The 60948-nt window shown below is 33.6% G+C and overlaps 4 protein-coding genes across 6 annotated transcripts; 2 read left to right on the forward strand and 2 right to left on the reverse strand.

Moving 5' to 3' along the window:
• Positions 1-9713: 9713 nt before the first annotated feature.
• LOC136226959 (acid phosphatase 1) lies at positions 9714-14671 on the forward strand. The gene is made up of 3 exons (XM_066015674.1): positions 9714-10505; positions 10737-10946; positions 14303-14671. The coding sequence occupies exons 1-3, from the start codon at positions 10087-10089 to the stop codon at positions 14478-14480; spliced, it is 807 nt and encodes a 268-aa protein (XP_065871746.1). The 5' UTR covers positions 9714-10086; the 3' UTR covers positions 14481-14671.
• Positions 14672-34017: 19346 nt separating this feature from the next.
• LOC136226969 (putative kinase-like protein TMKL1) lies at positions 34018-38375 on the forward strand. 2 transcript variants are annotated; one of them, XR_010687925.1, is made up of 3 exons: positions 34018-35030; positions 36207-37278; positions 37573-38375. XR_010687925.1 is itself a non-coding variant. In XM_066015685.1 (2 exons), the coding sequence occupies exons 1-2, from the start codon at positions 34538-34540 to the stop codon at positions 36800-36802; spliced, it is 1089 nt and encodes a 362-aa protein (XP_065871757.1). In that variant the 5' UTR covers positions 34018-34537; the 3' UTR covers positions 36803-37523. The 2 variants fall into 2 exon arrangements, 1 of the variants encoding a protein (XP_065871757.1); XM_066015685.1 differs by lacking the exon at positions 37573-38375 and having other exon boundaries at positions 36207-37523.
• Positions 38376-45087: 6712 nt separating this feature from the next.
• Positions 45088-46791, reverse strand: LOC136226979 (F-box protein At5g07610). Its single transcript, XM_066015694.1, has one exon. It carries the CDS (start codon positions 46698-46700, stop codon positions 45327-45329), a length of 1374 nt encoding a protein of 457 aa, XP_065871766.1. The 5' UTR covers positions 46701-46791; the 3' UTR covers positions 45088-45326.
• A 2274-nt stretch (positions 46792-49065) lies between these two features.
• On the reverse strand, positions 49066-56378 carry LOC136226984 (uncharacterized). Of its 2 annotated transcripts, none has more exons than XM_066015712.1 (8): positions 56185-56378; positions 54448-54630; positions 54034-54247; positions 53525-53691; positions 52731-52855; positions 51744-51804; positions 50648-50696; positions 49066-49519 (listed from the first exon to the last, which is right to left on the reverse strand). In XM_066015712.1, exons 2-8 carry the CDS (start codon positions 54628-54630, stop codon positions 49434-49436), a joined length of 885 nt encoding a protein of 294 aa, XP_065871784.1. In that variant the 5' UTR covers positions 56185-56378; the 3' UTR covers positions 49066-49433. The 2 variants fall into 2 exon arrangements, with proteins under 2 accessions (XP_065871784.1, XP_065871777.1); XM_066015705.1 differs by having other exon boundaries at positions 54448-54706; positions 56185-56377.
• Positions 56379-60948: the final 4570 nt, after the last annotated feature.

Raw genomic sequence — 60948 nt, forward strand, 5'->3', positions numbered from 1 at the left:
CCCAATTTAGATTGCATGAAGTTGTCAGTCGGGAAATATTTAGCCTTGAACATTCTACTGACTAGGTATCTGGATTTGATATGATTTTCCACCCCTGTTTTCCTAAAAGCGCCAAATTAAACATATGTAGATCTCTATATCCCAATCCTCCCCTCTCCTTTTTTTTGCACAATCCCTCCCACCCAAACCAGTGAATATTATCCCTACCGTCTTCCTTTTTACCCCACCAAAACGAGTTCAATACTCTCTGTAGCTCCTCACAAATAGATTTGGGAATTAAAAAAGTGCTCATACAGAAAGTAGGCAGTGCCTGGGCTACGGTTTTTATCAAGACATCCTTCCCGGCACTGGATAAGAATTTAAAGCTCCACCCATTTACTCGCTTTCTCAACCTATCAATAAGGAAGGTAAACAGACTCCTTTTTGACCTCCCTATAAGTGATGGTAAACCTAGATATCTACCCGTATTCAACGGCGACCACACACCCAACAGATTACATATCCCATCTTTCTCATTTTCTTTCACATTAGAGCTAAAGTAGATACTTGATTTGTTGACATTTATTGCCTGGCCTGAATCTTTTTCATAGTCTGTCAGGATCTTCTAGATCACTTCAGCCTCTCCAATCGTTGCTCCAAAGAACAAGAAACTATCATCTGCAAAGAAAAGATGAGATACAACTGGAGCCCCTCTGCACACCCTGCAACCCCTAATTAAATCTTCCCTCTCTGTCTTATAAATAAGTTGAGATAGGACTTCTGCACACAGTATAAATAAGTAAAGGGAGAGAGGATCCCCTTGTCTAAGGCCTCTCCCAGGAATCACTGGACCGACCAATTCCCTATTCACTGAGATTGAATATGATACTGTCGTTACACACAACATTACCCACTGAATCCATTTCACACCAAAACCCATCCTCCTCATAACTTCCTCCAAAAATTTCCAATTTACTCTGTCATAGGCCTTGCTAATATCAATCTTCAGGGCCACTTCCCCTTTTGCTCCCCTATTGTTTCTTTTCATGTAGTGTATGGCTTCAAATGCTACCTGTACACTGTCAATAATTGATCTTCCAGGGACAAAAGCAGATTGTGTTTCGCTAATTAATTTTGGCAGGAAGCTTTTTAACCGATTGGTGAGGACCTTTGATATAATCTTATAGATCACATTACAAAGTGCTATAGGTCTGAAATCTGCCATCGTGTTTGGATTCTCCACTTTCGGTATCAGGACAATGATTATATCATCCAGGCTCACTGGGAACTCACTTCTCTCCAACCATCCTATACAGGCCTCAAAGATCTCTTTCCCTATAACCGGCCAGAAGAACTGATAGAAACCCGGATTAAAACCGCCAGGTCCCGGTGATTTATCCGGATGCATCTGAAACAGAGCCGCCTTGAATTCTTCGATTGTAACTGGCTTTTCTAACTGTTCATTATCCCGATTGGTGAGGGCTGCTGTTAACACATTTATAGTATCCATGTTCCCTTCCCCTTCTTCTGCATAAGCTTGCTGAAAATAATCTCGTACATGCCCCTTAATTTCTTCCTTCTCTTCCATTATAGTTCCATCCACTCTAACCAGAGACAAAATCTGATTCTGTTTTTTCCTTGCTCTTACACACAGATGAAAAAACTTTGTGTTTAGATCTCCTCCTGCCAGCCAGTATTGTTTTGCGCGTTGTCTCCAGAAGGTGTCCTCCTGTTCTAAGGCACCATTAAGCTGCTGCTGCAACTCTCTCATTCGGCTTACCGACTCCTCATCTCTATTATCTCTGTAGCGGAGAAGCTGTCTCTTTAAATATGCTATCTTTCTTGTAAATCGAGTTCTACAGCCTCTCCCAAATTCCTCCGTCTCCTTGGCGCAGATTGCTAGCCTTTCCTGTACATTTTGATTTGCATTTAATCTCCATTGATTGCACACAAAAGCTGCAAAATCCTCTTCCTGTAGCCACATCTGCTCAAACTTGAATCTTTTTTTTCTGCTCCCTCTTCTTTAAGTCCGTCATTGACAACACGAGTGGGTAATGATCAGAATATGACGTAATCGTCTTACGCAGTTGGTGTCTCGGGTACTGATTGAGCCATCCTGTGCTACTGAACATTCTATCCAGCTTCTCTCTCACCCATCTGTCTGAACCCCTACTTCTCTCCCATGTATAAGGACTACCACCTTGCCGGATCTCAACAAGCCCACACTCCTGCAATATAGAATTGAATCTTCGCATTAAAATTTCAGGGTAATTCGCTCCCCCCTGCTTCTCCCTTTGATCCCTGATACAATTAAAATCACCCATTATCAGCCATGGGAGTACTGAATCATGGGCAATATTCCTCAAAAGCTCCCAAGATAGAGCTTGTGCCTATCTATCAGCATATCCGTAAAAGCCTACGCATCTCCATTCCCCTTCCTCTACTGTACTTATTTTCGCATCAATATGTCGATCAGAATACCTTAATATGTTCAAATTAACTATCGACTTCCACAGCATTGCTAGTCCCCCACTATGTCCTCTACTCTCCACTACAAAACATCCCTCAAACTTCAATTTCTTACTAAGCATTACCATTCGACTTTGATCCACCAAAGTCTCAATCAGGAACAGAATATCAGGCTGACACTCCTTCACCATGTCACCTAACGCACGAACTGCATGAGCGTTCCCTAATCCTCGGCAGTTCCAGCTACAGCAAATCATTCTCCCCGGCGGACCTGGCTCCCAGGTCTCGCCGCTTCATTTTCGCTTAAGTAATCCTCATCCAATGTGGAAAGGGATTCCTTATTTATAATTTCACCCACTTTGTAAGATCCTTCAGTACCTTTGCCTCCGCCCTCCTCTTCACCCCTGCGCCTTTTTCTATCCTCTAGGATTCTTAGTGCCTCTTTCTTTGCACTTTCCATGTTCATATCCACGTTCCCACTTTCCTTTTGAATATTCTGCACATTCTGATTCTCCTCTTGTAATATGCCCCCTTTCTCTGACCCCCTCCTGACCCCCCTGCCATATGTTGAGATGTTTGCTTTTGTCTATAGCATTGGTTTGCTATATTGAACCTCACTCCCCTCAACCCATTCGGATCAACGTTTTGATCTCCTGACTCTCTCAACCACCTAGAGCCACTTTGATCCCCGCCTCTTCTAATCCCAGTTTTCAACCATTGGCCCCATTCTCTGTTTAATTCATTGCTATTCTCTTCAAACTGTCTCTCACAGTAGCGTTCCGAGTGCCCCAGTAGACCACACAGATAGCAAAATATTCCCATCCTTTCGTATTTGAAATGAATGAAAGTTGATTCCGTTTCTGACTTACAGATCTTTTTGAACCGCTTAAGTGGTTTTCTGACATCAATCTGTACTCTGATTCTCATATACGCGTTCAGCATCCCTTTTCCGTTCTTCTCATCATATTCTAAAAATTCACCCAAGAACTCACCTATCTGTCTCCCTGCAACCTCATTGCGAGCTCCTAGCGGCAACTTATGGACCTGCACCCATATTGCCATCATGAATAATGACACTGATTCTGGCTTTACCTGCTCCGGCCAATCATTCATAACCAGTACATAGTTATCAAACGACCATGGCCCTCCAGCTAGAATTCTTTTCTTATCTACTTCATGATAAAATTCAATTTCGTACAAATTCGGCATCAATTCGTTTATTGTAACCCCTCGGCCTGGTCTCCATAATCCTGCCAATTTCAATTTCATTGCCTGGAAATTAACAGGTCGGTCAGCAAATAAAAGTACCCAATAATATGTGGGGTTTTTTTCACTTTGTTTTATTAATCTATTGTTTGAATTAATTTTTATAAAAAATTATCTCATTAGACTTGGTTGGAAAATATTTTTCTTAAAGTGACTATTTCTTAATCAGAATTAAAAAACTATATTTTTTTATATGACGCGGCGCCTAGTAAGCAGGAACCCCAAAAGGATTCCTGTCAACTAGTGGGGCAATGGCTTGCCCCAAACAAATATAAAAAAAAATTAATTTATTATTTTATAAAAATAAAAATAAAATTTATAAAACAAATATAAAAAGAAATTAATTTATTATTTTATAAAAATAAAATAAAATAATATATAAATTAGGAAAAAGTATAAAAATAAACTTTATGGTTATACCTATTTTCGATCGGCACCCTTGAAGTTTAAAATTTTATAAAATAGTACCTTTAAGTTCATTCTGTTAGCAAACACATGCCAAAATGACAAACAATGTTACAAAAAAGTCAAAAGTTAAAGGAAAAAAAGTTAATTTTATCCTTATATTTATTTATTTTATAAATTAACCCCCTTTATTATCTAATTATCACAAACAAACCCTAAAATAAAAAATAAAAATCAATTACACAATCTTCTCCAGCTCTCTTTGATTTCTTTTCTTTTTCTTCTTTCTCCCTCTTATCTCTCATCTTTGTTAATTTTTCTCTCTTTAAAATCAATTGATTTTAGAGAGAGAAAGTGAAACCATGAAGCAGCAGTAGAGCAAAACATAGAAGGACAGCTGCTTATAGGGTCGTTGTTGATAAAAATGAAACCTTCAACATAATCAATTGATTTTAAGAAGAAACAATCAGAATTCACAACAAGGCTTAATCCAGCTTAAAATTAATAAGAAATTAAGAAGAAAACGCATGAAGATTAAGCTTAATCTTCCTGAAATTCAGAGAATCACAGTCAAATCCACATCCACGAGTAGGACTCTCGATGAAATTAGAAACACCAAAATTAGCAGAAGCGATCCCTACCGAGAACTCAAGCTCATCGTCATCGCGGATCACTTCAACAATGTTGAGGCACAGAAATAAAATCTTAACCTAAATACCGCTCAAGCTAGAGAGCTTGTCCTTGGCTATAATGTAAGTAATTGTAGACTTATACTTAAGCTCGTAAGAATCAACGGTGCTTCTATGTTTTGCTCTGCTGGTTTCACTTTCTCTCTCTAATTAGAGAGAGAAACATCAACAAAGAGGAGAGAGAAGAGAGAGAACGAAGAAAAAAATAAGAAATTAAAGAGAGTTGGAGAAGATGGTGTAATTGGATTTTATTTTGGAATTTGTTTGTGATACATAGATTATAAGGGGGTTAATTTATAAAATAAATAAATATAAGGATAAAATTAACTATTTTCCCTTTGATTTTTTATTTTTTTTTAACACCGTTAGTCAATTTGGCATGTGTTTGCTAACGGAATGAACCTCAAGATACCATTTTGTAAATTTTTAAACCACAAGGGTGCCGGTTGAAAACAGGTGTAACCACAAGGTTTATTTTTATATTTTTTTCTATAAATTATACTTATGTTATTGAATTTGTATAATTTTCAATCAAGATCAATTTTAACCACGCACTACAGAAAATTTGAAAGGGCTTGTTTAACTGTTATTTAGCTACATCAAATCTTCTAAACCAGATTGTTGATAAATTGAAACAGTTTCATACATTTTTTTTTTGAAGAAAAATAAGTTTCATTAAACAGAATCAACATACAAGGAATGTTAAATAAAATATAGAGGGACAATACCCTACTCCACAAGTTCTGACAAGGAATGAGAAGGCCTAGCTAAAGCATGAGTCACCTCATTCGCAGAACGACTTATAAATCTGACAGAAATGTCATTGATACTAGAAATAAGACTTTTATAATCGTCTATAATTGAACCATAAGAAGAACGAAAAGTATGCTTGATGAATATGCTCCACCACTGAGAGCGCATCCACCTCCACACCATCCAAACCCTTGAGTTTGATCCACCTAAGAGCCCCTCGAATACCAATAGCTTCCCCTTCACTAATCGAAAAGTTTCCACCATTACGAGAACAAAAAATAATAAATGGTTTGTAATTTTGGACAAGATCCATTAAAACGCCAACTGCTCGTAGGTTGCCCAGTCCATGATAGTTCCAGGCTAATAGACTCATGATGATGGGTGGGCCTATCCAGCAAACCCATTTGAAACCTGTTTTTTAGATCCAGAATTAGACTATTATTTGAAACTGTCTCCTCCCCTCATTTAAAACATCTTCTTTCCTTCTACATTTTACTTCCATAACCACAATATCTTTTTCAGACTCATGTTCTGACCTATGATTTATGCCTCCTTCATAATCAACTGTCATATTAATTATTCCATTACTGTCGCTATTAGTCCCACGATTAATGCCACTAAATATAAGAGTTTGTTACTGAACCATGAATTACTTTTCCTTCATAATTAACTACTTTATTAATTATTCAATTAATATTGCCATTAGTCTCACGATTAATGCACTAAATATGATTGTTTTATTCAACATTTCCCATAGTAACTGATCCATGATTTACTCCTCCTTAATCAACTGTCATATTAATTATTCTACTAATGTCGTCATTAGTCTCATCATTAATGCCACTAAATATGGAAGATTTCTTTTGGAGCTTACCACCACTCCCTGGTCACCACCGCTGATGTTTGACCGGATCTTAATAATCAGCCATTTTGCACCTTTGTTCGATTGCTTCCTTCCGGTCTGAATAAGCATATGAGAGTCATGGAGCTTTTCAACTTCTCCATTAATCGAATCATAAACTTTTGGATATGAGAAATCTGTATAGTCTAAAAAACCACACATAAAACAATTTTTTTTATTCTCTCGTAGCGAAATTCTGCCTAAAACTCATCTCTAGTTGGTTGTCTTATTCTCCTTATAAGCAGTTTTCGAATATCTATAAAGATACGAACTCTAATATACTCTCTCAAAATACCTTGAAAGTTATTGGAATCAGAGACGATACATGATTTCTAATAATCACAGCCACCATTTCAGACATGAATCCATAGGGAATATTGTAAATATGAACTCAAACATCTATGTGAAAAAAATAGAATTTTAGCTGGTAGTTCATGTTGATTCATTTGATGTATAATTAGGATCTTATTGTCAAACATCCATGCACCACTATCATACACTCTTCTCACATGAATCTCATGAAAAAATTGAAAGAGGTATAAATTAGGGTTGATGGATCGTATGTATACTCCTTTTCCTGGTTTCCACAGGAAAACCAAAGTATCTCGCATTGGTTGAAAATCCACGGGTTTATCAGAGAGGAATCTATCAGCCGATACCATCTTAAATCCATCTGCTCAGAATTGAGATTTCCATCATCAATCAGAGTACCTCTATTTTCATGTTCCTCTAGACTCAAATTGGTATACATAGTCTCGATACTACTTGACGGCGCTATGAAGCAAAACAACACAAAACAAAACAAAACAAAACTTGTTATCAAAAATAAGAGAAAACAAAACTTATTATCAGAAACAAGACAAAACAAAACTTGGTATTAGAAACAAGACAAAACCATGTATAATCTAAAATTAAAACATAGATTCATATATATATATTTTTTTGTAACTATACTAATAACACAGTAAAATATTTTAGACAGTTTCAGAAAAATAAACCTGCTACGTATAAATTAATCACAAATTTTTTTTGAAATTGTCTAAAATATTTTACTGTATTGTTGATGCACCAAATATTTTTTTGTTATAATGCACTAAATATTTAACCTTAACGTTTCAAGTGAAGTGCAGATTTAGCTCTAACGTATGAAATTGTGCAAATTTATTAATAACGTTTTCAAACAAGATCAATTTTAACTGTACGCTACCGAAAATTTGAAAAAACTTGTTTGCCTGTTATTTAGCCACGCCAGACCTTCTAAACCAGTTTGTCGATAAATTGAATCAGTTTCATACATTTTCTTGTAATTATATTAATAACACAGTAAAATATTTTAGACAGTTTCAAAAAATTAAACATGTTACATATAAATTAATTATAATTTTTTTTTTGAAATTGTCTAAAATATTTTACTGTGTTATTAATGCATTAAATATTTAACTTTAATATTTCAAGCGAAGTGCAGATTTAACTCTAACGTATGAAATTGTGCAAATTTAACCCTCACGTTTTCAAGCAAGATCAATTTTAACCCTACGCTACCGAAATTTTGAAAAGATTTGTTTGACTGTTATTTAGCCACATCGAACAAACCAGTTTGTCGATAACTTGAAGCAGTTTCATACTTTTTTTTGTAACTATATTAATAATACAGTAAAATATTTTAGACAGTTTCAAAAAACTAAACCTGTTACATATAAATTAATTACAATTTTTTTTGAAACCGTCTAAAATATTTTACTATGTGATTAATGTACTAAATATTTTTTTTTTGTTAGTAATCCATTAAATATTTAACCTTAACGTTTTAAGTGAAGTTTAGATTTATCCCTAATCATATGAAATTATGCAAATTTAACCTTAAAGTTTCCAAACAAAATCAAATTTAAATTTTAATCAAAATTCTATAAAACAAAAATTCAATCAACATCAGTGTAATATATATTTTTATTTTTATAAAATAATAAATTAATTTCTTTTTATATTTGTTTTATAAATTTAATTTATTATTTTTATAAAATAATAAATTAATTTTTTTATATATATTTATTTGAGACAGTGGTGTGAGAGGGATTCCTGCCCACTAGCTCATTACAGCGCCATAAGTACCGTAATGAGTAAAAAAATATTAAAAAATATAATTTTTATAAAAAATTATCCTATTAGATTAACAAGGATTAACCCTTTTTTATAGAGTTATGTCTCCTATTTTTATCAAATCAAAGACGTCTTTGCTTTGGATGTTTAAGGAAGTTTTTCTTTTTAAAGGAAAGAAAAAAGAAAAATTGGTATAAATTTTTTTTGGACTGCTATTTACCGCAATATTTTTTCCAACCACCGCACTTTTTTGAGAATTTTGTCCTCCTCATAATTTAAACTCAAAAACTCAAAACTCTCAAATTCTCTCTAGCTTTTTGGATTTTCAAAAAACCCGACCTAAAACGACATGCCGCCAAAGGCATGAGCGGGTAAAGGCTTCATGAATGCTCCCGTAAGGTTTTTTTTAAAAAAATTACTCCGAAATCACGGGTTCCGCCTCCGAATCGGAGGCGGAATCTGTATGAATTTAGCCTAAACGGACGGAACGTGCCGTTTCCACCACGGGTGGAACGAACGGCATGCTCGTTCCACCCGTGGTGGAAACGGCACGCGCCGTTCGTTCCACCGTACGGTGGAACGAACGGCGCTCTCGTTCCACCGTACGGTGGAACGAACGACGCGTGCCGTTTCCACCACGGGTGGAACGGGCATGTCGTTCGTTCCACCGTACGGTGGAACGGTGCGCGCTGCCCGTTTAGACCAAATCCATTTAAAAAAAATCAAAAAGAGAGAAAAAAAATGTTTTGGTTTTTGATAAAAAATTATGACAAGGGCATAAATATCAAAAGAGTGCGGTGGGTGGAAAAAACAATTGCGGTATATAGCAATATCCATTTTTTTTCTTAAAATATACCAAACTTGTAAGTGAATTGTATTATACTCTTTGGTTGCTTTAAAAAATAATTTTCTCTTAATAGAAAAACAATTAAGTTCTGTTTGTTTGCAGTGCATATATATGCCTTCAAATTTCCACCTCAGAAAAAAAAAACATATGATTTTCTTTTCATCTTCTGTACACGTATCTATCAGCCTATAATATTGAGCCACGTGTACAACATGACACCGCCCGACCCGCTCCAGTGTCCGACCTTCTCTCCATATCCCAATTACAAAAAAAGAAACATATATATATATATGAGCTGCAAAAACTGAACATTTTTCCGAAAAAAAATAAAAATAAATCAAATTGCGAAAAACTTTTCTGCATTGTCCTTCTCTTCGCTCGCACGTCTCTTCCTTCTTCCTCTCTGTTTTTCTGTTTTCACAGAAAAATTTGTAGAGGAAGAATACTGTTTAGAAGGTTACCCTCTGGCAGGAGACAAATTCGCCCGATCGCTTTTCCTTTCTTTCCGAATACACTTTTTGCCCCCCTTTTTTGTTTCCCAAGACAAAGATAAAGTGCCAAGATTAAATTCTTCAGATTCATTTTTATATAATTCTCAGATCCTTTCTATAAATCCTGGTCAAATCCGGTTTTCCAAAATTCTCCATCGTTTCTTCAGAAAATTTTCAAATCCCCCAATCATGATTTTTCCAAGGCTGTTTCTCTGCTTTTGTATGTTTTCCCTCGCTCTTTGTAATGAACAATTCGATTCTCACCTTCTACCGAGGCCTTTGATTGTTGAGTATGGTGAAAACGTAATCCGAACTTCTAGGGTCAGAGAATGGGACGATGGAGTCCAATTGCACTGTGATAGTTGGAGGTTTGCTGTGGAGGCTAACAATTTGAATCCGTGGAAAATGATTCCGCGGGAATGTGCGGAATATGTTAGAGAATACATCATGGGGAGAGGTTATCAATTTGATCTTGAGAGAGTTTCTAATGAGGCTGGGGTATATGCGAAGAGTGTTGAGTTAGGGGAGGATGGCAAGGATGTTTGGGTGTTTGACATTGATGAAACTTTGCTCTCTAATCTTCCTTATTATGCTGGCCATGGCTATGGGTAAGCATTATTCTCTGATGTTTGATTATCTTTTTTTATTGTCTAGTTTGGATTCTGTGGCTGAATTTTGTAGGAAATTGAAAGATATTATGAATATTATAACTTGTGTTTGATGTGAATTTGGACCTGAATGAAGCGATCGCCATTTTCCATTCATTTTTATTGTGATTTGTTTGGCTGGGAATAATACCTTCTGTCTGCAATGATTTCAATTTGGGCATGAATGTTTAGGTTGGAGATTTTTAATTCAGTGGAGTTTGATAACTGGGTTGAGAAGGGTGCAGCACCAGCTATAGATTCCAGTTTGAAACTCTATAAGGAGATTCTGAGCTTGGGGTTCAAGGTTATTTTGCTGACAGGACGCGGTGAGGAGCAAAGAGGTGTCACTGAGGAGAACTTGGTGAATGCTGGGTTTCAGAATTGGGACAAGCTTATTTTGAGGTTAGTGTGAAAGCTTTTGCAATTTGTAGAATATGAGAAATTCAGCATATTTTCTCATGTGTTATGTATTAACAAAATGAACATTGCTTGGCTTATTAGGCACGCCATATGTTTTTTGTCTTTCCTCTATATATTCTGACACTATACATTAGAGCAATAGCTCGTCCTTAGCTGAAAGAATTACAATGGATTGGTTAGTGTTAGCTCGTCCTAAGCTTCACTACCTCATGTTTTTCATGCGTTAGTGTTATGCCATATGATATAGAATAGGAGCCATATTGCCTTTGGGATAACCAGCACTTCGATCCGATTAGTATGCAGGAAGTTATTTGTACCTGCTAATAGTTGTTGTGTCATACCTAGATGATGAAGATAAATCAAAATGATTTCTTTTGTGGGTAAGGTTAGCCATTTCTGTTGTTACTAGGGATTTCAGAGTTGTGTCATTTGGTTTTTGTATCTGATTCTTTGGGAAGCACGTAGTGAAACCTTGATGCTCACAGGAGAATGAAATGAAAATGTACCCATTTAACTAATCAATTGTGGAAACATGTTCGAAGATGTAGGTTTAAAATTCTAGTTTGTTTGATAAATCATTGGAGTCTGGAGTAAGGATGCAGATGAGCCGAGCCGCTCAAGCTCGATCATGTTGGGCTCGATTTATAAATGAGCCGAGTTTGAGTATAATAAAACTTGGTACGAAAGCTCGCGAGCAGTATCGGTTGTAGGTTCATGAACAAACTTGATTAAATATCCTTGAGCAAGTTTGGTTTGATTAATAATAGTATTTTTATAAAATGTGAAATGTAAAATTATATAGTTTTGTGGGTTTTAAAACTATGACCCTGTTTGACAAATAGAGTTTAGTTTTTAAAACTATGACTTGTCTGATAAATAGAGTTTAGTTGTTAGGTGATTTAAGTTGTTAGCTAATTAGACTAGTCGTCTATGTACAATTAATTGGTAAAACTTAGTTGATTGATAGGTGCTTATTTAAAATGACAAATAAAGACATTGATGTTTTATAACTATTGTTTTCTTTTTTAATAATTGATATTCTTAATCACCTTCTAATTTTTTTTTTATATATATACGCATGCTATAACTTAGATCTTTATAATACAAAAAAAATTAAACAATGAAATTATTTTTAAATTTTTACTATAAAATTAGAATCTTCATCTATATGATCCTAAATGTTAGATCAAGAATTTTAGATTTTGATTGATAATAGTATCTTAGGTATTATATAATACGTTTTCTAATATATATAAATTAATTTATAATTTATAATTTAACATTTTACTAAAACAAAAACATGATATTTTTATATTCTTTTCAAAAGTTTCAATAATATTCACTAATTTAATTGTTAATTTTAACTATATAATTGATAACAGAAATATAATTTTCAAAAACATAATAGTAAATTTATATTTATTAATTAACATTTACACTGAAATGTAGCTAGATGAATATGTTTAGGGTAATTAGTATGGATGGTTACAAGAGTCTAGACAATGTCTCTAAAATGTCACAAAAGTTTAATTTGTCTCAATAAAATCACTTAAGTTTGTTTTCCAATAAAGTCGTTTAGAACGTTTTCAGTTATCTTTTCGCCGAAATTGTTGATATGACATTTCAAGGTCACGTCAGCACTACCTGACATATTAAAAAAATATAATTACACATTTTAATTGACAATCGATATGTCATGTGGGTCAATTTGTGGTTAATTTTTTTTATTATGCCACATGACGTTGAAACATGTGATTAGATGTCACGTGATCAACTCCGGCAGAAAAATGATCGGAAAACGTCCAAAGTGATTTTATTGGGACAAAAACAAAGTTAAGTGATTTTATTGCGACAAATTAAACTTTTATCACATTTTGAGGACATTGTCCAAACTTTTGTGACCACTAATACTAATTACCCATATGTTTATCATTTTATTAATTTATTTTAGTAAAGGACCAAAACAACATTTGTTTAGGTAAAAAGATAGTAATTAGAGATAAAATATCCTTTAAAAAGAGACATAGCAATAAGCTAATTGAAAAAACTCCTAAAACTAGCTTTTTCAAAATTAGAGGTTTGAGTCCAAAAGGCTTTTTCAAATCTTTTTCACAAAATACTACTATTAGAGGTTTGACTAGTAAAAATCTCTAAAATGGTCCGAGCTTCTAATTTTACCTCAAACATACATTTGATAAAAAAAGTCTATGTAGTTTTGTGTTAAAAAAATTTCAAATGAACATAACTAATGATCTGTTCGCGAGCAAACAGAATTAACGAAGTGCTTGCGAATAATGCTCGTGAACAAATAGATGAACAACTCACTGACAAAATATTGAGCTCAAACTCGTCAATTTTTTGATGAGCTGAGTATGAGCAAGCCAAAGGTTGACTCGAATCGTCTCGATTACAACCCTAGTTTGGAGTGTCAATTTTTAAAGGTTGCGTTCTTTTAAAGAAAATGTAACAGTGAACTTTATCTCAACAAACTTTAGAGTATTAAACTTTAAAATGTAATATAAAAGTCACTCAAGTTTACACTTTCTAACAGTATGGCCACTAAGCTTCAATTAACGCCTCTAAATGACCCTAGATGATCCAAAAATAAAAAACTTCAAAACTTGATGATTCTAAGCACCTTTAACGTTCTGATATCATTTGGGTGTTGTTTAGTTTGGAAAGAGAACGTGAATATTTAGAGAGATAAAACTTTGAAAATTGTGATTTTTAAAAACAAAAAACGCAGTTCCATTCTACGATAAATATGGTTCTATACAACTTTAATTCTTGTATGTTTCCATTTTGAGGTTGTCAAGTTAATTGAAGTTTAGTGTGCAATAATATTACAAAGTGTAAAATTGGGTGATTTTAGATAGGTTTTGAAATATAGGATCATACTCTAAAAATAAAAATGAGTGAAGTTTAGTGGTCATGGTATAATTTACTCCACAAACTGGAATGGTTATGGTTGTGCTGTTGTATAGCTGCAAAATTTGTTGCCTAATTATAGTTGTGTGACCCCACACGGGAGAGTTTGTAATTGAATCGTTTTATGCATGTGATGTTCATCAGTGCCATTTTCCTGTATAAGAGTTGACTTAATAATGGTTATTGTCCATGTGTTTCATGTTCAATAATGATAAAAAAAAAAAGAAAAAAAGAAAAAAAAACACACAAATGGGAAAAATAAAAAAGAGAAAACTTGATGATGTTGAAATTATATCTCTTGTTCCTCTTCCTGTTCTTCAATCTGTGAATCATGACAGACACTGATTGAGCTTTATTTTACCTAGCAAATACGTTTGTTTAGTGAATTGGTGGTCTGTGATTGTGTGCAGAGGCTCAGAAGACCGTGGAAAACGAGCAGTAACATACAAGTCAGAAAAGAGGAGTGAGATGTTGACACAAGGATATAGAATTCATGGAAATTCCGGTGACCAGTGGAGCGATTTGCTTGGTTTTTCTTTGTCAAATCGTTCATTCAAGCTTCCTAATCCAATGTATTATATCCCTTGAATTGATTGCTATGGGATTGATTGAGATAAACTAACATTTGTTGACTCACTGTAAATAAGCGATTGTGCAGTTCATGGATTGTGTTTAAGACTCTCATGAGTAGTGTCATATCATAGCATAGCATGTACAAATATTCTCCAATATTTGATGGAGCAATTTATGACACTTGTGATGGCAACTTAAATAGGTTTCATAGTTGGGTAAAGTCTATATATATACATATATTTATTTATTTATTTTTAACGTTTTGTTGAAGAGGTATGTGTGGAATTTTTTGGGTGTTTCTTTTTCCGACTAGGAGATGATTGAGATTTTTCGTTTTGCTAAAAATAAAAACCTCAAACTGAAATGACTGACGATTTCAAAATTGAAAAATTCAAAGACTTATGATATTCTAAACAACTTTAATTCTTTCACTTTTTAATTTTGAGATTATTTAAATGTTCGGTGAGAAGAGAAAATGAATGTTTGGAAACAGAAAGCTACGAGAATGATGATTTTAGAAAATAAAAAAATTGGTTTCATAGTAAATGTGATATTAACCAATTTTAATTCTTGAAATTTTCTATTTTGAGGTTGTTAACTGTTATTTTTATAGTGTCAAACTAAAAGATCTTTATTTTAGCAAAACGAAAATCTCATTCCTCATTTGAACAAACAAAAAAATTCACAAATATAAAATGTGAATGCACATAAGTATTTCTAAACTTTATCCGTGATAATATGGAGTATTGAGACAAAATGTGGTCTATAGAAACAATCAATTCACACAATTATTGTCATGTGCATCTAGATTTATCTTTAATGTTTCAAATAAAAGCAATTTTAACTTTATTTGATTAAAAACTTGAACATATTGGTTCTACTATTTGAGTGATTAATTTGTACTTTCAAATAATTTATCAATAAACTAAAATAATTTTATACATTGAATTAATCTTTTATAAATATATTAATAACATAGTAAATATTTTATATAGTTTTTTTTAATTAACCTGCACGTGGAATGCTTAGTTATTGATATTTTAGTATAGATTTTTATAATTATATCAGTAACATAACAAAAAAAAAATATATTAGATGTTTTATAGTTGAAAGAGGACCACTTGGAGTCTTATTTAGATAATCCACTTGTTAGTAGCATTGCCATTATGCTTTATGCATATTGGTCCCTAAATAAGTTGCCTTTTCCATTGAGTTTTCTAGTGTTATTGCTCTTAGCAATAAGTGTTTTCTGCATCAGTCAGTCTCAATTGTGGGCTACATAACCTTTTCTTTAATGTCATCTCTCTTTCTCCTAATTGGATACATTATCAAATTATTAATTAACGCAATGCAATCTCCACTTATCTAAATGCAATTCCAATATCACCATCATCTCTCTTAAAATCATTGAGATCAACACATTATTAATCTCTTTAAATTTTATAGTTTTAAAGATGGAAAATCTACAAAACTAGGGCTTTCGGGAGACTCATTTATATTTCTGGACTCATTTTAACACATGCGACTAAATTAGATACTTTCAACCCGTATACTCAAAATACTCTTAGACTCTTCAACTTCTCAAATGGTTGATACTATCATCAATTCCCAATTCAATTCCATAACTTCATTCTTTCATGCTACCATCATTATTAATTAGACTCTACAACTTCATTTTCGTTCATATAAATATGCTTAGGAAAACTTCAATTAGCAATTAGACTTTCAATTTCTTCTCTTTTGAGAACCTTAGTTTCTTCTCTTTTTTCATACATAATTTGCTCGCAATTTATGAATTTACATCACAAATATCAAAATGCGAACGTAATTTATATGCGAACGTAATTTATATGTGATATAGCTTGCAAATCATAAAATGTAAACTCGTACTTAAAATGTGATTCGCAGAATCATAAATTGAGAAACAAAACCCTAAAATGTGAATCAGAAAATCATGAATTGCGAAGCAATATCATACATTGAGAAGTAAAATCATAAAATGTGAAGTATCCCAAATACTTCGACTTCTAAACCAATAAATCACACAAATACAATCTAAATGATTTCGAAAATCACTATTATACTCATTAATATTAACCCTAACCAAACATAACATATTCAATCCATGCTAAATCACCACAAAGTCTAGTTTAGTAACATATGTCTAAATGAGTTTAAAAATATAAATGTGTCTCTCCATTCGGCCAGTTTTGTAAAGTTTCTTTTAAAATTAATCTCTTAATTATTTATTTTTCTAAATCAAACATCTGAATTTTAATTTTCATACACATTGAATCCATCAGTAACGGGTTCGTTAGCTAAACGATTAGTGGATGACGTATTGCATATGAAAATTAAAGATCAGAGCTTAATCAAGAAAAGTTCTAAAATTCACCGGCTTTATAAAAAATTATAGAGATCAAATGTTTAATCAATAAAAGTTATAAAGATTTTTACCCATAAAGACTTGTTCACGCCCAATAGCCCACCTCTTGTGGATTGGGTTTGGACATGTATATTTAGGAATAGGCGTCGTGCAGTCCCAACATGTTTAAGCACGCACATAGAATGACTTAGACGTGGGATTTGTTTTAAAATCCCGAACTCAACCCAACACGACCTTATATTATATACATTTTATATAGGATAAATAATTTATTAGTCATCTCCTTTTTACTTAACACATTGTTTAGTCTCTCTATTTTGAAAAGTATAAGATCCATATCCTTTGTCACTGTTAATCTTTTGGTCGTCCTGTCTATTTTCTTTAGATTTTTAACCGTGATATTCAGTAATAGATATATAGCTAAAAAATAATAAAGTAACATTCATTTTATATCGCATTATGGTTATCCTGAAAGTTAGGATATGTTTGGTTACAAATCTAAAAAAAATAGACAAAATGACCAAAGGGTTAACAATAACAATAGATAGAGAAGTTATAATGTGTTTTTCAAAATAAAAGGACTAAAAAGCCGTTACATAAAAAAGTAGGGACTAATATATTATTTACCTTTTATATGTTTTTATTAACTTTATTTGATTTTTATTACTTTGTTAAATATTTTTTTATTACATAAAAATTATATTTATTGAGTTTTATTGAATTAAAGAACAAAAATTTTTATTTTTATTTTTGTTTTTAATATTTATAGTTTAATATTATTTTTTAAAACTTTTTAAATATAAATATGTATTAATTGAGCGGAATGGGCTTTGAAATCAGTTTTCTTACCTTAACATAGTCCAGTCTGATCCCGATGTAAATATAATATGAGTCAGATTGAACTTGGACAATTCGTATAGTGTAAAACTCGATTAACCTGATCTAGCCCATAAAAGAGCCTATAATAATAATATAAATGAGCATGAATTGAATATAATCATTTTATGAAGTTAGCTAATATAAAATGTTTACATATGTCGTCAGTCAATATATATTTTTATTTATTACTTTGGAAGTAAATTTTAAATTAAGTTATTAATTCAAGGGAGAATTACTAAACTAGCATCTTTTAAAGGGATAGTTTACATTTCTAGGTCCTTTTTAAAAACTCACCAAAACTAACACATTTCAACAAGTAACTTCCAAGTTTACCCTCATCTTCTTCCTTAATATAACTGTATGTTTTTGTCTTTCCCTCTCTCTCTTTCTCGCTATCTCTCTCACTAAAAAACAGAACAATCTACAGAACGACTACGAATACTACAACAATCAATCCAACCCACAGTTCATACAACAAAATTTCTACAATCATATAAGTTTTTCATTGGTTTTTAGTTTCATTGAAACGATTTAAAGTTTTGTCCATTCATCGTTAAGATCTAGCATGTTGTTTCTCTACAACCCAATGTATATTGTTTCTCTTCATTTTTCATGTTTTTACTGATTGTGCGAACCCCAAAAACAGTGACATTGTTGTCTAAAAATACACTTTGGTTGGAATATCAGTTTCAGACATTTTTCCCCGACAGTGTCGATATTTGCCGATTTCTGTCGATATCTGTAGACATCTGTAGATATGTGTAGATATGTGTAGATATTTGTCGATATCTATAGATATTTGTAGATATCTGTAGATATTTGTAGATATCTGTAGATATTTGTAGATATCTGTAGATATTTATCGATATTTGTAGATATCTGTAGATATGTGTTGATACCTGTAGATATTTGTAGATATCTGTCGATATCGACAACACATATCGACAAATATCTACATATATCTACAAATACAATATCTACAAATATCTACAGATATCTACAATACAATATCTACAAATATCGACAAATATCGACAAATATCTACAGATATCGACAAATATCTACAGATATCGACACTGTCGGGGAAAAATCTGAAACTGATATTCCAACCAAAATCCATTTGTAGATAACAATGCCACTGTTTTTGGGGTTCGCATGACCAGGAAAAACATGAAAAAGGAAGAGAAACAATATATATTGGGACGGGATTGCTGGAAAAAGAGTCGCATTCTTCCTCCTCTTCCGTTCGCCGTTCGCCTTCTTCTCCTCCTCTTCCGTTCGCCGCCATTCACTTCTCCTTCTTTCTCCTCGCCGTTCGCTTCTCCTCCTCTTCCTATCACCGTCTTTCGCTTCTCCACCTCTTTGAGTGTGCCGTCGTCGCTTCTCGTTCTTGCTCCTCTTCCTATCGCAACGTTTGATACGTTAGAGAGATGAAGTTCTGTTAAGGAAGAAGATGAGGGTAAACTTGGAAGTTACTTGTTGAAATGGGTTAGTTTTGGTTAGTTTTTCAAAAGGAGTTAGAAAAGAAAACTAATACCTTAAAAGGTGCTAGTTTTGTAATTCTCCCTTAATTCAAACATTATTTTTTAAAGCTGGAAGCACAAAGTTATATTTGTAGATTTTTTATTTTTTTATTTCAATTACTTTAGATTTTAAGGATTAAGTTTCTGACATATATTGTGCTCTTCATTAACGGATTAGCTAACGAAATCGTTAGTCAGGGATACAATATATGTGAAAATTAAAGTTCATGAACTTAATTTGAAAAATTAAATAATCAAAGTCTCAATCCTTAAAATCCTAAAAGTTAAGGGGTTTAATTATGGGTTAAAACAAATTATTGTAAATTAGATTTGAATAAAAAAGCAATGTTTCTCTTAAGGTTGCAAATGGGACGAGCCATATGGATGGGGATGGAGAATTTTTATCCCCGAAGTCGATGATAGGGTGGGAATGGAGTCGCGCAGGGATCTCCATTCCCAATATGCCTTCACTGGGATTCTCGTGAATTCCTTGGAAAAAAATCTCATTTATCTCTTTTTTTACTTTACTATTTTTATATGTTAAGTGTGGAACTATGTTTTTTCTTAAATTCAAAATATTGCACGAAGTTTATGTAATTGATAGTAGATTTAGTTTTTTTTTTAAATTTAAAGAACGTAGTTAAGGTTTTATATATATAAAAAAAAGAATAGAAATGAAGAAAGTAATCGGGGAATGGGGATTCCCATGGGGCAGGGACAGAGACGAGGACGAAAAATCCCAGAATAGCTTTATATGTATGAGATTATCGATAGAGCATGCAATATCAGAAGTAAGTAAAGGTAGAATTAGAAAGGGTTACTCAGCGATTTATATTAGTTCGAGCTCCTACCTACATCCAGTTCCCAGAATATATTTTTTTTTAGCTTTAATCCACTATTGAACTCTTTATTGGTAGAGCACAAATCTTTACAATAGATACACAGATTTTGTAAAGTACATTTCTTTACAATCCACACTCAGTCAGTGGCGAATATAAGATTACTCGGTTGGGGGCCCGATTTTACATGTGCGTTTGGGAAAAAAAATTGCTAAATCGAACTTGTTTATTTTTTTTTTTTTTGTATATATGCGTGTTATAATTTGAATGGTCAAGAACCAATATTAAGTATTAATGTATAATTTCTCAAAATTAAGCTAGATTTCGTTTAATAGTCGTAATAGTAAAAAAATATTGGATTTAGGGAGGGCTGAACATGTAAAAAATTAAAAAGTTTGATTTCAGTCTATCAAAAAAAATTAATAATTTTGATTCAAGGAGGTCTAAGAGGCCAAAAAAATTAAAAAATTGGATTTATCGAGACCTAACAGACCAAAAAAATAGAAATTTAGATTTAGAAAGGCCTAACAGGTCAAAAAAAAATAGAAATTTGGATTTAGACAGGCCTAATAGGCCTAAAAAAATTAAAAAATTTGGATTTATAGAGTACCAAATAGATCCAAAATATTGAATTTTTGACAAACTTAACACGTAATGGGATATATTTAATTTTTTTTATTAGTTCAGTGCTAGTTTCTAAAAAAATTATACTCCCTCCATTCCATTATATAAGTCATTCTAGGGTATTTCACACAAATTAAGAAATATATTGGCTAACTAAAATTTTTTTTCTCTCATGTCACTATTGGGGAATAAGCATTGGAATATTAAAAAACACATGTACAATTACAAAAAATTTAATATTTGGAAATAAAAAAACTAAATTATAAGTTATTGGAATCCTAGAATGACTTATATTTAGGGGAAAAACGAATTTGCTAGAATGACCTATATAATGGAATGGAGAGAGTAATATTTTTACATTTTTTTTATTTTTAGTTTTAAAATTTTAAAATTTAATTAAAACATTCAGTTGTTTGAGTCTCAAAAATAATAAATTATTTTTTTAATTGAAAAGACATAATAAAAATGAGTTCAAAAGTGTTATGAAACTAAATACATTAATTAATAATGGTAACATAGTTTTATAATTATTGAAAAATAAAATTTAAATAAATAACCACTTTCTAAAATAAATTGAGGTTGGAGGGAATTGAACCTAGGACCTTTCAAAAAAAAAGCAAACACTTTTAACCATCCAATTTATCTTTAAACAATGAAATATTACTGCATAGAGTCTATATAGACTATTGCTAATATTAGGGGGGCCGAAACTACTCATAACCATGAAAGTTCTGGCGACCGGAGGGGTCCGGGCCCCTATATCGGCCCCTGCACTCAGTTATCTATCTCTCTATATGTTTACTTAAAATCGAAGCAAACAGAAGAGCTTCTTATCTTTTTACAATAGATGATTTTGTTCTAATCCAAATATGAATTATGAATGTGTATTTTGCTTTTGCTCTTTTTCACTTGAATGATTTTAATTTGTTTTTGCATTGATGGATCAGCAGCGAAAATGAGCTTTGCGCTTGACTTTTATAATGGAAGCTTTGAGGCAGAGACGTTTGAATTTGAACTTGTCCGTTGGAGGGAAAACTTCAAATGGCTTATGTCTTCTATCTTTGTTTCTGACTTCCAAAGGCTACTCAAATGAGGAAAGAGTTGTTGATGAAATCAGTCTTCTGTCTAGTGTTGACCAATATGTCAACGTCAGCTTCTGATTTTTTACAGTTGCAAACGTTGTCTGTTCTTTTCCAAAATGGTGATGTGAGAGAGACGTTTGACTAACAGTAGTTTCTGGCTTTTGTCTTCTTTGCCAATTTCAGAAACGTCTATATGTTGACTTTGATTCTCTTGAATCATATCTTCTAGCTTCTGATTCTGGATCCATAATTATGCTATTGAGCCTTTGATATTTTTAGGACCTCCTAAGACTATTGGACCTTTGACATTTAGAATTTTTTTTATTAAAAGCTAAGAGACAAAGAAATGAGGCCTGTGACATCCCAATAAAGTTGGCACCCCTTTGATATTTAAATTTGAGTTTATATTTTAACACTTAACAAATCTATTAAACCGAATTTAATTCTTAAAGTTAAATACATATAAGAATTTAAATTCTTAATGTGATTTTTATCTTAATTAAAAAAAAAATAGTGGAAATTATGTTTGAGTAAAGTTGACACTATCCACAATATCCTACTTGCAATTTCTAGTTTCAATCGTATGAGAAACCTTTCTCATTGATTCTACACAATTGCAAGTATGAACAGGATTAGATCAACCAAATCTTTCTAAAACTTCTTTAACTTTAATGACCAACTCGGCGAGTTTGGTGGATATGGTGATCCTTCTCGTTAATGCCAAACCATCGCTTTGAGAATTTTTAAGGTGTTGTCTCGTCATAACTGATAATAAAAACAAGGGTAAATTTCAAATAATGGTTTCACTAATTTTTAAATAAAGGACTGTGATTTACTTTTTGTCAAAACGATGATTGAGGTTTCACACTTTTAATAAAACAATGACTTTTTAGATTAATGCTATTAAAACCATCTTTAACGACCTGTAAATGAAAATTTTCAAGAATTAAAGTTGTTCAATATCTATGAAACTACATCTTTTATTTTTGAAAATCATCTTTTTTAGAACTTTCTCTATCTAAACATTAACTTTCTCTCTCTTTACCAAACATCATCTAAATAATCTCAAAATAAAAAAATTGAATAATTAAAGTTGCTTAGAATATTAGTATTTCTTAAAATATGTCATTTTTGTTCAGAAAAAAAAAATGTCATTTTTGAAATCGTCAATGATGATTTTAATAGTATCAATCAAAAAATTTCTTATTTTGCTAAAATTGAAAACCCCAATTCTTACTTTGAAAAAAAAAAAGTAAATCACAATCCTTTATTTAAAAATCAGTGAAACAACATGAGTTTTATTTGAAATTTACCCTAAAAACAATGTGAAATTAAGCTAATTAACTAGATTAATAACTGTATAGCATGTTTTGTCAATAATAATTAAAAAATTAACTCATCTGTCAATTAGTAGAAGTAAATTGACCAAACTTTTTAAATATTAATAATATAATTATACCATTTATAATAATATAATTATACCATTTATAATATTAAGGAAACGTCTTTATCACTATTTATTTTTTATGCAATATGAAAAATGCATTAAAAAAAAAAAAAAAAAGCCAAGATCTCTTAACTACACAGTGTTTAGGGTAATTAACGAGAGAAAAGGAAAAGATGGTGGGGCATATTGATCTTTCACTATATCTGTCTGGTCTGTCCCACACGTTTTTATTTCTCTGGAGAACATGCTGCACTCTCTGTCTGTCTCATCAATCTCCGCCGTTGATTTTCATTCTTCTCTCAACCACCTCCTCTACTTCTTGTCATTTCTCAATACGTGTAACATTATAATTGGCTTTCAATCCAAATAAAAAAAGATTACAACTTGTTTTTGTCGAAAATAATGCCAACCATCCGATTCTCTTTTTACTCTGATCTCATGGTCAACATTAGTCAATCATGTTCTTTATTTTTATTTTTATTTTTTGGGTCATTTCAATATAAGAAATTTATCATCAAGTAGAATGGTAGCAATGTTATAAATAATTATTATTACTTTTTAATTCAACTTTTAATCATTATATCATATTACTGTGCTTTTTTTTATAACTTTTTTCCAAATATAAAATGATTTTTATACGTACACCTCTTCATTAGTGGATCCCATGATATACAAGTCATCCTAGGAATAATTTTGGCTTCACATATCATTTGTCCCTTCCCTTCAATTTATATATAAAAAAAAAATCTATACCCTAGAACTATAAGAGTGTTCCAATAACTCAAGTTAAAATAGTTTGATAGCATCAATAACTTAATATGGTCAATAAATTATTTAGTTGAAAAAATAAATAAATTACATGTGTAAAATATATTATATACGTTTTAAAATATTATTACATAATTTATTATAAACTAAAACATATTAAAAATGAAGTTTTTATTTGCCCAGTTCTAAAACATTTTTTTTTTATATTAGAAATTCATACTCCAGCTTTAATCAAGGTGTGTGTAACAACATACATTCCACGTGCATTTTATTTCTTTACCACCAAATGATTAATTGACTATATTTTAATAAGTTATAGACTATCAGACAGTTTAAGTAAGTTAATGGATTACTGGACCATTTTAAAAATTTGGGAGTCAATCTTGTTTTTTTGAACAAGTTAAAAGGAATGATGTAATAAGTCGATAAAAAAAAAATTATGCCAAGTGAGCTTAGATTTTTTTTTTTCCTTTTAGAATTGCTTTTAAGATAAAGCAACCCAATTAGATTATATTAGGGTAAATTCCAAAAAAAAACCCATGTGGTTTGATGTTGTTCCAAAAAAACCCTTGTGGTTTGTTATTACAAAAAAAAAGAACTGTGATTTGCGCCGTTACCCGAAAAACGGAAATGGGCTTAACACCGTTAATTTGCTGACGTGGCACAGGGGTAAAACAGGAAATTCGAATTTTTTTTTTTTATTTTTTTTATTTTTTCCCTCTTCTCTCTCCTCCTTCTTCTTCTTCCTTCTCCCTTCTTCTTCTTCTTCCTTCTCTCCTCCTCCTTCTTCCTTCTTCCTTCTCTCCTCCTTCTTCTTCTTCCTTCTCCCTTCTTCTTCTTCCTCCTTCTTCTTCTTCTTTTTTTCTATTCTTTTTTTAAAAAAAAATCCACCACTCGAAGAAATCTACCCTGAACTTATCAGTTTTAGGCTTCTGAGATCCTTATTTGCTGATTTGGCAAATTTCAAATAAAATCCACTTTGCATTCTTGATCAAATTTGAAGTGTACCGAATCAGCAAATAAGGGCGCCATAGACCCAAGGGTGGACAAGATCATCCATAAATCGGCCAGGTGATTAGGACTAAAAGGCTTTGCAATAAGAAGAGTTATTTTTACCAACTGGATCAGACACTATTGTGGGTTCTATTCCCTGGGTAATTTGGTCCAGGTCTGATAACTGTTGTTTGTGGCTCTGCATTTTTCTAATTGGACTACTTTAATCTGCAAAGCAAAGCAAATTATGTCATTGTCAAAACATGATTCTATATTTGTTAGTCAATGAGTAGTCTTGTATGTATTTTCGGTGTTTTTGAAGGAATGGATAATGGACCAGTGGGAGAAGAATTACTACATCAGTGCAATTGCAGGAGCTAATAATGGAAGCTCATTGGTTGTGATGTCAAAGGGTTAGTCTTAGATATTCTTAGCAATTCTTTGGTTTTAGCTTCTACTTGTTGCAGTTATTGACTCACTTTAATTTCAGGGACCCAATATTTACAGCAGTCATATAAAGTCAGTGTTTCATTCCCTTTCAAGTGGATCAATAAGAAATGGAGAGAGGGCTTTTATGTTACTTCCATGGCTACTGCAGGATCTAGATGGGCAATTGTTATGTCTCGTGGTGCTGGTTTTTCTGACCAGGTCTAATTGACTTTTTAAACCTCCACATTTATTTGCTTTTCTTCAAGAGAATTTATGTCATCTTTTTTTCCTTCTTGTCCCAAATTTTAGGTTGTGGAACTGGATTTTCTATATCCCAGTGAAGGAATTCATAGGAGGTGGGATATTGGTTATCGCATTACTTCAACAGCAGCAACATCAGACCAGGCTGCATTTGTTCTCAGCATTCCCCGGAAAAAACCAACAGATGAAACCCAAGAGACTCTTCGAACTTTCCATTCCAGAATTCTGGAAATTAAAAAAAAAGATGAAGAAAAAAAAGAAGAAGAGAGAGAGAGGAAGAAGAAGAAAAAAGAAGAAGAAGAAGGAAGAAGAAGAAGGAGGAGGAGAGAAGGAAGAAGGAGAAGGAAGAAGAAGAGGGAGGTGAGAGAAGAGAGAAAAAAATAAAAAAAATAAAAAAAAATTGATTTTCCCGTTTTACCCTTGTGCCACGTCAGCAAATTAACGGTGTTAAGCCCATTTCCGTTTTTCGGGTAACGGCGCAAACCACAGTCCTTTTTTTTGTAATAACAAACCACAAGGGTTTTTTTGGAACAACATCAAACCACAGAGGTTTTTTTTGGAATTTACCCATTATATTAAGCAAGAATAATTAGCATTGATCAAAAGAATAATATAAAAAAAATTCATAGCTCATATCCGGTTTTGATCACATGAACCTTAATGACCATGTAGTATTTAGTCATTCATCATTCGATCTAGGCTTATTAGAATCCTAAAGTGGAGATTAAAAGCATCCTGCGACTTAGATTTAATAAGCCTAGATCTGACGGTGAATGACCAAATTCACTTGGTCATTAAGGTCCATGTGAATATTCCTGAGCTCATATGTCAACAAATTAGGAAAGAAAAGAACAAAGAGGAGCAAAGTTTCATTTAACAGCCACTCCATATGCAATAATCATATAAACAAAAAAATTATTATTGGTGAACAAGGATCATTCATATTAATTAAATAAAAATTCATTTTGTCAAAAAATGTATACTTGTTTATCAAAATATGAATAATGGAGAATTTCCCATGTTTTGTTTAAATAGTTAGAACATTTTTACAGTTTACACATTTTTACACCAAAAGCGTAAATATACTTCTAACATAAAAAAAATATTAAACTTTTATCTTTAACATTTCTAATTTGAAGCAATATACATGGAGTAAGTTTGAATCACATAATAAACCCATAAAATATCATAAAATGATACTATTATCTGGATTAACATACTGTTATGGGTCCCGCCCATATTTAAGGTCCATTTAATATTAATTTTGGCTTCTTTGAGAAGCTAGGTTAATATGTATTTAAGTGAATTAATTATCATTTATTGAGACAAGTGAAGGAAGAAGAAAAGACACACACAAAAGAGATTTTCGGATTTGGCCTTTCTCTCTTTAGGTCAGCTTACGTTTTTGTCGATTCCTGAAGATTGAACCGTCGGATCGTCACGATTTTTGGACAGGAGCTTCTAGACATATTGTTCCTTGTTCTCACCGTTGGGATTGCCGTTCGGAGGTCGGGAAGGTCTGTTCGGAGTTGGGGCAGATTGTAGACTGATTTCTTCTCTTTCTTGGTATTTGTCTACTTCTTCAAATCTCTTATTGTTTCATGATTGTTGGTGGGTTATAAACCTTTTGTAAGACTTTATTGGGTTTGTTTTGCCCTCAATTTTATCATAATAAGAGAAGTAGGGTGGACTCCTCAAACGTCCCGTGGTTTTTACTCTTCACACCGAAGAGGTTTTCCACGTATAAATCTTGTGTTGTTGATTGTGGTTTTGGATTTCCATTCTTATGGTTATAGTTGCTATTTTTGTTTGGACTTGGGTTGTGCTTTGGTTGATTGTTTGTTAGATTGATCCTTGTGGTGTTGTTATTGGTATTCCGCGTATTTGATTGTTGTTATTGGTAACCCATCTTTTGGGTCCTTCAATTGGTATCAAGGGAAGGTTAATTTTTGAAGTTAGCTATGGAGTCTAATAGCAGTAATAGTTCCATGGTTAAATTGACATCAACCAATTATTCTATATGGAGACCTATGATGGAAGATTTGTTATTTTGCAAAGATTTGTATGACCAATTGATGCAGAAACCAAAGAGGATGGTAGTTTGTCCAAACCAGTCAAACCAGAAACATTGGAAGATAGAGAATGGGAAAAGTTGAAAAGAAAGACTTTGGGGACTATCAGACAATGGGTTGATATTAGCATTTTCAACCATGTTTCTCAAGAGTCTGACCCATATGATCTGTGGAAGAAATTAGAAGGTCTTTATGAAAGAAAGACTGCTCATAATAAGACTTCTTTGATTAAGAGGCTTGTTAATTTGAAGTTGAAAAGTGGGAAGTCAGTTTCTGAGCATCTTAGTGATTTTCAAGATATAATCAACAAACTTACCACTATGAAGATTATTCTTGATGATGAGTTGCAGGCTTTATTTCTATTGAGTTCATTGCCAGATAGTTGGGAAACTCTTGTTGTGACTATTAGTAACTCTGCTCCTGATGGTGTACTTTCTTTGGATGTGATTAAAGAGAGTATGTTTAATGAAGAGATAAGAAGAAAGGAGATGGGAGTTGATAATTCACAAGCTCTTGTTGTTGAGAACAGAGGTAGAGGCAAGAGTAGAGGTCCAAAGAGGCATGGTAACTCAAGAGGTAGGTCTAAGTCCAGAGATGGGAAAGAGCCTATGGTATGTCATCACTGCAACAAACCGGGTCACATAAAGAAATATTGCTACCGTTGGAAAAGAGAACAAGGCAAGAAGCAAGATTCTCAGAAGGAGGGAGATGATAAAAATACTGCAGCTGTCACTTCTAAAAGTGATGATGGTGTTTCTTTGATTTGTGCAACTAGTGAGTGTCATCATGTTGATGGTTCAGGCACAGAGTGGCTTGTTGATACAGGAGCTTCCTATCATTGTGTTCCTAGAAGGGAATACTTCTTGAACTACAAAGCAGGAGATTTTGGTAGTGTCAAGATGGGAAATCAGAGTTCGGCAAGCATTGTTGGCATGGGTGATATTCGGGTGAAGACAAGTGTTGGGTGCATGCTTATATTGAAGAATGTGCGCCATATTCCCGATATACGCCTTAACTTGTTGTCTGCAAATGTTCTTGATCTAGAAGGATTCAGACATACCTTTGGAGATGGCAAATGGAGATTGTCCAAGGGTTCATTGACAGTTGCTCGAGGTGATTTGTGTTGTTCTTTGTATAAAACATACTTGAATGTATGTTCTGGTGAGCTAAATGCAGTTGAAGAAAAGAACTCTCCTAATTTGTGGCATAGAAGATTGGGACACATGACAGATAAAGGGTTAAAACTTTTGGCAGGTAAATCTCTTATTCCTGTTGATAAATCTGTTTCTTTTGACCCTTGTGATTATTGCTTAGCAGGAAAGCAACATAGAGCTTCCTTTTCTAAGAAGTCTACAAAGAAGGAAGGAAAGTTGGAGTTGATACACTCCGATGTCTGTGGTCCTTTAGAGGTGGAGTCTCTTGGTGGCAGTAAATATTTTGTCACTTTTATTGATGATGCTACTCGGAGAACTTGGGTTTACATGTTGAAGACAAAGAGTGAAGTGTTTGAAACTTTCAAGAAGTTTCACGTCATGGTAGAAAGGGAGACAGAAAGAAAATTGAAGTGTCTTCGACCTGACAATGGTGGTGAGTACACTTCTAAAGAATTTGAGAATTATTGCTCACACCATGGAATTAGACATGTAAAAACTGTGCCCGGCACCCCTCAACATAATGGTGTAGAAGAGAGAATGAACAGAACAATTGTGGAGAAAGTGAGATGTATGCTTAGAATGTCTAATCTTCCAAAGACATTTTGGGCTGAAGCTGTTAATACTTCAGTGTACTTGATCAATCGTTCACCATCAATTCCTCTTGGCCTTGAGATACCCGAGAGAGTATGGAAGGGTAGAGATCCTACTTATTCACATTTGAGAGTCTTTGGATGCAAGGCATACATGCATGTGCCGAAAGAACAGAGATCAAAGCTTGATTCCAAGACTAATCCTTGTGTATTCGTTGGCTATGGTGATGAGGAGTATGGTTTTAGACTCTATAATCCAGAGAAGAAGAAAGTGGTGAGAAGCAGAGATGTAGTATTCTTTGAGCACGAGATGGGCTCAGAACTTCTGAGTACAAGGTACACTTCTACTCCAGATTTGTCTTTTGATATTACTGATACTTCTTCTGTTTCTATTCCTATTCCTGTTGAGCAGCCAACAAATGAGAATGTTGAAGCAACACTTGATGGTGTTGAGGAGGTACAACCAAATGAAGATGGTGATGCACCAGAATTTGATAATGATGGTGATGGTGTACCAGAATTTGATGATGTTCCACATGATGATCAGAATGATATAGAGGATGTTCATGAGCAGGGGGAGCAGCCAGCTCCTTTGGTGGAAGAAGCACCGGTTCGAAGGTCAACTAGAGAAAGAAAACCTTCTACAAAATATCCAAGCTTAGAGTTTGTTCTTGTCACTGATGAGGGGGAGCCAGAGAACTTTGAAGAAGTGTTGTCTAGTAAAGACAAAAATCTTTGGCTTGATGCTATGAAGGAAGAGATGGATTCCTTGAAAAAGAATGAGACATATGTGCTTGTGAAGCCTCCTAAAGGCAAGAAGGTCTTGAAAAACAGATGGGTTTTCAAGAACAAGAAAGATGGTGACAAGATAGTGAAGCGCAAAGCCAGATTGGTGGTAAAGGGTTGCAATCAGAAGAAGGGCATTGATTTTGATGAGATCTTCTCTCCTGTTGTCAAGATGACATCTATAAGAACCATTTTGGGTTTAACTGCAAGTCTTGATTTGGAGTTGGAGCAGCTTGATGTGAAAACTGCTTTCTTACATGGTGATTTGCATGAGGAGATATATATGGAGCAACCTGAAGGGTTTAAAGAGAAGGGAAAAGAAAAGCTTGTTTGCAAGTTGAAGAAGAGTCTTTATGGGCTCAAACAGGCACCAAGGCAATGGTATCGGAAGTTTGATTCTTTTATGACAAAAAATGGTTATAATAGAACTTCAGCAGATCCTTGTGTGTATTTTAGAAATTTCCCTGGAGGTAAATTTATTATCCTTCTTTTATATGTGGATGATATGTTGATAGTTGGACAAGATGCAGGGATGATTTCCAACTTGAAGAAGGATTTGTCCAAGTCATTTGACATGAAAGACTTGGGTCCAGCTAAGCAGATCTTAGGCATGGAGATAGTTCATGATAGAAAAGCTGGAAAGTTGTGGCTATCACAAGAAAAGTATATTGAACGTGTGCTTGAAAGGTTCAATATGAAGAATGCCAAGCCTGTTAGTCAACCTTTAGCAGCTCACTTCAAGTTGAGTAATAAAGCTTGTCCTAAGTCAGATGAAGAAAAAGAAAGTATGTCTTCTGTTCCATATTCATCTGATGTTGGTTCTTTGATGTATGCTATGGTTTGTACTAGACCATATATTGCACAGGCTGTTGGTTTGGTGAGTAGATACTTATCTAATCCGGGTAAGGTTCATTGGGAAGCTGTTAAGTGGATTTTCAGATATTTGCGTGGTACTTCCAAATTGAGTTTGTGTTATGGAGGTGGCAAACCGATTCTTGAGGGATATACAGATGCAGACATGGCTGGTGATCTTGATAATAGAAAGTCTACCTCAGGTTATGTGTTTACATTTTCAGGGGGAGCCATTTCATGGCAATCCAAGCTACAAAAGTGTGTAGCATTGTCCACTACTGAGGCAGAGTATATAGCAGCTGTGGAAGCGTGTAAAGAGATGATTTGGTTGAAGAGGTTTCTTCAAGAGTTGGGTTTGAAGCAATGTGAGTATGTGACATTCTGTGACAGTCAGAGTGCTATGGACTTGAGCAAGAATGTCATGTATCATGCTCGTACCAAGCACATTGATATCAGATATCATTGGTTGCGGAATGTGATTGAAGAGAAAGAATTGCTGTTAAAGAAAGTCCACACAGATAAAAATGCAGCAGACATGTTAACCAAGGTGGTTCCTGGAAGCAAGCTTGAGCTTTGTAATAAGCTTTCCGGGATGAGATTCAAACGTTGAAGAATTTGAGTTTTTCTTCTCTCCGTGATGGGCTGGAGGGGGAGATTGTTATGGGTCCCGCCCATATTTAAGGTCCATTTAATAATAATTTTGGCTTCTTTGAGAAGCTAGGTTAATATGTATTTAAGTGAATTAATTATCATTTATTGAGACAAGTGAAGGAAGAAGAAAAGACACACACAAAAGAGATTTTCGGATTTGGCCTTTCTCTCTTTAGGTCAGCTCACGTTTTTGTCGATTTCCGAAGATTGAACCGTCGGATCGTCACGATTTTTGGACAGGAGCTTCTAGACATATTGTTCCTTGTTCTCACCATTGGGATTGCCGTTCGGAGGTCGGGAAGGTCTGTTCGGAGTTGGGGCAGATTGTAGACTGATTTCTTCTCTTTCTTGGTATTTGTCTACTTCTTCAAATCTCTTATTGTTTCATGATTGTTGGTGGGTTATAAACCTTTTGTAAGACTTTATTGGGTTTGTTTTGCCCTCAATTTTATCATAATAAGAGAAGTAGGGTGGACTCCTCAAACGTCCCGTGGTTTTTACTCTTCACACCGAAGAGGTTTTCCACGTATAAATCTTGTGTTGTTGATTGTAGTTTTGGATTTCCATTCTTATGGTTATAGTTGCTATTTTTGTTTGGACTTGGGTTGTGCTTTGGTTGATTGTTTGTTAGATTGATCCTTGTGGTGTTGTTATTGGTATTCCGCGTATTTGATTGTTGTTATTGGTAACCCATCTTTTGGGTCCTTCACATACAAATGTATTGTCCGCTTTAGTTAATACTGTGTAAATATTATCTATTTTGGCCCAAATCCAACACTTTGGACTTTACGACATTGAAACGCGTTTACATGTATTGGATTTCAACTTTATTAATTAGCGTCAATTACCCTCCTACTATTTTATATGTGGGATTCATTTTATTTCGGCCTCATCATCCCTTAATGATGTTCTTGTTTAGACCTTCTACCCCGACATCACGAACTTCGGTCTGGATCGTTATCAGTAGGAGACATACAGGTGTTGGTGTACCTCCAGCTGTTGAGTACCACCCTTTGTAAGAGTGGTTCTGTACATGTCTACTCCTCACTCCATCTTCATATGCGGGTTTTTGCTTGCACTTTTATAAATTATGATTGTGAGATTGTGCATCTTTTCCCCCATAGCCTGGGCCAAAAGAGTTGTTTTGACTTATAAAAAATTAAACACAACTTATGTTCTAATAATCCAGTCTAGAATGGTTGACGTTAAGGTAGAAAGCAGGAGACATTAAGGTAGAAAGCCCGAGTAAGAAGCGATTCTAAAAAAGGATAATGAGAGTTGGAATAAATTGAAACTCACGTTGGAAATTGAAAGAGCGATCGAAACTTATTAGTAAGATATATTTCTTATAAATGCATATACATTTTAAAACCTGTGAGATCTAAAGTATTGAATATAGTTAAAGCGGATAAAATTTATATGATATTATGTCAGATTGTTTCTTATAAGTAACGAGTCGTGTATTAGCATTTCAAGTAGTAAAATGCTCACTTTAACAATATGTTTAAGTCAAACTTACTTCACAATTTTTTAGGTCTACATGCCAACTGACTGTGAACTTTAAAAATGTTCTATTGATTGTGGCTCTGTTTGGTAAAGAGCGTTTTGGGATAAAAAGAGCGGTTTTGACCAACTTTAGAGGTTTGACCACTAAAACCGCTAATTGGAGTGTTTGGTGGAGAGAAGTTTGGGAGAGAGTTTTGGGATGAAAACGCTAATTTAGAAAAAGCTCTTAAAAAGAGCTTTTTCAATTAGCGTTTTGCAATATTAAAATTAATGGACTTCTTTAACCCTAATAGATAGACTCACTCTTCTCCTGCGCCAAAATTAATGTCCTTATTCGTCTTTTTTCACAAACCGCTATTATTAATCAGCCAATTTTTACCAAACAGATTTACACAAATAGCTAATCAAATCAGCTAGTCAAATCAGCTAACAGCTAACAGCTAATTTCCAAACAGGGCCTCTATATACTTATTTAAAATGACTAACTGATCCTTTAAAATGTATATATTAGTTTTCTAAACTTTCTTAAAGTGATTTATTAGTTCTTTAAACTTACTTAAAGTGAACACTTCGCCACGAAGGGTCAATAGAATATTTTTAAAAATTTAGGGGAAAGGATGTATTAAAACATTTTTTTAAGGTTAATTTATGTACGTTCTTATATAATGTCGCAAATTTATATCTTGTCCAAAAGAAAATAAAGTGCGAAAAATAAAAAATGATGGCGTGAGAAAAAGGAAATTTGATGTATCCTGAGTAATTTGAAAAATAGGTAGAAGAAAATAATATTCGAAAATGAAAATGGAGGTAGAGGGAATTTGAATTCATATTAATATGAGGAGGATTCACATGCTTAGATTTGTCTTCATTTGTGCATAATTCAGCTGTTGCCTTCGCTTCCCTCCCGCCTCCGGCAAACTGCAAAACACCACCGTCAAATTCAATCAGATCAATCAACGGTCTTCTTCTCCGTTCATCTTTCCTTCTCTAACATTTCCCTTTCTCACTCTGTCTCACCCAAATTTCAAGTTTTCAAATAATGAATCTCGGGTTCCACATCCCCCACAAAGTTCAATTCCAACTTCATCTTCTTGTCCTCTCCCTCACACTTCTCCATACAATAAATCATAAACTAATTAACTTTCACTAATCACCACATTTTCTATTTTGTCTCTCTCTACTGTACCCAGATCTTACTTCTTTCTTCTTAACCTCCGCAAAACCATCATTATGATGACCAAAAACCATATGCTCAAACTAATTCTTGGAGTTACTTCAGGTACTGTGTTTCTCAGTTTGATACTCCTCCTCGTTTTCTACATGAGAAGAAGGGCGAAAAATCGCCGTAATTGTGATGATACAGAAACCCCTGAGAAAATCAATGTAGATGAAGGAGAAACTCAGGATTTGGTTAAATTTCAAGGCGGAGAAGAACTCTCAATCACTGACATTCTCGATGCTCCTGGAGAGGTGATCGGAAAATCAAACTATGGTACCTTGTATAAGGCTTTTCTGCAGACGAGTAATTGTATCAGGCTGCTTAGGTTTTTGAGGCCAATTTGTACTGCTAGGGATAAAGAGTTCGTCGAGATTGTGCAGTTGTTGGGCTGTATTAGACACCCTAATTTGGTGCCTCTTTTAGGGTTTTATGCAGGGCCGAGAGGTGAAAAACTTCTTGTTTATCCCTTCTTCAGACGTGGTAATCTCGCTGAATTCATCAGAGGTAAGTGAGTTAGTTTTTCCTTGTTTTATATTTTCTGTTTGGCTGCTGAGAATATCTGGGAAAATCTTTCTATATATATAAATATTTTTTTGTCTTTAACTGTTGGCCTCTGTTGCTGTTAGACATCTGACTTTCCTGTTATTCCTCTGTTTTTCTGGATTCGATTTTTTTTTTGTTTTCTTCCACAAATATTGAAGCAATTTTAACAAACTCCTGGAATGGAAATGGAAGGAATAACTGAAATTTCAATCACATTTTTTATCCTTTGTGCTCATATACATGTGGTAACTGTATTTTAAGTTGATCCTGAAACATATTTAGTTTCATTTTTCAATCTTTTCTCCAATGTTTCACATTTTAGCGAGCATTATCATACTGGTATTAAAGGATGATATTCAATGAAATGAGTTGTTCATGTTTTTTTTTTTTTGTTTCCTCTTGGAAGCAAAGCAGCATAGATCTTGAACAGCAAATGAAATATAAAAATATGAAGTCATCTTTCTTTCTTTTTCTGGCTTGGCCTTCTAATTTCTATGATGTTCATTAATTTCATTTGATCCTTTGTGGTGGTTGGAGCATTTAATTTCATATGGATTTTTTGCCAGGATTCAGACTCAAAATATTGTCTTGCTTGCATTATTTAGATCTCTTATGGGGCAATTAGTCAACCATATTTTTGTTTTTTTCACCCTTAATTAAATTATGTCGGCACATAGCTTCTGTCAGTTTTACCTTCCATTTCTCCTTGGAAAAAGAAGGATAACGACTTGTTGACCTTGCCAGTCTTTCATGATAGCTTTACCCTTTGCCTTCAATTATGATCAGTACTTCAATTTTTACACCAAACTAGTAGCTGTTACACAACTAAACTTGTCATTTTCCCTTTTTAGTTTCTTGAACTTATATTTGGATGTACTTAAACTTGTCAATTTTAGACATCCGTCACCCTTATATGCTTAGATGGGAGACTTCAAAATTCACATGACACCGTCGAGTCGAATTTTTATCTAAACACATTCCATGTTATGTCAACAAATAAGAGTGCCGATGGTCCAAAATTGACAAGTTTAGGTGTATGATAGGTCCAAGTATAAGTTTATAGTGTCAAACGCAATAGATTCCTATACTTGAAAATTTTCAATCTCGAATATCAAATCTTGTTCTTTTATGTTTCAGAAGGAAATGCTGAGTCTCACAAATGGACCATCATATATAAGATATCTATTGGCATAGCAAAAGGGTTAGATCATCTTCATTCAGGATTACAGAAGCCTGTAGCTCATGGGAATCTCAAGTCCAAAAACATACTGTTAGATCGTAGTTACCAACCATACATATCAGACTCCATCCTACATCTCCTCTTGAACCCCACTGCTGCTCAAGAAATGCTTGAAGCTTCTGCTGCTGAGGGATACAAAGCTCCTGAACTTATCAAAATGAAAGAAGCCAATGAGCAGACAGATATATACAGCCTTGGAATAATCTTTCTCGAACTCCTTTCGGGGAAGGAATCAATCAACGAGAACCCGACTCTTGATGAGGATTTTCACCTCCCAACCTTCATGAGAAATGCTGTCCTTGATAGAAGAATCTCTGATTTATACCATCCGGACATACTTCTTAGTAGTAGGAACAACGATGAATCGCTAGTAGACGAGGAATGCATACTTAAATTCTTTCAGCTCGCAATGGCTTGTTGTTCGCCTTCGCCTTCTCTTAGACCGAACATTAAACAAGTAGTATGGAAGCTTGAAGAAATTGGAAAAAGATAACATCTTTTTGGTCTAACCATCCGGTATCTTAGCCAGACGACACAGGCTAATCTAGATTTGAGCCGGGTAGGTCCTTTCGGGGAGGCATATGTCAACAATGATGACAATGACAAGAATGGGTGCATGTGGGGGTAGAGCATACAATTGTGGAAACGGTGATGTAAACATTTGTGAAGAAGATTCCATATATGTTGGCATGCAGCTCTAAAGCCAAGGCTATGAGGTTCAACAATACAACAAAAATTGGGAGATTTGTCGGAGTTTTTGGGAGTTGTTTATTGCCAAAACGTATCAAGACCAAAAAAGTGAAGATCGTATATGGGCCCGCTCCATGTTCTATTCTCTGTTGTATTAGACACACAGCCATTTATCAACGACAGAAGTGTCATATTTCAGCCAAGTGACCCATTCAGAGAGACATGATATTTCAGCCATTTTGTTCTGGTTTTTGGTCTCAATGCTGACTGTACGAAAAGGTAAGTGTGGAATTCTAAAGAATCCAAGGGTATGTTCCTTTTATTTGGGCAATCTTGAAATTGTAAAAGATGTATATTATTGAACCACAATTAGGATGAAAAAGGAAAAAATGAATGATGAATTATTGCAGTGTTTATGTAATTAATTAGGGTGGTGTTTATAATTTTGTAAGAGTTGAGGTGGCAATGCAATGGGCTGAGGTTTGGTCCCAAGTGGAAGAAAGAGCATAAAGTTATGTGAGGTCTGCTTTGGTTTGCTTTATAATTATTGGCACTTTGTTTATTTTTTCACAGCTTTCATGTCATGGGCATGGGTGTGACCGACTCTTGGACCACTGAACTGGACATAATTTAATTGGCAACGTGTGTCAAGTTATGAGCTGCGTTTGGATAGGATAGGACCATTAATGTAGGACAATGAGCTGCCTGGCTTTGCCCCTTAAGAATTCCAACCCCATCAAGGGCATCTTACATGATAACTCGAGGTCCAGCAGGAATAGTGTCTCACATAGCGTGTGAGACAAAAGCTGTATGAGGATGATTGAGAAATTAATCCACACGGTGTGTCACCAGTGGAATTCAACTTTCTAATTCACACGGCGTGTGCCTGTGCTCACATGTCGTGTGACCTATTGAAGGGAGAGATTTGATCAAGGCTTCAACGAACTTGGCGGCTAAAGAACTTAGGCCACACGGTGTGTCACAACACCCACACCTCGCATGAGGTGACTTAGCCGGCGAGGAGAACAAGGGAACAGGGCTGTTAGAATTGTTGCTCTCTTGTTTTATTGTTTTGCCATTGGTTAATATCTTGCCATTTAGGTCTATTAATCTTTATGTCATTTAGCCACTTTATCTCATTTTACCCCTATCATTTCATTTATGTTTTGAAACCCTAGATAGGACATTAAAGTCTTTTACTCTTAAATTATGGGAAATATTTAAACCTCATTGTTTGTAAGAACATCTCCAATAGAGGCTTGACCAAAAGAGTGTCAGCTGATGTGACATTGAGTTTGGTAACTTTTAAAGAGTGTTAATGGTGGATGCAAGGAAGGTTGTTAAACTTTTTTTAATATAAAAAAATTTTATTTACTTGAATACTATTGGTGCACATTTTTTATGGCTTTCTCTCTCATTTTACTATTGGTTGACAATATTTATAATTGTGTAATTAATTTATTAGTCCATATATTTTGATAAAACACACTGTTTAGTCCCTGTATTTTCAAAAACACATGGTAAGGTCCCTAACCTTTTTCTCAGTGAACTGTTTAGTCCTTCCGTCTGTTTCTTAGATTTTTTTATCGTTTATGACTTCGAAAATGACTAAATTACCCTTTACTATTTACCTTCAAACTTTAGAAGAGAAAATCTAATTTAGAAGAAGAAGCTATTTGTATGGAGAACAAGAAAAAGAAAAGACCCAATGCTTACGAATTTGAACGATTAAGAAGAAAATCAAGAAGAAAAACACTCAAAGTTGATTTCAGATGTATTAGAGTTTAAAGGAAAAGAAAAGAAGAATGCAAATCCAAATTGACTAACAAAATCTTCATGAGAGTCTAACGTTAGGGACTAAACAGTTCACCGAGAAAAACGTTAGGGACTAAACAGTTAACTGAGAAAAAAGTTAGGGACCTTATAGTGTGTTTTTGAAAATACAGGGATTAAACAGTGTGTTTTGTCAAAATATAGGGACTAATAAATTAATTACCCTTTATAATTAAATAAATTATATATTAAGTAATGATTTGTGAGGTTATTGTGGCAACTTTTAAAATTGCTTACTATTTGAGCATTTTTAAATAAAAGTTACCAAGAATGATATGGATTATTAAATTAATAAAATAATCTATTTTAGTATGATGTGTTAAGTTTTGGCACTTTTTGAAGCAACCTCTGTTGGAGATGCTCTAAGGGTATACAACTTTTATGAATCATTTATCAAAAACTCCTTTGGAGCAAGGTTTTCATACCTATTAGGATTAACTCCTTCAAGTTTAGGCTGAGAATTTTTTTTTTGTTGATTTATGATTAAAATTAACTTGTTCGTTAGTAATCTGTATTAGTTGGTAAATCGTTTTCCTTCTCGAAGGCTTCTTTTTTAGCGATGGTTCAACCTCGACTGCCCCAAAAAACTATGGAATCCATTGAAAATAGTTTTGAAGGTGTGGAAGCTAGCTTAAAAGGGCTTAGAGAGACTGTTATGGAGCAAAACCAAAAACACACGACGATATGAAGGAGTTACTCGCATCTCTTGACGATTTCAAGTTTGAGATGCGGAACGCCCGTCAACCACCCGCCGAAGGTTCTCACCGGATACAAAACTTCATGTGCATGCTTAATGAATGTAAGAGCCTTAATCTTGAAGATGTGGAGAGTGACTTTGGGCTTGATAAACTCTTTGAAAAGAATGATGAAGTCATTTTATGTGTGGAAGTTGAAGACTATAGTGATGGGAGACATGTTGGTGGATCAACTATGTTAGAATGTAGCAATGTTACTTAGGTCGAGAAACTTGACAAGTGGAGTAACCGGCTTGAGCTCTGGGGAGGAGCAAATGGAAGCGATAGGTTATGGGAAGCGAAATTGGGTTGAGGAACAGAAGAACGGATTTGAAAATGAGGATGAGTTCGATGAGGAGGTTGATAAAGAGAAAAACGATTCTGAGAAATGAGCTAGATATCGATGATGAACTTGACTATGATGAGGATAAGTTCGGAAATGGAATTGAAAAAAGAAAGAACGATTCTAAGAATAAGTTATATGATGATGGTGGATTTTATCATGATGAGAATGAATTTGATTATAATGAAGATGATGGAATTTACCATGATGAGGATGAGTTTCGGAATGTTGAGTGGAACCAAAACGAGATTACTTATGTAGACGGTAAAAATAAATTCCATTATGATAAAGATGAGTTGGAGGACGTTGAGTAAAGCCAAAACGGGGATATGTATGAAGCTAATGATGATGACAATGAGCATGTTGTTTATTTGTTGACGAGAGTGCTAATGTCTAGTGAGGATGAGCATGACCCAAGACATCAATTGTTTAGAACTCAGTGCTTGGTTCCTGGAAAGAAAAGTGAGGTGATAATCGAATGAGGAATCCAAATGAATATCATTAGTCAAGCCGCCTTGAGCAAGTTTGGTTTGGTTCCGGAGCCACATCGTAGACCATATTGCATTGGTTGAGTCAACATGTTTAGACTTTAAAAAGTCTCAACTCTATTAGCCCACATGTTGTGTGAACTTTTTGAAAGACTATATAAAACAGTTATTCTCCTTTTTTTCAGCTTTCTCCTAATTACAACTTTGTCACTCCTTATTTACAACTTCTATTGTCAGTTTATTTACAAGTTTGTCACTTTTTACACTTAACCTATCCGTCTCTTTCTTGTAATGACACAACTTTATATCAATCAATATAAATTTATCTTTTTAAGAGTTTTTAGGGTTCATCACTCTTAACAATGAGGATTTTCAATTCTTATAGTTTTAACTCGTAAATTTTGAGGGTGTCACAGCTTCTTCAAGTTTAACTTGAAAATATTTTTTATAATTTACGATTAAAAATTATCACCCTAAACCCAATCTACATCATCTTCGAACTGGACTGGACTGGATTTTTAAGACAAATCAATTCAAAAATTTATCGTTACAATTTGATTTTGAAAACTTATATTTAGAAATCTTCGATTTTCAATTAAATTTCGAAATTTTTTTAATCTCTCGAACCGAACCAAACAATGATGAACCGTACTTTTGAATCATTATACCTAGGGGTGCACATTAAAAACCGCAAAACCGAAAAACCGTATATCCAAACCGAAATCAGACCGAAAAAAGGTTAACCGAAACCGATGGACTAGTGTATGGTTTTTAATTTTAAAAAATTCGGTTTTCGGTTTCGATTTCGGTATTTTACTAACCACCGGTTTCGGTTAACCGACCGAAATCAATAAAAAAAATTAAAAATTAAAATTTTTATTCTACTCTAAGATTAAGCATGGCCTTTCTCATTTAAATAATTAAATTAGTTCTTTTCTCTTTTCCCCTGTACACCTCCATCCACAAAACAAAATATAAGGGCGAAGTGGGGATTCTTTCTTAGTGAACTTCTCACACAAATTATCACTTGGGTATTACCAGTTCTTCACTTTACAATTATTTATAATTGTCCATTTACTGTATGTATGCTCACTCAATTTTTATCTCCACTAAACTTCAAAATCCCATGTAAAAACTCCTAAATTTTAAATGCATTTTAGCTGTGAATTTATTAACCGAGGGAGTAGGAGTTTGAAATGTCTAAACACACCTATACTGTAGTAAATTGGGTAAAATGAACATTATATAATGTTCACATATATTCTTTTTTATATATAATGATGTATCTTCCAAAGGTTCATTTTTTTAATTAAAAGTTCAATGTTTATTTATTAATGGTTAAAAACCGAAATACAAGGTTAACCGATCGAATATTTGGTTAACCGATTAGTGGTTAACCGAATTTAATGGACTAGTGTATGGTTAGTATGTTTAAAAAACTGAAAAAATGGTTAACCGACCGAATTATCCTTAATGGACTGGTTAACCGACCATGTGCACCCCTAATTATACCAAGGCTTAATACACTCTCAGTCCCTTCAAATTGGCCCAATACTGCAACTGACCTCCCGTATTTACACTTTTAATAAGTAACCCCTCTCCAACTTGCTTATTTCGAACAAATAACCCCTTAAATAAGTTATTTCGGGAGTTTTTTTTTGTCATTTACTTAATGTATCACTAGATTAGTTAGATGTAGCAACCGATATTTTGAAATCTTTTATTTCTTATGTAATATTATATTGAATGTTTTTTGGTTTTAGGGGTTATTTATTCTAAATAAGCAACTTGGGGAGTTATTTGTTCCAATTGAACAATTGGAGGCGTTATTTGTTCCAAATAAGCAAATTGAGAGAGTTACTTGTTAAAAGTGTAAGTATGGGTCAGTTACAATATTGGGCCAACTTGAGGGGGCTGGAAGGGTATTAAGCCTTATACCAATGTCTTTCGATGCTTATTGAATAACAAGTACAAGTATGTAGCTAAAATGATATTAAGAACTATGTATTATAGCATTGAAAATTAATATTGATTATGTAGAAATATCCATAATATTCATTTGTATGAAAGGACATCATTATTTATTACTGGACATCTGCGTTGCATTTAATTTATGAGTGATTATAGAGGTTCCTAGTCCATTATTAGCAGGCCTGATAGGCTTGATGATAGTAATGGAAGAGGAATTTACATCAAACATCATCTATCAAATTAAATTATACAATTAATGACATGTTTGTGATGTTGGAACTTATATTTAGGTAGCGTTTGGTTAAAAAAAAAAAAAAACATAATAGAATAAAGAAAGGGAAACAAGAAGAAAAGAATGAAATGATTCTGAATTCTCTTATATATTTATTTTAGTTTCACAAAGGGAATGATATACTTCTGCTTCCTTTTGTGGCTGTTTGGTTCGAATGAGGTAATAAACTAGAGTTGCGTTTTTAACAATAATTTCTATACATACATATGTCTCTATTAATAAAACATAAGAATTAAAATCAATTAATTTAACCATTAAAACTAAAAGATGATAGAGGAAACTGAAATAAAATTAATAAAAAAAAATGCATAAATATTATATTTTAAAAAAAATTATTTTAAAATAATTAAAAATAAATATTGAAACTGAATAATATGATAAAAGAAAAAATTGGTTAAATTTATTTTTCAGGATAAAAAAGTAAAAATAAATAAGTACAATCAAACATAGAAGTAATCTAGAGATAAAAAAAATATAAATAAATAAGTACAATGATCAAAACAAAAATCATAAAGTCAAATTTAGTCAAAAATATTTTTTGAGGAAAAACTATAAAAATATATAAGTACAAGGATCAAAAGTGAAATTAATTCAAGGATAAAAAATTAAAAATATATATGGACCAAAATAAAATAGTGAGTAAAGTAGAATTTTATAAGGATGATAGAAGTTCAAGTAGGGATGAGCAGAACTGAACCGAAAACCCAAAGACCGAAAAAACCGAATCAAACCGGATCGAATTATATTTTGGTTTGGTTCGGTCCTAACTTTTAAGTTAGTTTGGTTTTCGGTTCGGTTCGATTCGATTTGGTCCGGTCCAAAACCAAACAAAACCAAACCGAAATATAATATGTACTACTCTTAATTTTTAAGGTTTTAAATTAATTAACTAATTATATATAGAAAAGAAAAAACAATTAAACATGTTTTTTCTCTCTCAACTAATTATATATATAAAAGAAAAACTAATTATATTATTATTTTCTTTATATAATTGTTTAGTTAGTGAAGGTACAATTAATTGTAGGTCTCTAGTATTTTGTTTGTCCAAACATGAACCAAATCAGACCGAACCAAAATAATTTGGTTCGGTCTAGACCAAACCGAATTACAATTTGATTTGGTTTGGTACTAAAAAAATAGAGGTAATTTGCTTTGGTCCAATTCGGTTTGGTTCGGTTTTTGAATCAAATCGGACCATGTTCACCCCTAAGTTCAAGTTAGTAAGAGATAGAGAAATGGAATAGAAAACCTTAGAAGGGTTTTAAAATATACATGGACTAAGATGGTGTTTGTTTCAGCTTTTCGGATAACCGTTTAGCGTTTCATTCCAAACCGCATAAAATATAACGTTTGGTTAGATTTATTTATAAACCGCAGTGTTTAGCATTTTCTCTGAAAACTGCAGCGTTTTGAAGTTTTTCACGAAAAAACTCATATTTTGAGCTTTTCATAAACAACTGTTTGTATTTGTTATTGATAAAATTATTCTTCTTATTCTCACAAAATATGTTTATTCCTTAACATTATTTATATTTCTACAACATAATTACCGAAAGAACAATGTTTTATTGTGTTCAATAAATTTTTTATTTTTTATATAAATTATTTTTATTAAATTGTGTAACACATGTTTTTATTTTATAATAGGATAAGGTGCAAAAATACCCTAACATTTATAGCTAGGAGCAATTTTACCCTTAACATCTAAAATTGTGCAATGATATCCCTAATGTTGGCAGCCAATAGCAATTTTACCCCTAACATTTATAGCTAGGAGCAATTTTACCCTTAACATCCAAAATTGTGCAATTATATCCCTAATGTTGCCAGTCAAGAGTAATTTTATCTCTAACATTGACAAGTTGGATCAATTTGAGAAATAATTTATCAAACTGTCTTCTTGGTCATGAATATTGTCGTCTACATTTCACATGTACATCATTTTATCATTGTTAGTAACAGATCACAAACATATAATTAGACGTGAAATTTTTTAAGAAAATAAAAAATATAATCTTTTCTACGAGTTGGACAAAAAAAATTCCAAAAATTTCGCCAAATTTATAAATATTCATTTTCAATTTTATTATTAAACACACAAAAAAAATATGAACTTTTTTAAGAATAAAATCTCTTGGTTAGAACTACTGATATGTGCAATTGGTGTAGAATAAGAAATAAAATATCTATGTTTTCTAATAATATCTGAAATTGACGCAACTTGCCAATGTTAGGGGTAAAATTGCTCTTAGCTGCAAACGTTATACGTAAAATTACACAATTTTAGACGTTAAGAGTAAAATGATTCCTAGTTGTAAACGTTATGGGCATTTTTTCATATTTTTCCTTTTATAATTTCTTTGTTGATTAATTTAAAATATGTCTATATTAGACATTTTAAATCTGAAGAGGAACAGTTCGATATAATTTTACCAAATACTAGTAATTAAACAACTAATAACAAACAGATAACAGTTTACTGCAACTGTAAACAGCTTACAGCAACCGCAATAGCTGAAACAAACAGGCCCTAAATCGGTAAAATTATAGCAATTTAAAAGAGGAATGACCTAACAGAATATTTGTCCAAAGGGAATAGAGGACTTAATAGGAATTTTTACATAGTGAAAGGAGTCCGAGTTGGGCATGCAACAGGGGCAATGCTATGCTAGCTGCGCTCCCGTCGCCAAAGCATCATCTTCGCTGCTTTTTCTTAGATTTTTCGTTCTGTTTCGTCTCCGACTTGACCCCCAATTTTTCGGTTGAATCCAAAACTCTCCCATTCTTCTATCAGTTAATATCCTCGCCGAAATTTCCGATGGTCCTCCATTCCTCCGTTTTGCCAAAGAGACAAGACTTTCAATGTACGGATGAGCATTAGAATAGTAGAAGCTTGCAGCATCTTCACGCCGATGATCAGAATCGGATAAGCCCGCTGGCGGAAAATCACAAAGTTTCTTAAAACTCCGAGTTTTCAAGTCATACCGTATGATATTTGCAGGTATGTGTAGCACCATATAAGAATCATCTTCTCTTTCTCCTTCCACAATACATAATATTTCAAACACATAATAATTCAGCTCCGACGGATCAATATAGCTTCTAATCATTCCAGGAAATCCACTTACTATTCCGTCAAGATTCACCCTGTACTTCACTGACCAACCAGATCTGTCATTCTCCATCTCCCACACATCAAATTGCGTAGACGGTGGATGATAAATCTCAATTAGTTGTAAATGTCCTCGCGATTCCCCAAAATACCTTACCCTCCTTCGATACCAATCATCTGGAATTGGACTCGGCATTGCCATCTCTTTGATTTCTTCTTCATCCACATCAAAATACAAACAAGGCCCTGAATCTGTGTACCAATGAATCCCGCCGTTCCAGAACACTCCGCCGTGCATTCCGATGTCAAAATCCAAACGGAACGATGCTTCCGATAACCTCCACTTTCCGGATTTCGACGAGTAAATCTCGATCTGATAATTCGGTTCTTCAATTTGAAATTGATGAATACAGATAACTTTGTAGTCAGGTGATTTCAATGGATCAAAAGCTAAAAAAGGGCCAGAAATTTCACCAACTGGAGTAAGAGGAGGAATTACTGAATGTTGTTTGGTAGTTGGATTGCATACATAGTAGTTCGTTGCAGATTTGGATGAAGGAATGCTACAACATAAGAGCAATCCGTTACAGGACTGGATGATTTTCATCTCCGGCGGATAATCAACGCAAGTGAGAGTTTTCAAGGGAGGATCGGAGTGGTTGCAATGAAGATCGATGAAGTCGAATTGATAGGTTGCTCGTGACCAAGTATCGAGGAAGAGGCCGCAGTGGGAGAGATAACCGCGACGAGAGAAATGAGGGTTTGTGATGAGAGAGAGCCAATGTTTTGATACAGACTTGAATTTCAGGAGGGATTTGATCGGAAGACGGACAAGAATTTGAAGTAAGAGATCGTCGTGGCTGGCAATTTTCTCTGCCGATAAGGATGGAGGGAGGATTGTTTTAAATCTTTGGGTGAATGCCATTGTGAATTGTGATTGAACTCAAAATGTTGAGCTGCTGCAATTTATTTATACATATCCCCTAAGATGATTGTGGTGAAAGACATTGACAAAACTTGTAGTGATATAATTAGTTTAGTTCCTTTTTGTATTGTTAATGATTCAATATTCGAAGTTGACATGGTCGGATATCAATGAAATACTTCTAAAAACAAAGAGGTAGCTTGCCTGGAAATCTTCCCAAGTTTCTGCTTAACGAACAACGAAGGAAAATGGGGACAGGTTTTATAATGGATTGGATGTAAGATATATACGAATTGTTAAAAAAATAAAATTATAATTCTCATTTTATCATTCAATTCAATTTGGTTTTGTATGACTACAGGATTGGTTCGTTTACACATATTTGTTCAATACATTTATTTGTTATTATTTCAGTGGTCTAGAATTAATTTTTATGTACCAATGTAAAGCTTTTCAAAATTAAGCTAGATTTAGACTACAAATATAAGATTGAATCGTTTTGACAAACTTAGAAAAAATTATCTCGATCATATATTAATCTAATTGAATTTTATAATTAAATACAAACTTAATAAGTTAATTAACCACTCTAAACCTTAATTTGTCAAAAACAAGAGGCCGAAACTATCCATAAAAGAGGTAGTTATAACAGTCGGGGGCCAAAAATCATCCATGATAAAGATGGTTCCGGTGATTGTGGGGCTGGTCCCCTTCAGGCCCCCTCTTCTCTCCACCCCTTGATTTGGTTAATCTTATACGAGTTAACATATTACTTCGGTCAATTAACCTATATCTTCAAAATACCACAAAAGTTCACATTATCTCAATAAAATCACTTAAATTTATTTTTATTGCAATAAAATCACTTTAAATGTTTTGTAATAATCTTTTCACCGAAATTGCTGAAGTGACATTTCAACGTCACATTAATACCGACATATTAGTGAATTAATTTATGATTAAAATTTTAATTGACAATTCTTATTTACTTGTCAACTTTTATTTACTTGTGTTAGTTTATGATTAAATTTGTATTATTATACCACATAATATTGAGACATGTGATTAGCACGCAATCAACTTAAACAAAAATGACTTTATTGAAACAAAAATAAACTTAAACAGAGATAAATTAAACTTTTGTAACTTTTTGAAAACATTGTCAAAAAAAACTTTTAATCTATAATTATTTGATTTAAAATTAATATATATTTAAACATTAGATAAAAATATTAAAATTTAAATTCAATTAAAAAAAAAGTAAAACAAATAAAATTGATGTTTTTCAATATTTTAACTTAAGAATATTCTTTTAAAAAACCAACTTAAGAATATTAAGAATATATATTTTTATATCAGTTATATATATAATCGGTTTCTATTAATTTATTTTTCATTTTGAGAAATTTACCGCATAAATTATTTTTCATTTTGAGAAATTTACCACATATTATTATGCGCCATCCTGTAAATGAGCCGAGCCGCTCATGAGCGGTTCGGTGGTCGGCTCGATAAAAGTTCGGCTCGACTCGATTTGTAAACGAACCGCTAATGAACACGATTTACTGGCTCGGTTCGTAAACGAGCCGTGTTTAAACAGACCAAAGCTCGACTCGAAAGCTCACGAACAAGCTCGATTAGAATATTTATGAACAAATTTTAGTCAAAACTATATAGTTTTGTGTTAGTTCACAAATATCTAAACTTAATATTATTTCATTTGCTATTAGATGAGTTCATTCACAAACATAATAAATAAGTAATAGACAAACTATTTGTAAACATCTTGTTTATTTATTCACGGACTTTGCTTGTGAGCTTGTTTATGTACACAATTAAAGAGTTATTTGCGAACAAATTTCACAAATATAATTAACGATTTACTCACAAACAATTCATAGTTACATAATTTTCTTAATGAACCAAATCCAAAGAGGATTTTGGACTCGAAACAAGCTCGAAGCTCGGCTCGAGCTTGTTGAGCAAGCCAAAGCTCAGCTCAGGCTTGTTAGTTATATAGCAAGCTCGGCTCGGGCTCGAACTCGTTGATTTTAAAGCGAGCTTAGTTTGAGCAGGTCAAAGCTCGGCTCGATTACAGCCCAACCATCCAAGAATGCAGTGGCTCCAAAGAATGGAGACTAGGAATCTCTAAAATGACTCCTAATGCAAAACAGATGTCCGATAATGTTGATATGATACCTTAACAAGATAAATATTACATTAACATGATTGGTTGGAAAAAAAAAAACTAAAATTTCTCTTTTGAATATTTCAACTGATGATGAAGGTTTGGTAAAACATTAATATTATTATTTTAGTTATATGCTTATACTAGTTAGTTAATCAGCACTGAAAGACATTAGTATAATGATTCAAAAAGTATATCAATGAGAGGTTAGTACCACCATATCTTTTTTTTTAATTTTTACAGAAATTCCATTTCTAATATCATGTGACAACAGTTTACACTTATACACCCTATTCCCTTCACATTAATTATAAATTAAAGAAAAGCTTAATTAGTGACAAAATAATACTAAGTCTAGCAAAACAACCACTTTCACTATGGCTTTATGCATCTCCTACAAAAAAATAGCAAAAAAATTTTAAAATTTTTATCACTTTGAATATGACCAACCCATATGCATCTCATGTAATGTACGAGGACATGCATCATTTTCCTTTTTGTGCACAAATAGTACCAGAACCACGGACATAACTCGTCTCTTGTGTTTACGGTCTCTTGTGTTTACGGTAAACATTATTGCATTGTCCAATGGAAGTGAACTTGAAATTCCCAGAATACATGGCTTCTTTGTCTGCTCATTCAGTTTCAATAATTTGTCAAATTATAATGCTTCATACACACACATGGAGAGAGAGAGAGAGAGATGAAATAGCAAGCATATGAATAGATTGTAATTGGACATCAAATATCCCACACACCCACCAAAAAATGACAAGAAATTCCATTTAGATGAGAGCTTTTAAGTTAAACCAAGAATCAAATTGAATTATAATGATGTATCTTTTGAATAAACTATCAAAATGATATGGAAACTCCCTCACGGGTTGCGTGATAGAGAAAATGTGCTAGTAATGGGGGAATTCTGAAAAAGGCCACGCAGCAGGGCAAGGGCAATGATGGGAATTAAATTGTATTTTCTGTTATGACAGCTGCAATGGAATGGATATTGGCCCTATTTGGTAAAGAGCGTTTTGGGATAAAAAGAGCGGTTTTGACCAACTTTAGCGTTTTGACCACTGAAACCGCTGATTGGAGTGTTTGGTGGAGAGAGGTTTGGCAAAGAGTTTTGGGATGAAAACGCTAATTTAGAAAAAGCTCCTTTTAGGAGCTTTTTCAATTAGCGTTTTACAATATTAAAATTAATGGACTTCTTTAACCCTAATAGATAGACTCCTCCTCCAATATTAAAAAAAGAAATGCCCTTATTCGTCTTTTTGCACAAACCGCTATTATCAATCAGCTAATTTTTACCAAAAAGGTCTACACAAACAGTTAGTCAAATCAGCTAGTCAAATCAGCTAATGTAATCAGCTAACAGCTAATATAATCAGCTAACAGCTAATTCCCAAACAGGGCCATTATATGAGATGTTTTTTTGTAGAGGAGGTAGCCATTTTTTTGTATGCTTTTCTGCTTTACAGCAGGGGCTATATCTTGGATAGAGAGGGAAGTCTTTTCCTGTGGGATTGAACATCTTCCACTCCAATTTTCCTAATCAATATATTTCTATTTCCTCTCTAGTTCTCGTTTTAGACTTGATTCCTACATTCTTCTTCTCTGTTAATCTTATTATTGGGTTAGGATACGAAATACAAGACAACTCATGGACCACAAGTAGACGTACTTTGAGATGGACAAAATTCAAAATCAAGAGACAAGAAACTCAAAATCAAAACATATCACTCGGCAAGTAACTTACCTGTTAGGGATAAACAAGCGACTTCCCGTCGTACATATCTTGCCATTGCCTGAAGACATAAGTGAACATTCAGTCGCATCTTGCATCAACTTCTGAACAAGCTAAATAAAACTCTGGAGATATTCATTCAGAAAGAATCTAATCGATATCTCATTCTCCCTTAATCTATGAAACTTCTAGCTTTCTGCTAGAATTAAAAAAGGGGCAAAAAGAGATGACAGTTCCTCAAGTATTCCAGCACTATTCTTATCATAGTTATTAGCATAGTGCTCAAAGACATGATTCCCATGGTCATTAAATGCGCAAGGGGGTATGGAGTCTGGAGCCTAGGCGAAAGGCTCAGGGGCGAGCCTGAGCGACACAAGGCACACTAAAAGAAAATAATATATAAAATCAGAAATAACAACTAACATTTCTAAAATACACAAATAGCCAAATACTAAATTATATCCAATTAACTACTAACTCTTACATAATCATAATTCATAATAAAAATTCTAAATCTAAAGAATAAAAGTTCAACAAAATTTTAAGTTAATTAACTAATAGTCTAATAACTACTTTTCATCAAGACTAAAGTCTCCATTTGCGAAATTTCTAAACTCTTCCAAATGGAGCAGCATTTTCTGTTTTGTTCTTTGCGATATTTCTTCCATCCAAATCTTCTTTCCTTTCTCATTTATTTTTTATACTAATTTAATTTCAGCCCCATACCATATAGATAGGAAAGAGCTGAGATTGCAATATCTTATTTTTAACTTGGAAACCTTAAAACAGTGTAGCTTCTAAATTTGCACCTAGGTGCTAGGCTCAAAAAGGCACAAGGCACGCCTGTTGAACAGAGCCCGCCTTTTGGCTTTAGCACCTTTTGAGCCAGAGGTGCACCTTTGATAACTATGATGATTCATCAACTCTGCTTTGCACAAATAGTTCAATAATACGACACATTTTAATGTGGCAAGGGGCGCAATAACAACATAGACATGAGAATTAAAAACTGGAAAATTTACGCATATGAATAACCTATGTCAGGACTACAGACTGATGGTCTGCAGCAATGCATATCACAATGAAAAAAGCAAAGATGAGAACATGCCTGGACAGACCGTAATGCAGTAGTATCTGGCTCTGAAGCACCATCATCGGAGAAGATGTTCCTGCAATGAACAGAATTCAAATCAGAATAATTAAGACATACAAGCCATTTTAAGAATATAAATTGCTCCTACAAATCATCACATAGATTAAATCACAATTTTTTCTCATATCTAGCATACTAGCACTAATGATTAGCATTAGCTTTCAGTAGAAAGCCAAACAAACAGCTCTTTGAATAAATTTTGATTGAGATTCCCACTGCTGTGGTCATTAGTAGGCCTCCCTCTTCTTTGGAGACAAAACTAAGCACTAATTTGCTAGATAGCCAAAACTAAGTTTTTAATTCCACTCCTAGAGTCATGATAAAGATCAAATAAAAAAGAAAAAACAAAATCTCAGGTCACTCATAATTTAACAGTTTATAATTGAAGCTATTAGAGCTTGTCATCTTCCATGACGAGATGCACCAACATTAGCAGATCAAATTAGGAGAAAACAACTACCAAAAATAAGGCAGTCCAAATTGAGATTAACAGTAAAATGTAGGTGATTATAGATAGCAATATGCCAACTACATGCAAACTTGGGAAGGAGTCGAAGGTAAAAGTCGTAAACAAACCCGTAATAAATAGTTTGTTCACTATTTATAGCATCTCAAATTCTATTATGTGCATGATAAAACGCTTTTGCTAAAACCATCTCTAGCACCCTCTCTCAAACCTAAGGTGGATCATAGTGGAGGAAACACTAACACTATCAATAAGGATCACTTGTCTTCAGTGCAAAACATAACCCATTAGATCATGAGCATCAAGATAGATTGCTGAGGCGATAGACTTTTAGCATTAAATGGAAAATGTACGGAGTCTGATATATATCATATATAGACACATGAAAAATCAGAAAGTAACAGATCTGCAGAATCATTGATATGCAAGATTTGCATTAAAGACATTCATAGGCTACGCCCTAATGGTCATCTTACTTCCATATCACTTTCACTAGCTCATCTGATTTAGCCTCTGGACGCACGGCAGCATCATAAGCAACAATATTTCCATAAAATATCTTCTCCAACTCTTTCATCCATTTGGTCAACAGTAAGTTAACCTGCCATTTCCAAAGCACAAATTGCACATAAGTTTAAGACCATACTTTATTAATTGCATTCCTTCATATTTTTATCCACAAAGCCAAAACTGCCTGTGGATCATCCTGCTGTAGGTTCAGTCATGGACTTGAAAATATTAATTATTAGAAAATTCAGCAGCAAAACTGTTTTTAACAAGTAAATCTTACTTACTGAAAAGTATCCTTAAATAATTTAAAGAAGCCCGATCTTGTGAGAAAATCAAAATATCAAAGTGATGGAAGGGGGCCAATGGCGAAAAAAATGGTCACCCTAGAAGGAACCTAATTAGTAACTGGACGGGGATTCCAACAATGACACACTTTATTCACAAAATGAATGATATCGTTACAATCTCAACTATTTGAAGGAGTTCAACTAAGAAAAGCATCACAGTATCCTAGATAGTTTCATATGATTGATGACATGACAGATTAGGGATCTCTGTTGGAAACTAGCAATTATGTTATTTTTCAAGGAAAAAAAAAAAAAAAAAAGGCATCTCAGTACTCAGTAGAGATTTAGGCATGATTTTTAAGTGAATAGTTTACCTCAAGTAACAGAGAATAGGCAATATAATTTCTTTAACCCGCTTTCAAATTCAATACTCAAGCAAATATAATAAACAAAATGGACAGGAAACACATTACTCCTGCTTTGGAAACTCTCAGCTCTACATCATGATTGTAAGTTTCATACAAGTATTGCCCAAATTCAGCACCCTCCTTTCCCTCCTGTTTTAAACGGCGCAAACAAAGCCACATATGAAGTACAAGCAACGAGAATGTCATTTTAAAGGTCTTCTCCAAATTGAATACTGCATAACAAAGAACAATATAATGTCAAAAAACAAACAAATTAGCTACTTTGCCAAAAAACAAACAAACTATATAACATGAAAAGGTTCGCAAAATAAGCCCACAACAAAAACATTTAAAAGAAACAGAGGACATAAATAATTAAAAATCATTTAAATTATAAAAGCAGTTATGTGTGGGTTGCAAGAAAATTACTGCTTGAATTTATGCTAATCAATTATGTACCATCATTATGGATACTTGATAGTTCATAGAAATAAAATAGCAGAAATTGTCAAAGAACAAGATAAGAGACAAAGTTTCTACATTTAACTATGAATAGGAGCAAGAGAATGACTCACCATCATAAATGGCAGGCTTTTCTACTTGTGAAATGATGCGGCTGTATACCACATTCGCTCCCCTAATGGATTTGCTTTGCTTACTATAGAACAGCATGAGCTTAAGCAAAAAACGTTTAATACCTTCATATTTTGGCTCTTCAACTCTAAGAGAGGAATCCAGGGCCAATGCTAAAGAACAGGGCTTGGAAAAGAACATTTTATCCAAATTCACCTGTGAAAGACAAGAATTTTAAATTGCAAGAAAATCACACAGAAATACTTTAAACCATACGGTATATGACACAAACACGACTAACTTCATGTCCCATTGAAGAAAATTGATCAGTTAATCAGTTAAATTAAGCCAAATAAATATTGAACAATGGCTCAAAACCAAATCATTTGCACATAACGGCACTGAAGATTCCATACCACTGATTTGCTAGGAAAACCCTTATATGTAGAATCATTAGGAGCAGGTGCAACAGCTGCTGCAGCAGCTCTGGCATAGCTTAGGCGCGGAATAAAAAGAGTATCGCTTTTGAGTTCCGCCATTTTGCTGAAGGATCCAAACTTCGAAGCTTGGGAAGCAGCTCTGCTCCATCTCGACAACATCTAGTGAGATAAAAGGATATGTAATCAATGAAGCGAAGCAATCAGTCCTCTTTTATCTGCTTTCTAAAACCCTTGACTGCAAACATACAGAGAGATCAGTAGATGCACGGATTTTTTGTGACCAAATGGTAATTGATAGAGAAAAAAAAGGGGGGGCTTAATATATAACTACACCCTTCAACTTGGAACAATTTACCCATTGGCACCCTCAACTTTTCAAGTGACCCTTTACACCCCTTAACTTTACATTTTCATTCCCCTTCCACCCTATTTTCTTAAGACCACCCACAATGGGTGATACAATTATTTTGTATCATATCCAAAAAAACCCACTTTTTTCAAAAAAATCTAATACACTCAACTACCTCTCCATTAAACCAATTTGTATCACTTTTTACATAGGACCCACTTGTCATAAAACTCTTACACATTCCAAATAAATTATTATTTCTTTCCACCAAACAATTAATCTAATTATTTCATCACTCAATCTAAATAATTCCATTAATATATATATATATATTGGTTAAAAAAATAAATATCAATTATATCTATAATTATTTTGACCCGAAATAGTTAATTAAAAAATATAATTAATTGCAAAAATAAAAAATATCACAAAAGATAATATTTTATTCAAATAAAACACAAGAATACGAAACAGAATAAAATACAAGATTTAAAAACGATAAAAAAAAAAACAATTACATAAGAACAAGCAACATATTAAGCAACTGAACCGCTAGGTCTTTGGTTGAGATCTCTCGTTCCATGACGTCGCCATATATGCTTAACTAGATCATCACTTAGCACGGTATGTGTTGTAGCCGTTATTTAAACGGTAAAAAATTGAAATAATTTTTTAATTTTGTAGGACCAAAACAGGTTTTGATAAAATTTTGAAATTAAATACTCCAACCCTGCTTTTTCTGATAGCACTCAGTCCACTTTTGCGGCTGAGACGCGCCTCAAGGGCGCGTGTAACGCACGCGCCAGCTGAGGCGCAATCTCAGCCGCAGAATGGAGACTGAGATACAAACTCCCTTTTTCCCCAAATAGTAAACGATTGTATCACAATTGTGATACAATTCCTCTCTCCCCTCATTTAATTCAATCACCCACAATGCAATGATACAGATTTTTGTATCAGATTCACCCAATTAACTCTCCCACTGCACATGCTCTAACAATTAGTTTAGAACAAGTATTTCACAGAACTATCAGTCCACAATGTCCACCATTAAAATTCACATTATTTTATAGAACTATCATTAACATTACAAACATACCAGTTAACATTATTTAAAGTTTAAACTATCAGTTAACATTACAAAATAAAACCTCTCTAGACTTTGTCCAAGCGAGACATAAACGACAAAGCACTCAATACTGCCATATGCATACTGTCTGATAACATCACCATATGAATCCTCCTCTTTCTTCTACTTAATTAAGAATTTCGACTCAATAAGCCAATTTCATTATTGTTATTTTTTATAGGATAAGATTCAAACCACACTGTATCAAAATCAATCTATAGACTATAATACAAACCTGTGAAGTGGTGCAACGGTGCAATCGGAGGCGTTGAGCCGGCGCAAGCCTTGGCCACGGCGGACGCAAGTTATTCAGGCAGCCGTAGGAACGATGGGGAAGAAAGCAGTGGCTGGGAAAATCGCGATTCGGGACAAAGTTTCTCTTTTTAATTTGTTTTAGGCATTGTTTGGATGGTGGTTATCCAGCGTAAGGTTGGTTTTGTTAGAGCACCACAATGTGGTGAGTTACTTTTTTTTTTTTTTTTTTTTTATAACTTTACAAAAAAAAAAAAAACCCACTTGATTTTCTAAAAAAAAAAAAAGGCTAATATATTCAACCATATTTTCATTAAACCCACTTATTATATTCCACTTATTATAAAAATTTTACACACTTCAAATAAATTATTATTTTTTATCCATCCAACAATTAATCTAATTATTTCATCATCTAATTTAAATTATTCAATTAATCTATAAATTAGAAAAAAATAAATATCAATTATATCTATAATTATTTTCCACCGAAATAGTTAATTAAAAAATATAATTAATTACAAAAATAACATATATCCCAAACGATATTTTTTATTGAAATAAAACATGAGAATACAAAACGGAATAAAATATAAGATTTAAAAAAAATACAATTCAAACTAACACAATTAAGGGAATACAAATTAAAAAAATACAATTCAAACTAACACAATTAAAGGAATACATCTGGATATTTCTTCATCAGGTAGGAGCACATAACATCATATCTTTTCTTCTGCTCTTCATCCATTCTGGCTGAACCTTTATTGATAAATTCAAAATCTCTTTACAGCATAACATGGTCATTTTGCTGTGCCACTATCCTCGCCGCTGCAATTTTTTCATTATGCATTTTTTCAATAAGTGAGAGATCATAACTGCTGGCGAACGATGTTGCCTTCTGTTTGCCTTTGTCTTTAGCCGCCGCCTTAATTCTCGGTGGTCGTTCACGTTTCTCTTCTGCTTCGGCAATCTCTTCACCTCCAAAGGTTCCCCAATTTGAAAGAATATAGTTCCATCATTTAGGTTTGTGGCATAAAACCCGCCAACAATGGATATAGTTGAATGTCGTGTTCCACTTCGCTCGGTATAGAGTTCGCGCATGTTCAACGCGTTCCGAATTCCCTTTTCCACTCAATTGCAAATTCTGCACTTTCATAAATGACCCAACAAATCTATTGGTTTCTCTACTTATTCGTAAAAATTTATTCTTACCCTTACCGCCTGTGATTGCTTCGAAATTTTTGGGCCTCCATTCGTTGAACACATTGCTTACTCGAGTCCAGAATTGTCTTTCCTTCTGAGCCGAACCAACAACATTATCTATAGAAATTGATAAAAAAAAAAAGCATTTACATAATAAGTCTTCTAATTCATGTGTCCATTTGTACTATTTCTGTTTCTGTTTTGGCTCGGCAACAGGTTCATCAAGAAGTGTTTCGTCAATCTCTTCTCCTGCTTCTTTCTTCTTCATCGTCAAGATCGACAGCACCCCGATTTGACGAGTCAAGATTTGACGACTGTGATCCAGAAAATAAACTTCTTGAACCATTGAATGACAGATATGAATCATTATAACCCAAATTTTGGAGGTAAAATTTCTTCGGTTGATTATCGTTATATTGGGTCATATTGCCGTAATGAACATCGGGATGGTAGAAGTTGTGAGGGTTTGACACAAAATGACCGTAATTTTGAGGAAATCCGGGTTGTGGAGATCTCCCCATGGGGGATATTTGCATATTCGAAGTATTTCGGTTTGGCATTTGGAAAGGATTGGGGTGTTGCGAATCAAAATATAGATTTTTCTCCGAGGAATTTTTGTTGCGTTGACGTTTATCCATACCTAAATATGCAAAATTTAGTATTTAGATGTGTTTTTTGGTTGTGTAAAGATTTTGGATCATATGCAAAATGTAAATGGGTTGGATATTTATAATGAATTTAAAAAAAAAAGAGCTGTTAATATATTACCGTTGTATATATATATAAATTCATATGCAAGTTGCAACGGATGGGAGACAAATTCAATATTTTTTTAAATATATTTCTACACATCACCGCTTGCTTTTCCATTTGTTTAAAAAAATAAAAAAAATAAAGCTGATCAGTCCACTATTGCGGCTGAGACACGCCAGCTGGGGCGCAATCTCTGCCGCTTGATTGCACGTGGACCACAAACCCTATTTCTGCTCTTTTCCCTCCTCTCCGTATCATGATTGTGATACATTCTTTCTCTCTCCTCTCTTGACTCTCACCCTCACAATGCAATGATACAATTTATTGTATCACTTTTATTAAGAGACTCTCACCCTCACAATGCAATGATACAATTTATTGTATCACTTTTATTAAGTGAGGTGCCCCACTGGAGTTGCTTAGGAGAAAGTTAAGTTAGGATAAGTTTTCTATTATTTTTAGGGTAAATTACAAAACTAGGTCAAATGGGAGGCCCATTTATATATTTAACTCATTTACTCAACCTACTACATATCTAGACTGATTTTGTGTGACTTTCCCATAATACCCTCAATATTTACGAGCGTCTGTCTCCTTCCCGTCTGACTTCGCAGATTCGATCATATGCGAAGCCTGCGAAGCTAATGTTTAGTTTACTTGATGAATTTAATTAGCATATGCGAAGCCTGGATGCGTTTTGAAGCTAATTCGCGAAGTGGTATATAACAAAAAATGCCGAACAACAATGGATTCTAACATTAAAATCATAGATTATCAAAATTTACAACAAGATTGCCACAATAAACTCCTAACAAATCACTTCATAATACATAGGCTCCTATTCAATACCGATGGATGGATGTGTCTCACGGTACAGAACAATATTGCCACAATAAACTCCTAACAAATCACTTCATTATACATAGGCTCCTATTCAATACCGATGGATGGATGTGTCTCACGGTACAGAACAATATTGCCACAATAAGCTCCTAACAAATCACTTCATTATACATAGGCTCTTATTCACCACCGATGGATGGATGTCTCACGATACATAAGCTCTTATTCACCAAAGGGATGGACCTGTCCCACGGTGTAGACTCTTATTCACAACCGATGGTTGGAAGTTCAGGCCTTTTGGAATGGATGTCTCTCATGGCACCCCAGCACGCCGGCTTCCAGGAATGAATATTATGTATTCAACCACCTTCAGAAAAATTTAATCGTGTTAGTCAGAAAAAAGGAAGATTTGGCTTCGCGAAACGAGAATTCGCTAAGTATGCGAACATAAATGTACAAGGAAGAGGGTGATTATACTTAGCGAAACAATGATTTTGCGACATTTGCGCGGAGAAATGTGATGCTTTGACTTCGCGAAACGATGATTTCGCGGAGTCTGCGAGAGAAATTTATCAAATTACCTCGCAAACTTCGCGTAATCTTCGTTCCTCGAAGTGAAATCGATAAATTTCTCCCAGCAGACTTCGCGAAAACCGCATATGCTAAGTGGATTTGTGGGAAAAACGCAGAAAAAACAGTATATACTTACATTTTTCGACGAAAACAATATGATAAACTGGGAAAAACGATGAAAATAACGTAGAATCACCATTTCTTCGATGGTCACAAGAAGAAAGAAACCAAGAAACGAGCAGGAAATGGAAGATGAAGAACCATGGCTTCGTTTTCTAGGATTAGGAAGTTGCAGAATCAAGAGATGAAGAGAAATACATTGTGATTTGGAGAAATGGTGCAGATTTCGTGCAATTTAAAGGAATATATGAAAATCAAAAGTCATGGAATCACTAATGGAGGAGCTGCCAACCGTTTCGCGTAACCAAGGAGAAGAGGGGAGAGAACGTTCGCGTAAGAGGAAAGTGGGAAGGTTAGGGGTATTATGGAAAAGTCACACAAAATCAGTCTAGATATGTAATAGGTTGAATAAATGAGTTAAATATGTAAATGAGCCTCCCATCTGACCTAGTTTTGTAATTTACCCTTATTTTTGTTACATCCCCAAATCTGGATGAGCCAAGGTTAAGTGAGTATAATTTTCCTAAATAGTCCCTTATTTTTATGTTTTATTTCATATTTGCCTATATTATACAATATTAAAATAAAGTCTATTTTCTTTGCAAATTCTCATTTTTAATCCATATACAACTTTCAATAATTATTCAAAAATTCATCATGTTGTAATTATATAAATATTGATACAACTCCTTATAAAAATAATGTTCTCCGTGTAGAAGATATAATTAAGAGTAAGGATATAAAAGTAATTTTATACATAACCTTACCTTACTTTATCTTCAAACCAAACACAATTACATTATTAAACCATCACTTACTTTACCTTCTACCTAAACACAACAAGTTATTTTATGCACCCCACTTACTTTACTTTACCTTACTTTATTTTAATTACACTTAATCCAAGCAAGCTCTTAGGGTTCAAAAAGATAATTTTAAATTAAAAAACATTTAAAAAAACAAAAATTAAAAACCCGGGATTACACCGGTCCCCAAAGCGAATCGCCTGCTCCCGATTTAACCCAGGTCTTTCTGATTTGTTGAGGATTCAACATACTAGAGTGGTTCGTACTGGTTTTCTAGCCGGTTCCCAGTCCTACCGGTCCGGTTCGAGTCTGCTATCATTGCAAAAAAAAAAAAAAAACAATAGCATTAATTAAAAAATATAATTTATGTAAACTGTAAACACCGATAGAATTGCAGCAATTAGAAAATTATATAAATGACATATAGGCCGAGTAGAAGTGAAAAT

This window comes from Euphorbia lathyris, chromosome 1 (assembly GCF_963576675.1).
Source record: "Euphorbia lathyris chromosome 1, ddEupLath1.1, whole genome shotgun sequence".
In the NCBI taxonomy this organism is placed as follows: domain Eukaryota; kingdom Viridiplantae; phylum Streptophyta; class Magnoliopsida; order Malpighiales; family Euphorbiaceae; genus Euphorbia; species Euphorbia lathyris.

What these genes read in the sequence shown, in the direction of transcription:
- LOC136226969 (XM_066015685.1), top strand. Translation starts at nt 34,538, where the DNA reads ATGATGACCAAAAACCATATGCTCAAACTAATTCTTGGAGTTACTTCA. An exon ending in TCTCGCTGAATTCATCAGAG is followed by an intron (nt 35,031 to 36,206) that starts GTAAGTGAGTTA and finishes TTTATGTTTCAG; the next exon opens with AAGGAAATGCTGAGTCTCAC.
- LOC136226984 (XM_066015712.1), bottom strand. Translation starts at nt 54,630, where the DNA reads ATGTTGTCGAGATGGAGCAGAGCTGCTTCCCAAGCTTCGAAGTTTGGA. An exon ending in GTTTTCCTAGCAAATCAGTG is followed by an intron (nt 54,248 to 54,447) that starts GTATGGAATCTT and finishes TGTCTTTCACAG; the next exon opens with GTGAATTTGGATAAAATGTT. An exon ending in CTAGTGAAAGTGATATGGAA is followed by an intron (nt 51,805 to 52,730) that starts GTAAGATGACCA and finishes TGTTCATTGCAG; the next exon opens with GAACATCTTCTCCGATGATG.
- LOC136226959 (XM_066015674.1), top strand. Translation starts at nt 10,087, where the DNA reads ATGATTTTTCCAAGGCTGTTTCTCTGCTTTTGTATGTTTTCCCTCGCT. An exon ending in TATGCTGGCCATGGCTATGG is followed by an intron (nt 10,506 to 10,736) that starts GTAAGCATTATT and finishes ATGAATGTTTAG; the next exon opens with GTTGGAGATTTTTAATTCAG. An exon ending in TGGGACAAGCTTATTTTGAG is followed by an intron (nt 10,947 to 14,302) that starts GTTAGTGTGAAA and finishes GATTGTGTGCAG; the next exon opens with AGGCTCAGAAGACCGTGGAA.
- LOC136226979 (XM_066015694.1), bottom strand. Translation starts at nt 46,700, where the DNA reads ATGGCATTCACCCAAAGATTTAAAACAATCCTCCCTCCATCCTTATCG.